The 71,646-nt window shown below is 47.0% G+C and overlaps 3 protein-coding genes and 1 long non-coding RNA gene across 6 annotated transcripts; 2 read left to right on the top strand and 2 right to left on the bottom strand.

The window, feature by feature from the left end:
• Window positions 1-52,849: 52,849 nt before the first annotated feature.
• On the bottom strand, window positions 52,850-55,031 carry LOC123071538 (uncharacterized). Of its 2 annotated transcripts, none has more exons than XR_006434384.1 (3): window positions 54,707-55,014; window positions 54,464-54,633; window positions 52,850-54,351 (listed from the first exon to the last, which is right to left on the bottom strand). It is a non-coding gene; the product is annotated as an uncharacterized lncRNA (long non-coding RNA). The 2 variants fall into 2 exon arrangements; XR_006434385.1 differs by having other exon boundaries at window positions 52,855-54,351; window positions 54,470-54,633; window positions 54,707-55,031.
• Window positions 55,032-55,834: 803 nt separating this feature from the next.
• On the top strand, window positions 55,835-57,923 carry LOC123071535 (sm-like protein LSM3B). Its single transcript, XM_044495117.1, has 3 exons — window positions 55,835-56,125; window positions 57,077-57,172; window positions 57,607-57,923. The coding sequence occupies exons 1-3, from the start codon at window positions 56,006-56,008 to the stop codon at window positions 57,685-57,687; spliced, it is 297 nt and encodes a 98-aa protein (XP_044351052.1). The 5' UTR covers window positions 55,835-56,005; the 3' UTR covers window positions 57,688-57,923.
• A 228-nt stretch (window positions 57,924-58,151) lies between these two features.
• Window positions 58,152-59,074, top strand: LOC123071537 (protein BOLA2). Its single transcript, XM_044495118.1, has 3 exons — window positions 58,152-58,418; window positions 58,525-58,547; window positions 58,657-59,074. Exons 1-3 carry the CDS (start codon window positions 58,356-58,358, stop codon window positions 58,862-58,864), a joined length of 294 nt encoding a protein of 97 aa, XP_044351053.1. The 5' UTR covers window positions 58,152-58,355; the 3' UTR covers window positions 58,865-59,074.
• Window positions 59,075-59,767: 693 nt separating this feature from the next.
• LOC123071534 (uncharacterized) lies at window positions 59,768-62,358 on the bottom strand. Of its 2 annotated transcripts, XM_044495116.1 has the most exons (3): window positions 61,106-62,358; window positions 59,927-60,044; window positions 59,768-59,826 (listed from the first exon to the last, which is right to left on the bottom strand). In XM_044495116.1, the coding sequence occupies exon 1, from the start codon at window positions 62,263-62,265 to the stop codon at window positions 61,252-61,254; it is 1,014 nt and encodes a 337-aa protein (XP_044351051.1). In that variant the 5' UTR covers window positions 62,266-62,358; the 3' UTR covers window positions 59,768-59,826; window positions 59,927-60,044; window positions 61,106-61,251. The 2 variants fall into 2 exon arrangements, with proteins under 2 accessions (XP_044351051.1, XP_044351050.1); XM_044495115.1 differs by lacking the exon at window positions 59,768-59,826 and having other exon boundaries at window positions 59,828-60,044.
• Window positions 62,359-71,646: the final 9,288 nt, after the last annotated feature.

Raw genomic sequence — 71,646 nt, 5'->3', positions numbered from 1 at the left:
GTCAATCTTTGTTGGAAATGGAGCAAGGACGCCTTTTTGGGATGCGCCATGGGTGAATGACCGCAAGCCTAGGGACATTGCACCACTAATTTATGAGGCGTCCACGAGGAAAAATTGGAAGGTGCGCGAAGCTCTCAGCAACGATGCGTGGGTCTCGAGAATACGCATCCCAGATTCTTTTTCGCTGAATCACTTACGTCAGTTTGTCACCCTCTGGACAACGCTTCGTGGCTTCCATCTCGAGGAGGATGCCGAAGATGATATTGTATGGAAGCACACCGCTAGCGGGCAATACACGGCCGAGTCAGCATACAAAGCGCAATTCCTTGGCACAATCAAATCCCCTATGGAGCACACTGTGTGGAGGGCTTGGGCTCCCCCCAAAGTCAAGTTCTTCGCTTGGCTGGCTATTCAAAACAGAATTTGGACGGCAGACAGATTGGAGAAGCGCGGATGGCCAAACTGTGGCCTTTGTACACTTTGCAAGCAAAACCAAGAGTCTGTTGACCACCTTTTCTACAAATGCCGCTTCTCTATCCGCCTATGGGGATTAGTCAAGGACTGGCTGCAACTGGTGAGCATTGATACTTCCTCATGGCACCTCTCAGGCAACATCGAAGAGTGGTGGGTGGGCCTCTCCGACACATCTATCCCCAACAGGAAGGCGATGGCCTCGCTCACCATGCTAGTCGCCTGGAGCATTTGGAACGAGAGGAATGCGCGAGTGTTCCGTCAGAAGAGTGCTCCGCCGACGGTTCTACTCGCCAACATTAAGAAGGAGGCCACGCTTTGGGTAGCAGCGGGTGCAAGCAAGTTGGGATACTTGATGGCGCGAGAGTAGTTGGTCACCTTTATTTCGGGTGTTGCGGCGCTGTCACTGTTGTAACACGAATATAAACTCTATTCCACTTATTTAATGAATGAGGCAAATCTTTTGCCTCTCTTCAAAAAAAAAAACCGTCGCTCACACTAACCAAGTGCGGTCTTGGGTCAATCGATTGCCCCGTACCCTACCATTATCCTATCCCAGCAGGAGTACCATGACACTCAATGCTGCTTTGACCGAAGCAGTACTACCAGTCGTGGAATGCAGAATGAACGGTGGATGGCAGATTCTGATTTGTAATTATTCCGAAACCATGCCTATGCGATTCTGCCCGTAATTATTCCCAAACTACGTCTCGCTGATTCTATCTGTAATCATTTCGAAACTATGCCTACCAGATTCTTGCTTTCTAGGTTCACACTTCTATAATAAATAAATAAATAAAGGGAAGCTCGGAGGCACGCGTGGAACTCAAAAGTTGATTTATTTTTTCTTAAACACAATACCGACGCAAACGCTCATATACACGCGCATGCACCTATAAATGCACACGCACATCCTGCCTTATGAGCACCTCCGAAAAACTGATTCACAAAGCACGGGGAGTGCGAGCGTTTCACCAACCAACCAAGATTGCATTGTACACACACGCCTCATTAGCCAAGAATCGCATCAGGCTCTCATCAGCTGACCCTGCCGTCCGGATCACATGCGCTCACGTTCCGTTCTCCGACCGGCGAGGTCATCACCGGTTAAAATGCCTGGCGTGCAGAGGCGAAGCACGGACAAAGCTCTGCAAAAGCGTAAAAGAGGCCGCTTCAATCAAACAGGGTAGGAAAAAAAGGCTTTCAAAAGAAGAAGTGATCAGTAAATAAACAGAAAAGAAGAGAAAAACTTTTGGCTTTCCAGCCAGTGACAGAACGAGTGGGAGAGACGCACTGTAACAAATATTCTGAACCTCGTAACGGCGACAGACAGGAAGCAGGTGCCTAGCCGCCTGACGGAGCATCGCCTGGGAGCTAGCTAGGCTAGCTAGCTACTAGGGTGGTCGCGCGGCCCGGTCGGTGCGGCCAGGCGTTCCCGTGCCGTCAGTTAATCCGGCGGGAGCACGGGCCTCCGTCGCCGTCGCCGTCGAGGTCACCGTCACGGCCAGCGGGAAGGTTCCGGCGACGTCACCGCGGGCCACGCCGACCGGCCAGCCCGGCCATGTTTGTCCCTACGCGCGCGCGGGCGGGATTCGTTCGTGTTATTTCAAATTGTTCCCCAAATCCGTTCATTCCGTTTGGTAGCCAAGCCGCATGTACGATCACTGATTAGTACACTGCACTTCAGGTCATTAGGAAGTACCAACCGCATTTATCCATCAGCAGCCAACCCCCAATCACCTTTCCTTAATTAATCTCACATTCTCGCTCGTGGTTTTTCTCATTATTAGCGGCTGCACCACCAGTACTTTATCAGGCTCGGCCGCTGCAACGGAGCACGGGCAGGCTATAATGGAAGCTATCCATCATATATATCTGGTGATGAGTTCCTGTCAGTGACCCGAAATGATTACACAAACAAGGCCAGATCACGGCTGAGTACTTGAGTTCCTCCTGATATAAACTCGTACTACGTGTCCGCGTTTTGATATGACTCGTGGGAGATAATGGCGTGGGGCGTGGCCTAGGCTCTGCTCGCGCAGCAGCTAGCATTTGGCGGCAAACGGATTAAGCACCAGCAAGGACACACGTGATATCATCGTTACTTGTTAGCGTTATCGTCCCCAACCACTACACCATCTAAAACATTTTCTCTGCCGTCTGCCTACGTACTCCGGGACTAGCTAGATAGCTAATATTTTTCTCAAGTCCAGCTAGCTATAGCTAATATAAACCCGGCCCAGGTCGTCCTTGCGCACGAATCATGCGTGATCTAACCGCTGGCGCAGGCGATGAAACCATGGCGCTACCACTCCCGCATAATAGTCCACGCCCTCGACCGTCATCAGCTAGAGATCGAGGAGAAAATGTCAATAACCACTGGATGTCTTACTTTAATCGTCACGCTCTCTAGCTAAACGGCCGCTTGTTTTTGAACGGGCATGTAGTTTGCTCGATCTCGACCGTCTCCGCCGTGATAATCAACTTTACCTCGTCGCGTCAAATCTGGCCGTTCGTCAGTCAGAGCGAAAGAAAGACGCGTTGGTCTCGTCCTGCCTGCTTCCCTCTGCTAGCCGTTTCTTTGCGCCACTCCTCTGCCTTTGCAGCGATACGTTCGTCTGTTCGTGTCGAGACGCGACGGGCAGATTTGACGCAACCGGCGCTACTGGCCACCGTCTTTCCGCCCCGTTCAACGGCGACATCGAGTGCTAACCAAAGCGTCGGCATGCATCAGTGCATCACGAAGGCGAGAGGGCTGAGAAAAAGCTAGACACTTTCGGGTGAGAAGATGAGAGGAACGAGTCGTTTGGAGGAAACGCAGGGAAACTGATGGAGCAGATTGTCAACGGGCAGAGGCAAATTACATCATATATCTGTATGTATCTGTCGCTTGTCGACGAGGTGCTGCGGCCAACTGCTCCGGCTGGCTGAGGACATCTGTGCCTGCCGCCCAGCGATCGTTTGCTTATAAAAAGGCCGTGTGGATGTGATCGCGGTGGACGGATCGTCAGGATGGCATTGGCTATCCGAGACGTTACATGCGCGCATAAAACAATTCCGGTGGACAGCGGCAGTTCGATTTTCATTTCACTTTTGAAGGGTCCGGAAGCAAGGTGCTACGGGACACGAGGGAAGCGACACGCAGAGGGAGACAAAGAGGGTGGCAAAATGGAGCAAAGATCGGTCTGACAGGTTGTTTTCTTCCGTGGGAAATATAAAAGATGGACACCTCAAGAACAGATCGATTATCATATTTATTAGCAATTTGAATGGCCGATGGTGAAGAGAAGGACGTGTGTAATCGGTGATATGGTTTTCTTTGTTTCGTTGTTGGAGCGGGTGGTGATATGAACTTGAAAAGACTTTAAACAAATATGTATTCTTGGTGCAAGACGTATTTGATCGTCATTTTTCACCAAATTGCCCAAGTCAAAGTGTACATGATATGTCATGATCATGATCTTATAGAAAAATTAAATAAATCATAAGCCTTATATGATGGGATATATTTTGCGCCAAACTGTCCAAGGAAGAAAATATAAAATTCACATGCAATGCATTGCACTTCAAAATTGCTTGATGGCATTAGCTCACCGCTAAGTGTGCATGTGGCCCGGACAAGGCGATTACGGATGACACTAATTTTATTTCAGCTAAAACAATTTGAAATTATTTATATTAATAAAATAAATATATGTAAAATTAGAAGAAAAAGAACATGACCACAAAGAGAACAAAATAGCCAAGAAGCCTTCACCGGAATTTGTGATCCTGGCATGGGCTAGCCTAAAGCAATAGTCGACAACCGCGGAGGAGAGTAGAAAAGTTGGGCTCGGTCGGGAAGAACTCTCCTGTCTTGCTCGCCTCCTTCCCCCACCCTGTTGAGAGGCGTGTGTGTCACTCGGGCTCGCTCCACTCTCGTCCTTGATGGTGTTGCCAGCCGATATATGAGTGTGAGTCCCCCTGATGATAGTTGGTCTATGGTATGGGTTGCCTTAGAGGCAACTGGAGAGATGACGGTCTGGAGCGCGTCGTCAAAACACCTGTGTCGCATTCGATGGCTTTTGCTAGTTTGATAAGCTCCCATGCCACCCTGATCTAGAGGTGGCTCTTCTGATCAGTCTAGACTCTTCATGCCATCGGGGTGGTGGAGAAGAAGAGGGAAGAAGAGAGAGCTGGAGTTCATAGATGGTTTGAAGCTCGTCATTGTAAGTGCATCTAGTGCCCCTTAGTGATTTTGGTGTATTGAAGACTTATAGGTTAAGAGACTGATACGTTTGTGAGTGTACACAGGTCTATAAGTCTATGAGGAGTTTGATATTTACAGAGAAAGTCGACCCCTAAAAATGAAGTTCTTCAACTGAAGACTTTGGATTTCTGAAGACTTTGAAAGTGAAGAAATTGGTGTGACCTTGAAGACTTGGTAATCATTCGAGGAACATGAAGCGTGAAGACTTCTGTTTTTACTATTTCATTTTCTCTTTCTTGAGTCATAGGAAACACCGTACTGTTAAAGGGGGTCGATGAAATACTAAGGAAAAATTTCCATGTGATGCTCAACTCAAAATCCTACACCTACCAATCCTTTCGAGTGAAGCCATTGGAAATCTCGCACAGTTCAGTCATATTCTTCAGTGACAGAGATGAAGTTCTTCTGGTCTCTGGGGAATTTGTTCTGACTGAAGAGTTAGGAATTCGCCAGTGCGGATTGCCTACAAAGTGAGGAGCATGATAGCCCTGAGGAATTCGAACCCCAATATTCTGACCGTTGCTGTGCTACGCGCCAGCTGTCCCAAAATATCTACCCACCTAACGGTCATATCAGACAAGGGCATTTATGTCTTATCATGTCGGGCTGCTCCCTAGGCTATAAATAGCCGCCCCCTACAACCACTAGTTGGTTGGCTGCTCCGAGAGAAACTGACACTTGTGATTTGAGAGCAACCCATCCTCTGAGGACTTTGAGCGAAAATCATCAAGTGAGGAAATCCCAAACCCAAACCTACAAAACCCCAAGTGATTGAGCATCATTGAAGAGATTGATCCTGCGTGGATCCGACGCTTGTTTCCTTTGAAGACTATGCTTCTTCCAGACGGTTAGGCATCAAGATCTAGAGCATCCAAGAGGAATTGTGGATCGCCGAGTGACCGAGTTTGTGAAGGTTCGGAAGTCACCTAAAGACTTACCACGAGTGATTGGGCGAGGTCTGTGTGACCTTAGCTCAAGGAGAATACGGTGAGGACTGTGTGTCCGGACTGGGTGTCCTCGAGTTTAAATACTCAGCCGCTCCAACCAGATGTACAACTGAGACAACAGTTGGAACTGGTCTACCAAATCATTGTCTTCACCGAGCTAATTGGTTCTATCTCCTCAACTCTTTCATTTCCTCATGTATGTTGTTGTGTGTTTGTTCATATCTGTTTGAAGACTTTGACTGAAGACTTTATCAATTTCCTTAGTTCTATTTCTTCAGTCTGATCGTCTTCTTCCTTGTGTTATCTTGTGTTTACGCTTTCTGTACTCTGTGCTTGTCTTCATTTCATCATGATGACTATGCCTGTGTTCTGCTATGTTCCTTTCTGAGTACTTATTCCGCTGCAAGTAGTTCTTCATTTAGGAATTTCCTCACCAGCAAATTCCTCAGTGAAGAATTCATAAAAATCGCCTATTCACCCCCCCTCTAGTCGTTATAATGCACTTTCAATTGATATCAGAGCAAGGTACTCCCTTGTTCTGTGTGATTTTGGTTTAACCACCTGGAGTTCTAGTTATGTCGACCGCAGGTATGATCAAGGTCTCCGCTGGGTGTCCTACCTTCGATGGCACGGACTACCCCTACTGGAAGAATACGATGCGAATGCATCTTGAGGCAATTGACAATGATCTCTGGTATGTTGTGGAAAATGGTGTTCCCTCAGTCACACCTTCCCTGAATGCTGCTGATGTGAAGAGATTCAAGCAACTCAATTCTCAAGCGAAGAATATCATATGTGGCCATCTGAGTAAAGGGCAGTATGGTAGAGTGAGTGCTTTGGAAACTGCTAAGCTTATCTGGGATAGGCTCTCCAAAGTAAACGAAGGAGTCTCAACTCAACGTGATTCTCGTGTTGACGTTCTTCGCAATCTCTTCAACCGCTTCAAAAGACTCGACAATGAAAATGTTCAGCAAACCTTCGATCGCCTCACTGATATCTCAAATGAGCTTCAGGCGCTTGGCGCAACTGATATCACCGACCATGAGGTGGTGAAGAAATTGCTGAGATCGCTCGATTCTTCATTTGACACTCTGGCACTGATGATCCAAGAGCGTGATGATTACAAGTCACTTGATCCCGCTGATATCCTCGAGAGGCTAAATACTCATGGTTCCAGCTCGCTGAGAAGAGAGATCTATATGGTTCGAGCTATGGCAAACCACGTGCTCTGAAGGCCAAGGCAGTCTCTGAGTCTGAGGAAGAAGACTCTACCAGCAGCCTTGGTGATCCTGAAGAACTGAGCCAGGAACTAGCACTGCTTGTGAAGAAATTTCAGAAGTTCTCAAGACGTGGTCGCTTTGGAAAATCCTCAAGGAGCAACGATTCCTCATCTAGTGACTACAAAAAAAGGTTGTGCCACAAATGCAAGAAACCCGGTCACTACATTCAAGATTGTCCTCAGTGGGACAAGGAACTAAAGAAGAAGAAATACAAGGATTACAGTTCTGATGATGCCAAGAAAAATAAGAAATCTTCAAAGTCTTCATCATCAAAATCCTCAAAGTCTTCATCTCACAAGAAGAGCAGCTCCAAGAAGGCTCGGGCATTCATTGGCAAGGAAATGGATTCTGAGGCTGAATCTGAGGATCATGAGGAAGAAGAGGCATCCGAAGAGTCTGAGTCAGGCGTGGCAAGTCTAGCTCTTGCTACCGCATTTGTCAGCAAGTCTATCTTCAACTCTGAAGAAAATGGCAACACCAACAACGCTGATGAAGGCAATGATGACTACGCTCCCACCTATTGCTTCATGGCAAAGGGTGCAAGGGTAACTAAATACCCCTCCTCTGAATCAAGTGAGAATGAATCTGATGAAAATCTTAAACCCAGCTACTCTAAACTTGCTAAGATTGCTGTGAAACAACAAAAGTCTATTGAAAAGCTTCAAAACATGCTAGACAAAAGTGATGATATGTTGGGTGATGAAATGGACCGCACTAAAGACTTAACTGAAAATCTTCAGAGACTTCAGTCTATGTTTGACAACCTTCAAAGTCATCATAACACTCTCTTATCTGATCACGAGAAGCTTTCTTATGAATTTCTTCAAAGAAAGCAAGATCTTGAGAAGCTAAGAGTGAGTTATGAAGATCTTCAGAAGGATCACGATTCATTACTTGGTCAACAAATCAGCGCTACTCAGGTAGAATTTGTTCCTCCATGTCTGAAGTGCATAGAACGTGAATCTGCTAATTCTTCACCTGAATGTTCAAATGCTTCAAATGTTACAAATTCTTCACCTGTCTCTGCTATCACTAATTCCTCATCTGAGGACATCGCTAGTACTATAATGATGCAGGGCTGAAGGAATTGTACACAACAGGCATGTACAAAAGCCTCAAAGGGCATCAGATTCTTTGTGATGTGCTCAAAAAGCAGATCCCAAACAGAAACCCTAGGAAAGAGGGTATTGCCTTTGAGAGGAAACTCAATGCTGATGGAACATATTGGAAGCCTGAGCAGTACCCCAAAACCTCATGGGTTGCTGCAAAGGGACCTCTAGTTGATCCATCCAATCTATCTGGCTTTACATGTGAATCTCCTTATTCTTCTGATGAGTCATTTGACTCCAACTATAAACTATTCAAAAATCAGAATGGTGAAGTGTTTGCTAGATGTGTTGGCACTAACTGCAGGAACGGTTCTCCTATGAAGAAAATCTGGGTTCCCAAAAGTTATCTTGAAAGTCTTCAGGTGAATGTCCTCATGACACCACCTGTGAAGAATAGGAACCCCAGATCAAATTCTTCATATGGATCAAATTCCTCAAAAGGATCAAAGTCCTCATATGATCATCATCGAGCTAACCCTTCTGTTTCGCAGGGTAGAGCTAAGGGCTATGAATATGAGCATTATTCTTCAAATTATTATGTTCATAAGTCCTCGAAGAATTTCTTTGCTTACTCATATGCTTACCCTAACCCCTCTTATGTGAAACAAAGTGGACTGGCTTCTATGCCACCTTTCTCATATGGTGCTCACAGAGTGATGAACTCTTTGCCACCCCTTCAGATGTGGGTGGTGAAGAAAAAGAACTAATCTCTTATGCAGGGTCAGGTCTCCAGTCGTGCTCAAAACGACTGAAGAATTTGTTGGAGACCTGAGTATGCCTGAAAGGACACAGGCTAATCATGAAGAAATGATTTTTCATTTCTCACGTCCTCATAGTGATTTGTATGTGCTATTGCTTGATGAAATTGAACTGATGATATTGATGTCATATTCTTTCACTGATGAAGTATATGAGTTCGTAAGTTGCACTAATTCATCTGCAGGATGATCAGCCCAAAGCAAACGAGTGGGTCCTCAATAGTGGATGTACAAATCACATGACGGGTGACAAGAATCTATTGATGGATGCTCCTTTATCACCGTCACATCTGAAGCATATCGTCTTCGCTGACAAAGGCAAAAGTCAGGTATTGTTGGAGATATGCCCTAGAGGCAATCATGTATGATGATATTTCCTATGTGTTTATGAATAAAGATAGTCCTTGGACATTGTCGATGATGTGTATCAGCAAGTACGTGACTTGTTTGTGGGACTATGCATTGTATGATGACTGTCCTAAAAGGTCCCTAGTCGAAAGCGCTGTGTGGACGCGCAGCCGATTAGACTAGCATATGACACGGTCGATGGCTTGGTCTCACTAGCCATGGAGCATTGGATGCTAACCGGATAATATGGACTTGGAAAGGTCTAGTCGGATTCGACATAGTCGGATCCGAGTCGAGATAAGGTCCGAGTTGGATAGACCCAACTATGAGACGCAACGATATGTCATCTGTGACTCTCTAGTACAACATACGTTCTATGTCCTAAGACCTGAGCTGGCGCATGTACTCGGGATGGTGACAGACTTGCTTTGGGCCGACCAAACGCTACTCCGTGACTGGTTAGTTACAAAGGTAGGTTTTGGGTATGTCCAGTCCCATGCTGCGAGACATGGTCGAGCAAGATGGGATTTGCCCCTCCGATCAGGAGAGATATACTCTGGGCCCCTCGTGTGATCCGACCAGGATAAGCATGGCCATGCGACAAGGATTATGAGATAATCCGGGTAGTGGTCGGGATCACTGGAACGAGAAAGAGGTCGGGCTAGCACAAGGATGACAGTCTCGCCTTGAGCCCGACAACATATTGTTGGAAATATGCCCTAGAGGCAATTTTAAATTGGTTATTATTATTATATTTCCTTGTTCATGATAATCATTTATTATCCATGCTATAATTGTATTGATAGGAAACTCAGATACATGTGTGGGTACATAGACAACACCATGTCCCTACTAAGCCTCTAGTTGACTAGCTCGTTGATCAACAGATGGTTACGGTTTCCTGACCATGGACATTGGATGTCATTGATAACGGGATCACATCATTAGGAGAATGATGTGATGGACAAGACCCAATCCTAAGCCTAGCACAAAGATTGTAGTTCGTATGCTAAAGCTTTTCTAATGTCAAGTATCATTTCCTTAGACCATGAGATTGTGCAACTCCCGGATACCGTAGGAATGCTTTGGGTGTACCAAACGTCAGATGTAACTGGGTGGCTATAAAGGTGCACTACAGGTATCTCCGAAAGTGTCTGTTGGGTTGGCACGAATCGAGACTGAGATTTGTCACTCCGTGTAAATGGAGAGGTATCTCTGGGCCCACTCGGTAGGACATCATCATAATGTGCACAATGTGACCAAGGGGTTGATCATGGGATGATGTGTTACAGAACGAGTAAAGAGACTTGCCGGTAACGAGATTGAACAAGGTATCGGTATACCCACGATTGAATCTCGGGCAAGTACAATACCGTTAGACAAAGGGAAATGTATACGGGATCGATTGAGTCCTTGACATCGTGGTTCATCCGATGAGATCATTGAGGGAGTCCCGGACTAGGGGGTGTCCGGATAGCCGAACTAGCATCATCGGCCGGACTCCAAGACTATGAAGATACAAGATTGAAGACTTCGTCCCGTGTCCGTATGGGACTTTCCTTGGCGTGGAAGGCAAGCTTGGCGATACGGATATGTAGATCTCCTACCTTTGTAACCGACTCTGTGTAACCCTAGCCCTCTCCGGTGTCTATATAAACCGAATGGCTTTAGTGTGTAGGACGAACAACAATCATACCATAGGCTAGCTTCTAGGGTTTAGCCTCCTTGATCTCGTGGTAGATCTACTCTTGTAACCCACATCATCAATATTAATCAAGCAGGACGTAGGGTTTTACCTCCATCAAGAGGGCCCGAACCTGGGTAAAAACATCATGTCCCTCGTCTCCTGTTACCATCCGCCTAGACACACAGTTCGGGACCCCCTACCCGAGATCCGCCGGTTTTGACACCGGCATTGGTGCTTTCATTGAGAGTTCCTCTGTGTCGTCACCGATAGGCTCGATGGCTTCTTCGATCATCAACGACGATGCAGTCCAGGGCGAGACCTTCCTCCCCGGATAGATCTTCGTATTCGGCGGCTTCGCACTGCGGGCCAATTCGCTTGGCCAGCTGGAGCAGATCGAAGGCTACGCCCCTGGCCGTCAGGTCAGATTTGGAAGTTTGGACTTCACGGCTGACATCCGCGGGGACTTGATCTTTGACGGATTCGAGCCGCAGCCGAGCGTGCCCCACTGTCACGTCGGGCATGATTTAGCTCTGCCGCCGGACAGTACCCTGGAGGCCGCACTCGAAACCACTCCGATCTTCAATTCGGAGCCAGCTCCGCAGATTGAGGATGGATGCCTAGACACCACCTTAGGGGCTGCAACCTCTACAGCGATACAGCCGAACATTGACTTCGTCCCTCATAAAGCTCGTGACTCCAAGGTGCTGGACTCCTCGCCGGACTCTGAACCTCCCGCGCCCGCCCCGATCGAATCCGACTGGGCGCCGATCATGGAGTTCACCGCAGCGGACATCTCTCAACACTCACCTTTCGGCGACATCTTGAGTTCGCTAAAATACCTCTCGTTATCAGGAGAGACCTGGCCAGATTGTGGTCAGGACGGCTGGGATGCGGACGACGAAGAAATTCAAAGCCCACCCACCACCCACTTGGTAGCCGCTGTCGACGATTTAACTGACAGGCTAGACTACGACTTCGAGGACATCGACGGTATGGACGACGATGCCGGGGACAACCAAGAACCAGCGCCTAACGGGCGCAGGAAAGCCACCCCATCCCACAACGTATGCATGGTGGACACACCAAAAGGAAGCGACAATGAGGAAAAACGGGACGTGGCGAAGGACAACTCCCCCAACAGACAAACAAAGCGGCGATGCAAGCGCCGCCCGAAGACCGGCATCGACAAAAACGGTACTCATATGGACCCGGCTCTAGAGCAGGGCGAAGCAGTGGACGACGCACACGTCAACAAGCAGCCAGCCGGACATAAACTGGACAAGCAACCCATCCCCGGCGAAGATGATCTCACATCACCAAAGCATAGGAATCTCCATAACAGGCTCGTCGCCACTGCAAGAAGTTTGAAGAAGCAAAAGCGGAAGCTCAAAACAGCGGAGGACGCACTCAGAATGAGATGGAGCAAAGTACTCAACACCGCAGATAAATATGGCACTAGTCACCAGACAAAGAGCTACCCGAAGCGCAAGTTGTTGCCCAAATTTGACGAGGAGGCCTTAGAGCCCCCGCAGTCAAAAAAGAAAGAAGCCGCCTGGCCGGATAGACGACCAGATGACAGGCCAAGAGCAACAAGGGGCGCCGCACTCAAGCCGGCACACGATCAGCATAAAGATCCTCGGAAAAAGGATAACCCGGCCAGGTCTATTTATGGGCCAAAAAAGAAGACCCCAGGAAGTAACACAACCAGCCGAGCATTTGAAGACAACGGCACACCCAAATACAGGGGCGCCGCACACCCACTATGTTTTACCGATGAGATACTGGATCATGGATTTCTAGCGGGATTCAAACCCGTAAACATAGAGGCATACGACGGAACAACAGACCCCGGAGTCTGGATTGAGGATTATATCCTACACATACATATGGCAAGAGGAGACGATCTCCATGCCATAAAATACCTACCCCGTAAGCTCAAAGGGCCGGCTCGACATTGGCTTAAAAGCCTCCCAGAAAATATGATTGGAAGTTGGGAAGAGCTTGAGGATGCGTTTCGAGCAAATTTTCAGGGGACTTATGTCCGGCCTCCGAATGCAGACGATTTAAGTCACATAACTCAACAGCCCGAAGAATTAGCATGCAAATTCTGGAACAGGTTCCTCACTAAAAAGAACCAAATAGTCGACTGTCCGGACGTTGAAGCCTTAGCAGCCTTTAAACACAACGTCCGAGACGAATGGCTCGCCAGACACCTCGGCCAGGAAAAACCAAGAACAATGGCCGCACTAACAAGCCTCATGACACGCTTTTGCGCAGGGGAAGACAGCTGGCTGGCTAGATGCAGCACCAGCGACCCGAGTACATCCGAAATCAGGGATGGAAATGGGAAATCACGATGCAGAAAAGATCAGCGCCGGAATAAGGAAAATGGCCCAAATAGTACGGCGGTCAATGCCGGATTCAAAAGCTCTCGGCCGAACAACAAAACACTGCCCCTCAAGGACAACAGTGATGAGCTATCCAACCTAAACAAGATTCTGGATAGACTGTGCCAAATACATGGTACCTCCGGGAAGCCTGCAAACCATACCCACAGAGGTTGTTGGGTCTTCAAGCAGTCCGGCCGACTTAACGCCGAACACAAGGGGCTCGACACACCAAGTGAAAGTGACGAAACCCAAAAGCAGCGCTCCGGAAACCAAAAGACTTTCCCACTAGAAGTCAAAATAGTGAACTCACTTCACATGATAACACGCAGCGCAGCACTTGCTATACCAGGACACCGTCCGCAGACTGGGGATAGAACCCACCAAAATTCGCTATAGCAGCACTTCCTTCAAAGGAGTGACGCCAGGCCTTTTAAGCCAATTTTACAGGCTCTGTACCACTAGAGGTCGTGTTCGGTTCATCCGACAACCTCTGTCGCGAAAAGCTCACTCTCCATCGCCCCATTTAACAGTCGCCCTTAAGCGCTACTGGGGCGCGAAGCTTTCGCCTGCTTTAATGCAATACAACATTACGCGTCTCTTACGCTTAGAAATGCCCGGTCCACGTGGCATAATCTCACAACTCTGAGTGTCCCTCGACCACTGAGAATGTGCGACTGCTTCGACAACCACACATTAATCAGACCTTGCAGGTCAAAGTCCCTGAAAAAACAGGTCATTTAGACCTCGGACATGGTTAGACAAGTCCGGCGTAAGCTAACAAGGGGCTTCCCAGCCGCATACCCCTATTTTAGGGGGCCGCGCACATAAATGATGAAAGCCAATAAAGCTCAACTTTCTTCATCTTCCAAATTATACTTTATTTTAATACAATTTTTGCATGATATTTCTTAGAAACTAAGTCCTTCTCTTTTACAGATGAAGCACGTGCTACACCCGTCCAGGATACAGCACAATGGAGACACAAGCGCAGACGTGCAGTAGGGACCCGTTGCAAGGATTCTTTTCAGATTAAGACCCTGCGTAAACCTTTCTTACTGTCTCTTGTTGATACACATCCCCCGGTTTCCTACCAGAGCCGAGGAGGAGGCTGGCGTTTTGGCATCGGCCGCGTCAGAAGTTCCCGCCTGTACCTGGACACTAGGGGCTTAGGGCTTTATTCTGCCCGATATCATAAAGACCGAACACCTCAGGGAGTGTTCGGCGTCTCGAGTTAGGCCTTATATGCATAAGCTCCGAATCATGTCTTTGGTCAAATGTTGGGTTTGCCCGGCTCCTGTGTTTTGCTGCCTTACGTTCCATATCATCGGCTAACGCGGCACCAGGAGAACTACTGCGATTGTGCCCCAGTTCGGCCAGGAGAGCACCTCAGTAGAGAAAGCCGAAAACTGACTGTCATGATATAGCGAGAGACTGGTCAACCACTCGATCGACCATTGGAATGTTTAGAATTCCTCCGCTTTGACGAAGGACCGCTTCCCGATCAGGCACATACGCGCCCCAAGTTCGGAGAAGCGCGGTGCCATCAGGGGCTATATAGTAGCCCCACATTCGAGCTCCTATGGCTAGGTGAAAGTGATAAAGCATTATAGTCCGGTTGCCTAGTTTGCTATGCTATCACCTCCTTAAAAGGACCAAGACGTTGGATTAAGTGTGAAAAAGCGTTTTTCTTTTTGCAAACACCCCCGCACCATGTGCGTGGGGGCTGAAGCCAAAGACTGCCATCTTTTAGATTATACATACATATACGGCCGCACAGGAGATAGTTCAATACTTGAACACACAAGTATAAAAAGTCATTGCATTATAAACATGATCTTAGAAATCATACATGTCATTCAAACATAACATCTTTCGAGCACTGCGACTCTATTATACGAGCGCCCTGCAGGACTTCCTCAAAGTAATGCTCGGTGGGGAATCGGCTTTTGTCCGAACCCCGGGATGCAACAGCGGTGGCATCCATCTCCGCCCAGTATGTTTTACCACGGGCGAGAGCCATCCGCGCACCTTCTATGCATGCCGACCGCTTCATCGCCTTAATATGCGGCACTGCCCCAAGGAATTGCTGCAACAAGCCAAAATAACTCTTCGGCTTGGGCCTTTTCGGCCACAGATGAGTTACCACATCCGTCATGGCCAGTCCGGACAATCTATTCAGCTCAGCCCACTCAACCAGCCGATCACTCAATGGAAGTGGACGCTCCGGACTATGGAATTGAGACCAGAAAAGCTCTTCCATTTCATGATCCTCCTGGCTTCGAAAGTGCACGACTGCGTCAGCCGCACTCGCCGCCAAGTCCAGATAAGGATCCTCCGCACCGTACAATCGGCCCAGCTGAGCATACTTCGGATCCGTGAACTTCCTACGCAGCATAAAGGGCTTTCCAGCCACAATGTCTCCGACCTGACGCAGTTCCTCCTTCATAGCCCGCATCGCACTACGGGCATCCTTGGCTTCGGCATCGGCCTTCTTCAGGTCCTCTTGCTCCGCTCGGCGTTCTCCTTCAAGAACCTCCAGGCGGTCGGTAGCAACTTTTAATTTCATGGCCATTCCGGCCATCTCCTCCCTGCTTCGGCAGTGAGCAGCCTTCTCGGCTTCTAGCTCTTCCGCTGCCTTCAAGGCAGCCGCCTCGCTTTTTCTGGCTTGCTCCTTGGCCCGAGCAAGTTCTGCTCGAAGGTCTTCCACAGCAGCAGCACCATCTGCATCAAGCATACAACTTGTAAGGAATGGGCATCAGCTCCCTTACTAAGCGACCGCGGCGCAATCACATACCTTGTGACTCATCAAGTCGTTTATTGACCAGCGAGATGTCCGCATCTACAGCGTCGAGTTGCTTCTTCAGCTCGGCGAATCCATCCGTCCGGCTGGCCACCGAACGTTCCGCCACCTGCATAGGAAAGGCGACAGTTAATAACTGAGATTATGATCCTAGGCACGCTGCCGTTTTCGACAGCATACCAAGTCTCAGGGGCTACTATACAGGGCGCACTTCATGTGCAAAACTGTCAACAGGTATGTCATTTTTTGCGTACCTCAAATCCCGTAGTAAACTTCCGGCGGCCTCATACAACCCGCTTTCGGTGGACGAGATCCTCTCAATCACATTACCCATTAATGTGCGGTGATCTTCTGAGATGGACGCCCTCTTAAGCAAATCCTGCAGCTCCACCGGCCGTACTCCAATGGGTGCCGAACTCTCCGGCCCCGCCGGACTCGGGGAGACCCTCCGCGACGACACCTCAGGGTCGTCCGCCCCGTGCGATGGGGCGGCAGATGGAGGCGTTTCGCTCTCCATCATCTCCGGACAAAGGTCTCCCGAAGATGAGCTGTGCTGAGATGGGCTGAGATCCGAACTGCAAGGTAAAAACTTCGGTTACCTTTAGACATTAAGCAGGGGTGTCTAATAATTATAAAATCCCCCTTTTTACTTACGGCTCGCTAGAGGGCTGATTCCTCCGAGGAGACAGTACGGCCGGGGCGCTTTCTGGCGCAGGACCTTCTGGTACAGATTTCTTTCCCCGCTTTGAGGCCTTGGCCTCCGGGTCTTCGGGAGCGTTCCGCTTCTCCCCCTGGAAGGAGGGACTCTCGATTCCTCCCTTACTAAATGCCTCCTTAGCAGAGGTGACAGTTTCCCCGTGCCCCCCTTCGCCCTCATTTGAAGGTGCAACCTCCAACATTTTGATTAACACGGGATCCTGCGTGGTCTCAGGGAGGGGGGCCGGACACCGTATCAGTTTTGCTTGCGCTATCCACTCCTATCCAGGGATAGCTGGTTAAAAGGTAAGCTCACGATAAATAAATGGATGGTGTGTCCGGACACAGGGCTACTTACTTGAGTATCCGGGCGATTGCAGCTTAGGCCAGCGTCCTCGGTCAATTCCGGATGCGTCTCTTGCAATCCAAAGAACAGTTTATACATCTCCATGGGAGTCAAACCCATGAAGTGTTGAAGAGCTCGTGGCCCCTCCGGATTAAATTCCCACAGGTGGAGGGGGCGACGTTTGCAGGGCAGTAGGCGCCGGATCAACATGACCTGCACCACTGCGACCAGATTGATCTCCCTTTCTTGGAGGACTAGAATCCGGTCCTGCAACAGGGGGATGTCTTTGGGCGGCCCCCAGTCACGCCCCTTGTTGACCCATGACGTCAGCTGCTATGGAGGGCCCGAGCGAAAGACGGGCGGCGGCTTCTGCCTGCTGCCCCGGGGAGCGGTGATATAAAACCACTCCTGTTGCCACAAGCCGAGCTCCTCTTGGAAAGAGCCCTTGGGCCATGGAGCTTCGGCCCTCTTGCTTATAACTGCCCCGCCGCACTCTGCCTGACGCCCCTCAATCATCTTCGGCTCCACGTTGAAGGTTTTGAGCCATAAGCCGAAGTGAGGGTAGTGCGGAGGAAGGCTTCAAAAACGACAATGAATGATGAGATATGGAGGATGGACTCCGGAGCCAGGTCATGGAATTCCAGCCCATAGTAAAACATGAGCCCTCTCATGAAGGGATCCGTCGGGAAGCCTAAACCCCGACGGAAGTGAGACATGAACACGACGATCTCGCCAGGCTCGGGAGTTGGAATAACTTGCCCTCGGGCAGGCAGCCTATGCGAAATCTCGTAGGTTAAATACCTGGCATCTCTCAGCTTTAGCACATCCTCCTCCGTGACGGAGGAGGGCATCCACCGGCCTCATAGATCAGGACCGGACATTGTCGAGGATCGAAGGTACCTGAATTCGGAGCCCTGGGTGTTGGAACTCAGGGAGAACGGCGGATTTGATAGAGGATTGAATAAAAAGAACGGGCCTTGGTCTCATTATAAAGAGGAAGAATACCAAGAGCCGTCCCCGTGACCGTTTGGAACCCGCCTTCGATGGAGGGGGCGTGGCAACATGCGCGATTGGGTTACCCACGTCCGTATTGATGGGAATCTCGGAATAAGGGGAACATGATCTCTGCTTCGACAGGACGTGCCAAGGAAACCGCTTCGCTAAACGCGCTGAAGTGGTACAATAAAAACATTTCAAATAAAGGCTTGGTTGTGGTGTGATGTCATGCCACGGAATACGTCAGCAGATTGGACTTGTGTGAATATTATTCTCTCTACGGTGGTATGTGGAAATTATTTTGCAGAGCCAGACACTATCCTGGTGTTCACAATCTTCTATAAAATATTCGGAGGAGGAACCCGCCTTGCAATGCCGAAGACAATATGCGCGCCGGACTCGTCGTCATTGAAGCCTGGTTCAGGGGCTACTGAGGGAGTCCCGGACTAGGGGGTGTCTGGATAGCCGAACTATCATCATCGGCCGGACTCCAAGACTATGAAGATACAAGATTGAAGACTTCGTCCCGTGTCCGGATGGGACTTTCCTTGGCGTGGAAGGCAAGCTTGGCGATATGGATATGTAGATCTCCTACCTTTGTAACCGACTCTGTGTAACCCTAGCTCTCTGCGGTGTCTATATAAACCGGATGGCTTTAGTCCGTAGGACGAACAACAATCATACCATAGGCTAGCTTCTAGGGTTTAGCCTCCTTGATCTCGTGGTAGATCTACTCTTGTAACCCACATCATCAATATTAATCAAGCAGGACGTAGGGCTTTACCTCCATCAACAGGGCCCGAACCTGGGTAAAAACATTGTGTCCCTCATCTCCTGTTACCATCCGCCTAGACGCACAGTTCGGGACCCCCTACCCGAGATCCGCCGGTTTTGACACCGACAATCATCGTGGAACATGTGGGAGCCAACATGGATATCCAGATCCCGTTGTTGGTTATTGACCGGAGAACGTCTCGGTCATGTCTACGTGGTTCCCGAACCCGTAGGGTCTACACACTTAAGGTTCGATGACGCCAGGGTTATAAAGGAAGTTTGTATGTGGTTACCGAATGTTGTTCGGAGTCCCGGATGAGATCCCGGACGTCGCGAGGAGTTCCAGAATGGTCCGTAGGTAAAGATTTATATATGAGAAGTCCTGTTTTGGTCACCGGAAAAGTTTTGGGTTTTATCGGTAACGTACCGGGACCACCGGGAGGGTCCCAGGGGTCCACCAAGTGGGGCCACCGGCCCCGGAGGGCTGCATGGGCCAAGTGTGGGAGGGGACCAGCCCCAGGTGGGCTGGTGCGCCCCCCACAAGGGCCCAAGGCGCCTAGGGTTTGGGGAGGGGGCGCCCCACCTTGCTTGGGGGGCAAGTTTCCCCCTCTCCACCCCTTGGCCGCCCCCTAGATGGGATCTAGGGCTGGCCGCCGCCCCCTAGGGGTGGAAACCTAGGTGGGGGCGCAGCCCCCTCTCCCCCTATATATAGTGGAGGCATAGGAGCAGCCCAAGACATGAGTTTCTTCTCCTATTGGCGCAGCCCTACCTCTCTTTCTCCTCATATCTCGCGGTGCTTGGCGAAGCCCTGCTGGACTACCACGCTCCTCCATCACCACCACGCCGTTGTGCTGCTGCTGGATGGAGTCTTCCTCAACCTCTCCCTCTCACCTTGCTGGATCAAGGCATGGGAGACGTCACCGGGCTGTACGTGTGTTGAACGCGGAGGTGCCGTCCGTTTGGCACTAGGATCTCCGGTGATTTGGATCATGACGAGTATGACTCCTTCAACCCCGTTCTCTTAAACGCTTCCGCTTAGCGATCTACAAGGGTATGTAGATGCACTCGCCTTCCCCTTGTTGCTGGTTTCTCCATAGATAGATCTTGGTGACACGTAGGAAAATTTTGAATTTCTGCTACGTTCCCCAACAGTGGCATCATGAGCTAGGTCTATTTCGTAGATTCTTTGCACGAGTAGAACACAAAGTAGTTGTGGGCGTTGATTTTGTTCAATATGCTTACCGTTACTAGTCCAATCTTGTTTCGACGGTATTGTGGGATGAAGCGGCCCGGACCGACCTTACACGTACTCTTACGTGAGACAGGTTCCACCGACTGACATGCACTTGGTGCATAAGGTGGCTAGCGGGTGCCAGTCTCTCCCACTTTAGTCGGAACGGATTCGATGAAAAGGGTCCTTATGAAGGGTAAATAGCAATTGGCATATCACGTTGTGGTTTTGTGTAGGTAAGAAACGTTCTTGCTAGAAACCCATAGCAGCCACGTAAAACATGCAAACAACAATTAGAGGACGTCTAACTTGTTTTTGCAGGGTATGCTATGTGATGTGATATGGCCAAGAAGAATGTGATGAATGATATGTGATGTATGAGATTGATCATGTTCTTGTACTAGGAATCACGACTTTCATGTCGATGAGTATGACAACCGGCAGGAGCCATAGGAGTTGTCTTTATTTATTGTATGACCTGCATGTCATTGAACAACGCCATGTAATTACTTTACTTTATCGCTAACCGGTAGCCATAGTAGTAGAAGTAATAAGTTGGCGAGACAACTTCATGGAGACACGATGATGGAGATCATGATGATGGAGATCATGGTGTCATGCCGGTGACGATGATGATCATGGAGCCCCGAAGATGGAGATCAAAAGGAGCAAAATGATATTGGCCATATCATGTCACTATTTTGATTGCATGTGATGTTTATCATGTTTCTACATCTTATTTGCTTAGAACGACGGTAGTAAATAAGATGATCCCTCATTAAAATTTCAAGAAAGTGTTCCCCCTAACTGTGCACCGTTGCGAAAGTTCGTCGTTTCGAAGCACCACGTGATGATCGGGTGTGATAAATTCTTACGTTCACATACAACGGGTGTAAGCCAGATTTACACACGCGAAACACTTAGGTTAACTTGACGAGCCTAGCATGTACAGACATGGCCTCGGAACACAAGAGACCGAAAGGTCGAGCATGAGTCGTATAGAAGATACGATCAACATGAAGATGTTCACCGATGATGACTAGTCCGTCTCACGTGATGACCGGACACGGCCTAGTTAACTCGAATCATGTAATCACTTAGATGACTAGAGGGATGTCTATCTGAGTGGGAGTTCATAAGATGAACTTAATTATCCTGAACATAGTCAAAAGACCCTTTGCAAATTATGTCGTAAACTCGCACTTTAGTTCCACTGTTTAGATATGTTCCTAGAGAAAATATAGTTGAAAGTTGACAGTAGCGATTATGCGGACAGTAGAAAGCTTATGTCCTTAATGCACCGCTCAGTGTGCTGAACCCCAAACGTCGTTTGTGGATGTTGCGAACATCAGACATACACGTTTTTAACTACGTGATAGTTCAGTTAAACGGTTTAGAGTTGAGGCACCAAAGATGTTTTCGAAACGTCACGGAACATATGAGATGTTTTCGAGGGCTGAAATTGGGATTTCAGGCTCGTGCCCACGTCAAGAGGTATAAGACCTCCGACAATTTTCTTAGCCTGCAAACTAAGGGAGAAAATCTCAAATCATTGAGCTTGTGCTCAGGTTGTCTGAGTGCAACAATCGCTTGAATCGAGTGGGAGTTGATCTTCTAGATGAGATAGTGATGTTTCTCCAAAGTCATTGCCACCAAGCTGCTTGAGCTTCGTGATGAACTATAACATATCAAGGATAGATATGATGATCCTTGAGGTATTCACGATGTTTGACACCACGAAAGTAGAAATCAAGAAGGAGCATCAGTTGTTGATGGTTGGTGAAACCACTAGTTTTAAGAAGGGCAAGGGCAAAAAGGGATACTTCATGAAACGGTAATTCAGCTGCTGCTCCAGTGAAGAAACCCAAGGTTGAACCCAAACCCGAGACTAAGTGCTTCTGTGATAAGGGGAATAGTCACTAGATCGGAATTACCCTAGATACTTGGTAGATGAGAAGGCTGGCAAGGTTGATAGAAGTATATTGGATATACATTATGTTAATGTGTACTTTACTAGTACTCCTAGTAGCACCAGGGTATTAAGATATCGGTTCGGTTGCTAAGTGTTAGTAACTCGAAATAAAAGGCTATGGAATAAACGGAGACTAGCTAAAGGTGAGCTGACGATATGTGTTGGAAGTGTTTCCAAGTTTGATGTGATCAAACATCGCACGCTCCCTCTACCATCAAGATTAGTATTAAACCTGAATAATTGTCATTTGGTGTTTGCGTTGAGCATAGACATGATTGGATTATGTCTATCGCAATATGGTTATTCATTTAAGGAGAATAATGGTTACTCTATTTATTTGAATAATACCTTCAATGGTCTTGCACCTAAAGGAATGGTTTATTGAATATCGATCATAGTGATACACATTTTCATGCCAAAAGATATAAGATAGTAATGATAGTACCACTTACTTGTGGCACTGCCATGTAAGTCATATTGGTATAAAACGCATGAAGAAGCTCCATGTTGATGGATCTTTGGACTCACTCGTTTTTGAAAAGTTTGAGACATGCGAACCACGTCTATTGGTGTATACGCATGAAGAAACTCCATGTAGATGGACCGTTTGGACTCACTTGTTTTGGAATCACTTGAGACATGCAAATCATGCCACATGGGCAAGATGACTGAAAGCCTCGTTTTCAGTAAAATGGAACAAGAAAGCAACTTGTAGGAAGTAACACATTTTGATGTGTGCAGTCCAATGAGTGCTAATGCATGCAGTGGATATCGTTATGTTCTTACTTCACGGATGATTTGAGTAGATACTGAGTATATTTACTTGATGAAACACAAGTCTGAATTATTCAATGGTTCAAGAAATTTCAGAGTGAAGTTGAAGATCATCGTGACAAGAGGATAAAATGTCTATGATATGATCATAGAGATGAGTATCTGAGTTACGAGCTTTGGCACGCAATTAAGACATTGTGGAAATTGTTTCACAATTAATACCACCTGGAACACCATAGTGTGATGGTGTGTCCGAACATCATAGTTGCACCCTATTGGATATGGTGCGTACCATGATGTCTCTTATCAAATTACCACTATCGTTCATGGGTTAGGCATTAGAGACAACCGCATTCACTTTAAAATAGGGCACCACGTAATTCCGTTGAGACGACACCGTTTGAACTATGGTTTGGAGAAACCTAAGTTGTTGTTTCTTAAAAGTTTGGGGCTGCGACGCTTATGTGAAAAAGTTTCAGGTTGATAAGCTCGAACCCAAAGCGGATAAAATGCATCTTCATAGGACACCCAAAACAGTTGGGTATACCTCCTAATTCAGATCCGAAAGCAATAGGGATTGTTTCTTGAACCGGGTCCTTTCTCGAGGAAAAGTTTGTCTCGAAAAGTTGAGTGGGAGGATGGTGGAGACTTGATATGGTTATTGAACCATCACTACAACTAGTGTGTAGCAGGGCACAGGAAGTTGTTCCTGTGGCACCTACACCAATTGAAGTAGAAGCTTATGATAGTGATCATGAAACTTCGGATCAAGTCACTACCGTACCTCGTAGGGTGACAAGGACGCGTACTGCTTCAGAGTGGTACAGTAATCCTGTCTTGAAGGTCATGTTGCCAGACAACAATGAACCTACGAGCTATGGAGAAGCGATGGTGGGCCCAAATTCCGACAAATGGTTAGAAGCCATGAAATCCGAGATAGGATCCATGTATCAGAACAAAGCATGGACTTTGGTGGACTTGCGCAATGATCGGCAAGCCATTGAGATAAATGGATCTTTAAGAAGAAGACGGACGTGGATGGTAATGTCACCATCTATGAAGCTCGACTTGTGGCGAAGAGTTTTTCACAAGTTCAAGGAGTTGACTACGATGAGATTTTCTCATCCGTAGCGATGCTTAAAGTTCGTCGGAATCATGTTAGCGTTAGCTGCATTTATGAAATCTGGCAAATGGATGTCAAAACGAGTTTCCTTACCAGTTTTCGTAAGGAAAGGTTGTATGTGATACAATCAGAAAGGTTTTGTCGATCCTAAGGATGCTAAAAGGTATGCTAGCTCCAGCGATCCTTCCATGGATTGGAGTAAGCATCTCGGAGTTGGAATATGCACTTTGATAAGATGATCAAAGATTTTGGTTTATACAAAGTTTATGAGAAACTTGTATTTCCAAAGAAGTGAGTGGGAGCACTATAGAATTTCTGATGAGTATATGTTGTTGACATATTGACGATCAGAAATGATGTAGAATTTTTGGAAAGCATATAGGGTTATTTGAAAAGTGTTTTTCAATAGAAAACCTGGATTAAGCTACTTGAACATTGAGCATCAAGATCTATGAGGATAGATCAAAAACCGCTTAATGGTACTTTCAAATGAGCATATACCTTGACATGATCTTGAAGGTGTTCAAGATGGATCAGTCAAAGAAGGAGTTCTTGCCTGAGATGTAAGGTATGAAGTTAAGAGTTAAAGCTCGACCACAGCAGAAAAGAGAGAAAGGAAAAAGGTCGTCCCCTATGCTTCAGACGTAGGCTCTATAGTATGCTATGTTGTGTACCGCACCAGAAGTGTGCCTTGCCATGAGTCAGTCAAGGGGTACAAGAATGATCCAGGAACGGATCATTGGACAGCGGTCAAAATTATCCTTAGAGGAATAAGGAAATGTTTCTTGATTATGGAGGTGATAAAGAGTTTGGCGTAAAGGGTTACGTCGATGCAAGCTTTAACACCTATCCGAGTGACTCTGAGTAGCAAACCGGATACGTATAGTGGAGCAACCATTTGGAATAGCTCCAAGTGGAGCATGGAAGCAACATTTAGAATATGACATAGAGATTTGCGAAGTACATACGGATCTGAATGTTGCAGACCTGTTAACTAAAACCTCTCTCACAAGCAAAACATGATCAAACCCCAGAACTCATTGAGTCTTAATCACATGGTGATGTGAACTAGTTTAGTGACACTAGTAAACTCTTTGGATGTTGGTCACATGGCGATGTGACCTATCAGTGTTAATCACATAGCGATGTGAACTAGATTATTGACTCTAGTGCAAGTGGGAGACTGTTGGAGATATGCCCTAGAGGCAATGATAAATTGGTTATTATTATTATATTTCCTTGTTCATGATAATCGTTTATTATCCATGCTATAATTGTATTGATAGGAAACTCAGATACATGTGTGGGTACATAGACAACACCATGTCCCTAGTAAGCCTCTAGTTGACTAGCTCGTTGATCAATAGATGGTTACGGTTTCCTGACCATGGACATTGGATGTCGTTGATAACGGGATCACATCATTAGGAGAATGATGTGATGGACAAGACCCAATCCTAAGCCTAGCACAAAGATCGTAGTTCGTATGCTAAAGCTTTTCTAATGTCAAGTATCATTTCCTTAGACCATGAGATTGTGCAACTCCCGGATACCGTAGGAATGCTTTGGGTGTACCAAACGTCACAACGTAACTGGGTGGCTATAAAGGTGCACTACAGGTATCTCCGAAAGTGTCTGTTGGGTTGGCACGAATCGAGACTGGGATTTTTCACTCCGTGTAAACGGAGAGGTACCTCTGGGCCCACTCGGTAGGACATCATCATAATGTGCACAATGTGACCAAGGGGTTGATCACGGGATGATGTGTTACGGAACGAGTAAAGAGACTTGCCGGTAACGAGATTGAACAAGGTATCGGTATACCGACGATCGAATCTCGGTCAAGTACAATACCGTTAGACAAAGGGAATTGTATACGGGATCGATTGAGTCCTTGACATCGTGGTTCACCCGATGAGATCATCATGGAACATGTGGGAGCCAACATGGGTATCCAGATCCCGCTGTTGGTTATTGACCGGAGAACGTCTCGGTCATGTCTACGTGGTTCCCGAACCCGTAGGGTCTACACACTTAAGGTTCGATGACGCCAGGGTTATAAAGGAAGTTTGTATGTGGTTACCGAATGTTGTTCGGAGTCCGGATAAGATCCCGGACGTCATGAGGAGTTCCGGAATGGTCCGGAGGTAAAGATTTATATACGGGAAGTCCTGTTTTGGTCACCGGAAAAGTTTCGGGTTTTATCGGTAACGTACCGGGACCACCGGGAGGGTCCCGGGGGTCCACCAAGTGGGGCCACCGGCCCCGGAGGGCTGCATGGGACAAGTGTGGGAGGGGACCAGCCCCAGGTGGGCTGGTGCGCCCCCGCACAAGGGCCCAAGGCGCCTAGGGTTTGGGGAGGGGGCGCTCCACCTGGCTTGGGGGGCAAGTTTCCCCCTCTCCACCCCTTGGCCGCCCCCCTAGATGGGATCTAGGGCTGGCCGCCGCCCCCTATGGGTGGAAACCTAGGTGGGGGCGAAGCCCCCTCTCCCCCTATATATAGTGGAGGCATAGGAGCAGCCCAAGACATGAGTTTCTTCTCCTGTTGGCGCAGCCCTACCTCTCTTTCTCCTCATATCTCGCGGTGCTTGGCGAAGCCCTGCTAGACTACCACGCTCCTCCATCACCACCACGCCGTTGTGCTGCTGCTGGATGGAGTCTTCCTGTCACACCCTAGCTAGTTCATGCATTAGAGTGTTGCCTCATGTCTATCATTTCATCAGAAACTTGAAATGGGGATGCCAGAACCCCCAGCCCCCTCTGAAAACAACTAGGGTTTACTAAAAATAATTTCAATGAACCTGAAATGCCCTTCTAAAATGTCCATCATTTTTGTCCTGGTTCAGAACCTCTGCCAAAAGTGTTGCACAATTTTCTAGGACATCTTAGGGTCTTTGGATTAAATGATAAGTATTTGAAATTAGGCATTTAAAATTATATAAAATATTTCAAATGCTCAAATATTCCTAAACTGAAATGTTTCATGTTGGAAATATTCCAACTTTGAACCAGGAGCAGTTTGGTGAATTTTGGAACTTTCTAGGTTTTTTTAAAAATTCAATAAAGTTGCAGAAAAATAGAAAAAGGAAAATAACAGAAAGACTTACCTGGCGCCCGCTAACCGGCCCACCTGCCGGCCCAGCCCAGCGCCGCGCCAGCGAGCTGCTTGGCCGGCCAGGCAGGCAGGCAGGTGCTCGACGGCGAGCACTGCATGGGTGCCACGCACCTGCTCGCCGCCTCGCCGCTCCACTCGCCCGGCTAACGCCGTGGATCGACCCCTCTCTCTCCCCCGAACCCCCCAGACGTCCCCTCTCCTCTGCAGCTCCTCCCCCTTGCGCTCCCCATCCATGGCCGACGCCACCGCCGCTGCTCCATCGCCGTAGCCGCGCTCCCCGCCGCCCGTGCGTCGTCTCGTCGTGTCCAGGAGCTCCGCCGCCGTCCACTTCGTCGAGCTGACCGAGCCCCGCGTGCTCGTGAGGCCCAAGTCCACCGCACCGACCTTGCCCGAGTTCGCCGTCGCCGGAGATCCCTTTCAACGCCGTCGCCGCATCAGCTCATCCCCGACCTCGCCGGTGACCTCTACGGGTGCTCTGTGAGCCTAGCTACCTCTCCTACTCTTCCTCTCTTGCCCCCGAGCCGTGTAGCCACCGCACGAAGATCACCCACACGCACCGCCGTGGATCTCGTCGCCGACGTGCTCCCGGCCATCCTCCGGCCACCTCTCGGTGTCCATCGCACTCACCATGCTGCGTTGAGTCCAACCGTGCACTCCCCGCACCTCACCGCACACCCTAGCCTCGAGTTCGTCCCCAACCGAACTCCGGTGGCTGCCTAGGTCGTCGCCGGCGCCAACTCCGACCACCCCAACCCCAACTGACTCCACCAAGAGCCACGGCTCGTCCTCAGCTCCACCCCGATGCCCTTCGCGACCCATTTGGTGGCCGGAACGGCAAAAACCACTTCCGCCGCCGCGTCGGGCTCGCTGGCGGCTAAACGCCGGTGCAGCCGTGTTGACTTTGACCATGGGTGGGCCCTGGTTGACTCTGTTGAGTCAATGACAGGTGGGGCCCCCTTCTGCTAATTATCCAGATTAGTTTAAACTAAATTAAATTAGTTAATTAGCCACTGACACCCTGGACCCACGCGTCAGGTTTGACCTGGACCGGGTCTGTTGACTTGCTGAGGTCAGCATGACCTCATGCTGACGCAGTAATCCTTTTCTGGAATTAAATAAATCTAAAATGATTTATAAATTCCAGAAAATAACCCACACTTCAAAAATTCATATAAATTCAACGTAGCTCCAAATCAAACAAATTATATATGAAAAATGATCAGAAAAATCCAATCTATCCATCTGTACTAGTTTCATGCATGTTTAAACAAGCTAACTTGAGGTTTAGTGCAAAACATGATAAAGCACTATTTAAGATCACAAATGTGTTTGGAATTTGAATCTTTGGTTCAAATTGGCTCAAACCCATCTGGTCTTAGTTGCATTAGCCCAACACACTCATACTGCCATGTCTCATGCATGCATCATATTGTTGCATATTGTTTGGTGACGTTGTGTATCGGTGTTCTTTGCGGCAGGTTCTGCCCCCGAGGAGTACCGTGATTACCCTAACGAAGAGCAATATCAGTGCACCGACCCATCAAGCAAGCAACCAACCTGTTGATCATATTGATACAATCCCATGTTCTCGCTTCTGCTCTCTTTTACTACATTAAGACAACGCGTTTCAAACTGTTGTGTGCTACGGTAGTTGAACCCATTTCCTCTGCATGACCTGTCATTGCCATAGTAACTAGATGAAACCCACTAGCATGTGTAGGAGTTGATTGAGCCATATGTATGTGTTGTTCCTACCTTGCTATGCCTGCTATGCTTAGAGTCGTGTCAGGTCTGGTTCATCTGGGTGATGGGCTAGAGTGAAATGATCATGCCGGTATTGAGAGTGATGTGGTGAACACGATTTGGTAAAGGTATCGATGAGAGGCCATGTAGGAGTACATGGTGGGTTGTTTCATTGAAGCCGACCTTAAGCACTGAGATCTGTATGTGTGATTTAAGAATCAGCTACTACCATGCATTGGGCCCGAAACCAATGGACCCTCTCGGCTTCTTATTCACCCTAGTTCTCTGTCCAGGAGTTGCAAGTAGTTTCTGGTGTTTGTAGCCTACTGGAGGCCGTGGACAGCGCTGACCGTAGGGGTGGGCTGTGATGCGGTAGGTACGTGGCACGGTGTACCGGATACCCGTTAGGTATCTCGGGAACCCTGTACACATCGTTCGGGGCCGTATGGGAAACCTCGGCCGGACTCCCTGCGGATGGAACCTGGATAGGCGATAAACCTGGATTGGAGACTTAGGTGATTAGGTAGGTCGTGGCCGACACCCACGTTGGGCTTCCGCTTGAAGGTTGCCGAGTACATGTCGTGTAAACGGCGGTAAGTGGTGAGAGCGTGTATGAAGAAGTACACCCCTGCAGGGTTAACCTAATCTATTCGAATAGCCGCGTCCGCGGTGAAGGACTACTTGGTTGCCTATACAGTTCATAGACAAGTAAACTGGAAACTACTAAAAGCTTCAAGATAAGCGTGAGTGCCGAGGATGGCCCCTCCGTAGGAAGACGGAGGTGGATTCTCGGTAGTGTATTGAAGTGGTGAGTAGTGGACTCGTGTGCGCAAAACCATTTCAAGTTGGAGTCTCGTAGGATAGTTTAGCCAAGAGTCAAAGCTGGCTTGCTGCAATAACTCCACCAACCCTTCTTGATAATGTGCATGTATGTAGGATCTGACGTAAGTCTTGCTGGGTACCTTTGTACTCATGTTGCTATAATTTACATTTTACAGAAGACGCTGCAACCCCTTCTGATGGGTTCTTCGTAGACGTTGACATCGACGGGTAGACTAAGGCCCAGGTGGTAATCCTGAGCTTGTGAAGGTCCACGTAGTATAGCTAGGCTTTCCAAGCCTCTTTTATTTTACTAGTTGTCTGTACTCAGACAAGTTACTTCCGCTGCTGGTTTGTATGACTGTATGACTTGAATGTGGGTCGTGTGACCCGTACTTGTATGTATGTTATGTATGGCTCTCTGAGCCTTTAAATAAAGTACTTGTGTCGTAGAGTCATGTTGTGATGCCTTGTTGTATTTGCACATATCGAGCATATTGTGTGTATGATTGAAATGCTTGGTATGTGTGGGATCTGACTATCTAGTTGTTTATCTTTAGTAGCCTCTCTTACCGGGAAATGTCTCCTAGTGTTTCCATTGAGCCATGGTAGCTTGCTACTGCTCCGGAACACTTAGGCTGGCCGGCATGTGTCCTTCTTCGTTCCTGTGTCTGTCCCTTCGGGGAAATGTCACGCATTGAGTACCGGAGCCCTGTTAGCCCGCTACAGCCCGGTTTACCGGAGTCCTGCTAGCCCAGTGCTACAGCCCGGACCCACTTGCTGATGACCGACACGTTCGATGCTGGGTCATGGATGCCTGTCCCTGTAAGTCTGTGCCACTTTGGGTTTACGACTAGTCATGTCAGCCCGGGCTCCTTATCATATGGATGCTAGCGACATCATCATATACGTGAGCCAAAAGGCGCAAACGGTCCCGGGCAAAGGTAAGGCGACACCCGTGGGAATACCGTGCGTGAGGCCGCAAAGTGATATGAGGTGTTACAGGCTAGATCGATGTGACATTGAGTCGGGGTCCTGACAGCGTTGGTATCAGAGCCGGACTGCCTGTAGGTTCTCCAAGCCAAACTGGTCGATGTTGAGTCTAGAAATGCTTTAGTTATATGTAGGGGAATTGATTGTGGGATGGTACGTAAGGCTCTTTTTACTTCTTTACCTCATGGCATTCTGATCTGAGTCAGTCCATTCTTCTACCGGGGATTAAGGATTAGGATCTTCTCTCTCTATCAGGTTCACGTGTTACGAATCAGTAGTACCTTATAGGTTTGATGACTACAAGCCTAGTTCAGTTCTACTACCTTGTTATGCTGATAAGTTGAACTCAGAACCTTGATATGATATTGTTGAGTGTCTATGCAATTTTTTGATAAATGTCTCAAACCTTTCTTGAGCATTTACAGCCGTTATGCTGTCGAAATTTTGCTAGAAATTCTAATGCCTTTGCATTATGATTGTGCTTTCAGATGGCCACTCGCGACCAAAATCAAGTGGTTCGCCTGACCCGATGCATTGGTGTGACCGGTCATACGGCTATGTTAGTCCGAGTGATGATTGAGACGGGTTACCGTTGGTATCCCGAATACACGGTCGAAGAGCAGTTTCGAGATTTTAACCAAAGCCAGTATCTTTGCACCGTCCGGATATTTCCCTCTTATCCTGGTTCTACCGAGGCTCTTCACTGTTCCTATGGGCTCGGTGTTACTATTGAGATGGCTGTGCAAGATGCGGCTTATTCTATGATGACCATCATGCGAGTCAGGACTGGCCTGCTTCGCAACACCGACTTTCGGTATATGCCAGCTTCACTTCCTGGAGCGCACGGATATCTCCGGGCTATCTATGCTGACCCCAGTCAGGAGGACTCACTAACTCGCACCACTGCTGAGTTGCTCGAGGATAAGGACCGAGAGAATCGGGCCTTGAGAATGGAGCTTTTCAACACCCGCGCCGATCATTGGGCCACCTTGACTCGGTTTGCACCGGCTGTGCAAGCTGGATGCATGGATATGAGAGATCTGTATCCTGTTAGGTCTGCTCTGCCGGACATGATGGATTGGCGTGATGTGGGAGGCATCACCCCACCTCGTGGTCCTCGCAGGCCACCGTTTGTTGGTCCAAGACCTCACCCTAGCCCTTTTGGTCCACAGGCTCCTCAGGACCGTTTGTTTCCGGATGCTCACGTTGAACTTCCAGGCTATGGAGGAGACTTCTATGAGAACTACTACGGAGATGACTGAGATAGTAGTAGTTCCACTAGGTATTGTAATAGTTGTATTCCCACCGTCCTGCGTGACTTGTGGAATATGACTTAGCATGTAGTAATCCGGGGGTGTAAAAAATAATGTATAGGAGCTTGGGATGCCTCCGATGATATGTAATCCTCCTCTCACCGTAGTAGTACTTGTTGGTCTTGTACTAAACCTCGTATGGTGTGTATGACGATGGAATAAAAGAAGTAGTTTCTGTATCTACCATGTCATACGGATGATCATCTTGCATTCTGAGTTGTCCATTACATTCTACATTCTATGTCGGAATCTTGTCATGTTGGACTAAACCATTGTCTTGTTTTTCCTAGGATGGTCAACACCCGCAACAACCCTGCTCCCCCAGAGCAGGCCGAAGGCAGCAGAGTTGGGGATACAAATCTGCCTCACCCTCCCTCTCTGGCAGAAGTTATGCTAGAGGCTGAGAGAAACAAGCGGGAGACCAACCGTTTGTTGGAGCGTATTGAACAGAACACAGCACACCATCAGAGGACTAACTTGGTGTCACTCAGTGATTTCATCAAGTTACATCCACCCATGTTCCACCACTCCGTCGAGCCTCTCGACGCTGATGACTGGCTTCGCAGTATTTCTCACAAACTGCGTTCTGCGCTAGTAGCTGAGGCTGACAAGGTCACCTTTGCTGCATATCATCTTGAAGGCCCCGCCAGTCTATGGTGGGAGAATTATGGAGCTATGCGCCCAGCGGACCATGTCACTACTTGGGCTGAATTCAGCGAGGCTTTCCGTGAACATCACATTCCGGAGGGTCTCATGGACCGTAAACGTGAGGAGTTTTGTAGTTTCACTCAAGGTCGACTCTCTGTTAACGCTTACAGCAGGGAGTTTGGTAACCTTGCCCGTTATGCAACGGAGGAAGTTTCTACTGATGCCAAGAAGCAGGCAAGGTTCCGTAAGGGGCTTAGTCCTGAGCTTCGCCGCGACCTCCGTCTGCATGAGTGCACATCTTTTCAGAAGCTTGTTAACAAAGCCATCAGTGCTGAGACTGGTCAGACTGATTATGAAGCAACACGCAAGCATGGCCGTGACTTGGGTTCCTCATCCGGTGCTGGTCCTCAGAAGCGCCGCGTGTGGGTGCCTAACACTGCCCTGCCACCCAGGTTCACACCGAGGCCATCCTTCCAGGCGCCTCGCCCAGCTCAGCCATATGCACCAGCCAAGCCCTATGGTGGTCCAACCAACAATGCCCCTCCACGTACCAGTTCCGTGACTTGTTTCAAGTGTGGGGAATCAGGCCACTATATGCGCGAGTGTCCCCAAACCAACCCCAACCAGACAGCAAAAACTGTTGGCCGCGGCAAGCCGACAGGGAAAGTGTTCCACGCCAAGCCGGCCACCGCTACACGTGGCCATGTCAACTGTATCTCTGCTGAGGAAGCTCAAGAGGATCCCAACGTCGTTCTCGGTACGCTCCTTGTTAATTGCCACCCGGCATCTGTTCTTTTCGATACAGGAGCATCTCATTCATTTATATCCGAGAGTTATGCTCGTCTGCATAACACCACATTCTGTGAGATGCCCACCTCTATGGTAATTCAAACTCCGGGATCCAAATGGCAAACTTCTAGAGTAAGCCATGGAAATGAAATTCAAGTCGACAAACTTGTTTTTCTCGCATCTTTGATAGCCCTCAAATCTTCGGATATTAATATCATCTTGGGTATGGACTGGATGTCAGCCCATCATGCCAAAATTGATTGCTTTTCTAGGACTGTTCAACTCACCCATCCTTCGGGGAAGATAGTCAATATCTTGACCCGAATAACCAAGCGACAGTTATATTCTCTTAACGCCAGCCCTTTGCCAGACCTTGAGGACGTTCCGGTAGTCCGTGACTTTCCGGATGTCTTCCCAGAGGAATTGCCAGGTGTTCCACCTGACAGAGATGTCAAATTCGTGATAGATCTCATTCCAGGAACTGTCCCGATTTCCAGAAGACCCTACAAGATGGCACCTTTTGAACTAGCCGAGCTTAAGAAACAACTTGATGAGTCCTTGAAAAAGGGTTTCATCCGACCTAGTTCATCTCCTTGGGCTTGCCCCGTCCTCTTCGTCAAGAAGAAGGATGGTACGGACCGGATGGTTGTAGATTATCGACCTGTCAACTTGGTCACAATTAAGAACAAGTATCCGCTTCCCAGGATCAACGACCTGTATGATCAGCTCGCTGGATCCTCGGTCTTCTCTAAAATGAATTTGAGGTTGGGCTACCATCAAATCAAAATCAGGAACGGGGACATTCCGAAAACGGCCTTTGTAACTCGTTATGGCCAATACGAGTACACCGTCATGTCCTTCGGTTTAACCAACGCCCCAGCCACCTTCTCTCGGTTGATGAACTCTATCTTCATGGAGTATTTGGATAAATTCGTCGTGGTTTACCTCGATGATATACTCATCTACTCCAAGAACGAGGAAGAACATGCCGAACACCTAAGGCTAGTGTTGAAGAAACTTCGAGAGCATCGCCTTTATGCCAAATTTTCTAAATGTGAATTCTGGTTGTCAGAAGTGACCTATCTTGGACATGTAATTTCTGGTAAAGGCATTGCTGTTAACCCTGAGCGAGTTCAAGCCGTCCTTAATTGGACTCCACCTGAATCGGTCAAGCAAGTTCGGAGTTTCCTTGGCCTAGAGAGCTATTGTCGTCGCTTTGTCGAGAACTTCTCCAAAGTTGCCAAACCTCTAACTGAACTCCTCAAGAAAGATAAAAAGTTCGAGTGGACTCCACAATGTGAGCACAGTTTTCAGGAACTGAAAAGACGCCTGACATCTGCTCCCGTATTGGTACCGCCAGATTTCTCTAAGGACTTTGTTATCTACTGCGACGCCTCGCGACAAGGACTAGGTTGTATTCTCGTGCAAGATCGACATGTAATTGCTTATGCTTCACGGCAACTACACCCACATGAGGAAAACTACCCCACTCATGATCTAGAGCTTGCAGCCGTAGTCCATGCACTCAAAACATGGTGACATTACCTTCTCGGCAATCGTTGCGAAATCTACACTGATCACCAAAGTTTGAAGTATATATTCACCCAACCGGATTTAAATCTCAGGGAAAGACGTTGGGTCGAGTTGATCACAGATTTCGACTTGGGAATAACTTACACCCCAGGGAAAGCCAACGTCATGGCTGATGCGCTAAGTCGTAAATCTTATTGTAACAACCTGATGTTACAACAAAGTCAACCGCTTCTCCATGAGGAATTTCAGAAGCTTAACCTTCACATTGTTCCTCACGGATTTCTTTCCACCTTGGTGGCGAAACCTACCCTTACGGATCAGATCATCAAAGCACAGAAAGTAGATCCGGGAATTTCCCGCATCAAGAGAAACATCAAGAAAGGAGTTGCGAATTGTTTCTCCATCGATGATCAAGGAGTCGTATACTTCGGGAATCAGCTAGTGGTCCCCAAGGTGCGAAACCTGAGGCGATTGATCCTTAAGGAAGCTCATGAATCTCCTCTCACTATTCATCCCGGTAGCACTAAGATGTATCAGGACCTACGCCAGAGGTTCTGGTGGACTAGGATGAAGAGAGAAATTGCTCAGTATATTGCTAATTGCGATGTCTGCCGTCGTGTAAAAGCAGAACATCAACGGCCTGCTGGCAGCCTTCAACCCCTAGCTATTCCTGAATGGAAATGGGATAAAATTGGTATGGACTTCATTACCGGTTTTCCCAGGACCAAGAGAGGGAATAATGCTATCTTCGTCGTTGTCGATCGTCTTTCCAAAGTGGCCCATTTCTTACCTGTTTGTGAGAGTATAACTGCTAGTCAGTTAGCAGACTTGTACATCTCCCGAATAGTGTCTCTCCATGGTGTTCCTTTGGAAATTAACTCGGATCGAGGAAGTCTTTTCACCTCTCGATTTTGGGAAACTTTCCAAAATGCCATGGGAACCCGCCTTTCTTTTAGTACCGCTTTCCACCCTCAATCAAGTGGTCAAGTGGAACGCATCAACCAGATTCTAGAAGACATGCTTCGAGCTTCTGTTATCTCATTCGGAATGGAGTGGGAAAAATGCCTTCCATTTGCCGAATTTGCTTATAACAACAGCTATCAATCCAGCTTGGGCAAAGCCCCTTTTGAAGTTCTCTATGGACGAAGGTGTCGAACGCCTCTTAACTGATCAGAAACCGGGGAAAGACAATTCTTTGGCCCGGATATGATTCAGGAAGCAGAAGAGCAAGTTTGCATCGTTCGTGAAAAGTTGAAAACAACCCAATCTCGTCAAAAGAGTCATTATGACCGAAAACATAAGGCTATGACTTTTGAGGTTGACGAGAAGGCTTACCTTCGGGTTACTCCTCTGAAGGGAACCCATCGCTTCGGTATCAAGGGCAAATTGGCTCCTCGTTACATTGGACCCTTTCGCATTCTCGCAAAACAAGGAGAAGTTGCCTACCAATTGGAACTACCTCCGCATCTCTCCAGAGTCCACGACGTCTTCCACGTTTCTCAACTCAGGCGTTGCTTCTCGGATCCTATCCGTGGAGTGGACCACGAAATGCTTGACCTCCAATATAATCTCACGTATCGAGAGTACCCCGTTCGTATCCTCGATCAAGCTGAGCGTACCACTCGTCGTCATAATATCAAGTTTCTCAAGGTTCAATGGTCGCACCATTCTGAGAATGAAGCAACTTGGGAAAGGGAGGATCGTCTTCGACTCGAGTATCCCGCCTTCTTCCCGGAGGAACCCAAATCTCGGGACGAGATTCTTTTGAGTGGGGGTGAGTTGTCACACCCTAGCTAGTTCATGCATTAGAGTGTTGCTCATGTCTATCATTTCATCAGAAACTTGAAATGGGGATGCCAGAACCCCCAGCCCCCTCTGAAACAACTAGGGTTTACTAAAATAATTTCAATGAACCTAAAATGCCCTTCTAAAATGTCCATCATTTTTGTCCTAGTTCAGAACCTCTGCCAAAAGTGTTGCACAATTTCTAGGTCATCTTAGGGTCTTTGGATTAAATGATAAGTATTTGAAATTGGGCATTTAAAATTATATAAAATATTTCAAATGCTCAAATATTCCTAAACTGAAATGTTTCATGTTGGAAATATTCCAACTTTGAACCAGGAGCAGTTTGGTGAATTTTGGAACTTTCTAGGTATTTTTAAAAATTCAACAAAGTTGCAGAAAAATAGAAAAAGGAAAATAACAGAAAGACTTACCTGGCGCCCGCTAACCGGCCCACCTGCCGGCCCAGCCCAGCGCCGCGCCAGCGAGCTGCTTGGCCGGCCAGGCAGGCAGGCAGGTGCTCGACGGCGAGCACCGCATGGGTGCCACGCACCTGCTCGCCGCCTCGCCGCTCCACTCGCCCGGCTAACGCCGTGGATCAACCCCTCTCTCTCCCCCGAACCCCCCAGACGTCTCCTCTCCTCTCCAGCTCCTCCCCCTTGTGCTCCCCAGCCATGGCCGACGCCACCGCCGCCGCTCCATCGCCGTAGCCGCGCTCCCCGCCGCCCGTGCGTCGTCTCGTCGTGTCCAGGAGCTCCGCCGCCGTCCACTTCGTCGAGCTGACCGAGCCCCGCGTGCTCGTGAGGCCCAAGTCCACCGCACCGACCTCGCCCGAGTTCGCCGTCACCGGAGATCCCTTTCAACACCGTCGCCGCATCAGCTCGTCCGCGACCTCGCCGGTGGCCTCTACGGGTGCTCTGTGAGCCTAGCTACCTCTCCTACTCTTCCTCTCTCGCCCCCGAGCCGTGTAGCCACCGCACGAAGATCACCCGCACGCACCGCCTTGGATCTCGTCGCCGACGTGCTCCCGGCCATCCTCCGGCCACCTCTCGGTGTCCATCGCACTCACCATGCTGCGTTGAGTCCAACCGTGCACTCCCCGCACCTCACCGCACACCCTAGCCTCGAGTTCGTCCCCAACCGAACTCCGGTGGCCACCTAGGTCGTCGCCGGCGCCAACTCCGGCCACCCCGACCCCAACTGACTCCACCAAGAGCCGCGGCTCGTCCTCAGCTCCACCCGATGCCTCCGCGACCATTTGGTGGCCGGAACGGCAAAAACCACTTCCGCCGCCGTGTCGGGCTCGCCGGCGGCTAAACGCCGGTGCAGCCGTGTTGACTTTGACCACGGGTGGGCCCTGGTTGACTCTGTTGAGTCAATGACAGGTGGGGCCCCCTTCTGCTAATTATCCAGATTAGTTTAAACTAAATTAAATTAGTTAATTAGCCACTGACACCCTGGACCCACGCGTCAGGTTTGACCTGGACCGGGTCTGTTGACTTGCTGAGGTCAGCATGACCTCATGCTGACGCAGTAATCCTTTTTCTGGAATTAAAATAAATCTAAAATGATTTATAAATTCCAGAAAATAACCCACACTTCAAAATTCATATAAATTCAACGTAGCTCCAAATCAAACAAATTATATATGAAAAATGATCAGAAAAATCCAATCTATCCATCTGTACTAGTTTCATGCATGTTTAAACAAGCTAACTTGAGGTTTAGTGCAAAACATGATAAAGCACTATTTAAGATCACAAATGTGTTTGGAATTTGAATCTTTGGTTCAAATTGGCTCAAACCCATCTGGTCTTAGTTGCATTAGCCCAACACACTCATACTGCCATGTCTCATGCATGCATCATATTGTTGCATATTGTTTGGTGACGTTGTGTATCGGTGTTCTTTGCGGCAGGTTCTGCCCCGAGGAGTACCGTGATTACCCTAACGAAGAGCAATATCAGTGCACCGACCCATCAGGCAAGCAACCAACCAGTTGATCATATCGATACAATCCCATGTTCTCGCTTCTGCTCTCTTTTACTGCATTAAGACAACGCGTTTCAAACTGCTGTGTGCTACGGTAGTTGAACCCATTTCCTCTGCATGACCTGTCATTGCCACAGTAACTAGATGAAACCCACTAGCATGTGTAGGAGTTGATTGAGCCATATGTATGTGTTTGTTCCTACCTTGCTATGCCTGCTATGCTTAGAGTTGTGTCAGGTCTGGTTCATCTGGGTGATGGGCTAGAGTGAAATGATCATGCCAGTATTGAGAGTGATGTGGTGAACACGATTTGGTAAAGGTATCGATGAGAGGCCATGTAGGAGTACATGGTGGGTTGTTTCATTGAAGCCGACCTTAAGCACTGAGATCTGTATGTGTGATTTAAGAATCAGCTACTACCATGCATTGGGCCCGAAACCAATGGACCCTCTCGGCTTCTTATTCACCCTAGTTCTCTGTCCAGGAGTTGCAAGTAGTTTCTGGTGTTTGTAGCCTACTGGAGGCCGTGGACAGCACTGACCGTAGGGGTGGGCTGTGATGCGGTAGGTACATGGCACGGTGTACCGGATACCCGTTAGGTATCTCGGGAACCCTGTACACATCGTTCGGGGCCGTATGGGAAACCTCGGCCGGACTCCCTGCGGATGGAACCTGGATAGGCGATAAACCTGGATTGGAGACTTAGGTGATTAGGTAGGTCGTTGCCGACACCCACGTTGGGCTTCCGCTTGAAGGTTGCCGAGTACATGTCGTGTAAACGGCGGTAAGTGGTGAGAGCGTGTATGAAGAAGTACACCCCTGCAGGGTTAACCTAATCTATTCGAATAGCCGCGTCCACGGTGAAGGACTACTTGGTTGCCTATACAGTTCATAGACAAGTAAACTGGAAACTACTAAAAGCTTCAAGATAAGCGTGAGTGCCGAGGATGGCCCCTCCGTAGGAAGACAGAGGTGGATTCTCGGTAGTGTATTGAAGTGGTGAGTAGTGGACTCGTGTGCGCAAAACCATTTCAAGTTGGAGTCTCGTAGGATAGTTTAGCCAAGAGTCAAAGCTGGCTTGCTGCAATAACTCCACCAACCCTTCTTGATAATGTGCATGTATGTAGGATCTGACGTAAGTCTTGCTGGGTACCTTTGTACTCATGTTGCTATAATTTACATTTTACAGAAGACGCTGCAACCCCTTCTGATGGGTTCTTCGTAGACGTTGACATCGACGGGTAGACTAAGGCCCAGGTGGTAATCCTGAGCTTGTGAAGGTCCATGTAGTATAGCTAGGCTTTCCAAGCCTCTTTTATTTTAATAGTTGTCTGTACTCAGACAAGTTACTTTCGCTGCTGGCTTGTATGACTGTATGACTTGAATGTGGGTCGTGTGACCCGTACTTGTATGTATGTTATGTATGGCTCTCTGAGCCTTTAAATAAAGTACTTGTGTCGTAGAGTCATGTTGTGATGCCTTGTTGTATTTGCACATATCGAGCATATTGTGTGTATGATTGAAATGCTTGGTATGTGTGGGATCTGACTATCTAGTTGTTTATCTTTAGTAGCCTCTCTTACCGGGAAATGTCTCCTAGTGTTTCCATTGAGCCATGGTAGCTTGCTACTGCTCCGGAACACTTAGGCTGGCCGGCATGTGTCCTTCTTCATTCCTGTGTCTGTCCCTTCGGGGAAATGTCACGCATTGAGTACCGGAGCCCTGTTAGCCCGCTACAGCCCGGTTTACCGGAGTCCTGCTAGCCCAGTGCTACAGCCCGGACTCACTTGCTGATGACCGACACGTTCGATGCTGGGTCATGGATGCCTGTCCCTGTAAGTCTGTGCCACTTTGGGTTTACGACTAGTCATGTCAGCCCGGGCTCCTTATCATATGGATGCTAGCGACATCATCATATACGTGAGCCGAAAGGCGCAAACGGTCCCGGGCAAAGGTAAGGCGACACCCGTGGGAGTACCGTGCGTGAGGCCGCAAAGTGATATGGGGTGTTACAGGCTAGATCGATGTGACATTGAGTCGGGGTCCTGACACTTCCTCAACCTCTCCCTCTCACCTTGCTGGATCAAGGCATGGGAGACGTCACCGGGCTATAAGTGTGTTGAACGCGGAGGTGTCGTCCGTTCGGCACTAGGATCTCCGGTGATTTGGATCACGACGAGTACGACTCCTTCAACCCCGTTCTCCTGAACGCTTCCGCTTAGCGATCTACAAGGGTATGTAGATGCACTCTCCTTCCCCTCGTTGCTGGTTTCTCCATAGATGGATCTTGGTGACACATAGGAAAATTTTGAATTTGTGCTACGTTCCCCAACACATATATCGTGAGGCAAAGGGAACAGAAGTGTGACACATTGTACAGGTTCGCCTAACCAGCTTCATAGTCTGCTTAGTGGTCGGTATGCCTTGCTAGAGGCCGCTACCAACCGTGCAGGTCGGAGGTGATCCGAACTGCGACCAAGCTGACTTGAACCTAAGGGGTCGCGCACTTAAGGGAAGAAACCTACGAGGTCGGACTCGAAGACACTGGTCGGATGTGATCCGAGCTGTATTCGGATTGTGGCCGCATAGACTTGTGGGCTTTAGGGTCCGTGCGAGGCCCAAGTGTTGAGCCCATGACGGAAGCCTATATAAGGTGGAGGTGCGGCACACTTATGTGGTTGATCGCTTCGGCGCTGCGACTAGGGTTTGCATGTGTTGCGAATAGCCACCTCCACTCGCCACCGACTGTGTGATCGGACCTAGTAGTCCGCCACATGGTGTTCCTCCTGCATGCGCGGATACCGTTGGAGGCGGTGCACTTGCGCCGCTCCGGCGAACTTGTACCTAGGATCGGAAGACCGACTGTTTGAGGGAGATCGGACGAGGAGGAGACGATCCACGCTGATGCGCTGCCCTAACTCTTCTTCCGCTGCACGGCACTGCGCGTCTAGTGGTAACGAACTGTGATCCATCTCCCGTAGCATGTTCTTGGATGTTCTGCGCGTAGGAATTTAAATTTGCAGTCGACGCACCCTACCATAGATCCCAACAGGTATTGGGTCTAGGTAAGGTTGCGATCTCAAAGGATCGACACATGGACAAAGTCATGCTTGTCTAGTCCTTAGGATACAACCTCATGTCTGTCTCAATGCTTTGTGATCTTGATATGGTTGTTGTCTTTGGAAGATATCATTGTATTGTGATCATGGAAGCTGACCATTCCAAAGTCTTCGAAGGCTTTAGGAGAGGAGATCTGTATATTGTTGATTTCTCTACAGGACCACAACCAGCCGTGTGCTTACTTGCAAAAGCTTCAAAAGGCTGGCTATGGCATCGATGACTTGGTCATGCTGGCATGAGGAATCTGCACACGCTTGCGAAGAAGAAGCATGTCATTGGCATTGAGAATGTCAAATTCCTCAAGGATCACTTATGCGGAGCTTGTGAAGCTGGAAAGATGACAAAGGCCAAGCATCCAGCGAAGACTGTCATGACTACCACTCGTCCATTTGAATTGCTTCACATGGATCTCTTTGGTCCTAACCACTATTCTGCAATTCTTAATGATGCATCTCAATATGGATTTGTTATTGTTGATGATTATTCTCGTTACACATGGGTGCACATTGTCACTTACAAACATGAAGTGTAGGAAGTCTTCAAACGATTTTCCTCGAGGGCTTCAACCAACTTTGGTGTGAAGATCAAGCACATCAGAACTGACAATGGGACCGAGTTCAAGAATTCCGGTCTGGATGGCTATCTTGATGAACTTGGTATTACTCATGAGTTATCTGCTCCTTATACTCCTCAGCAGAATGGCGTCATGGAGCGCAAGAACAGAACCCTCGCTGAAATGGCTCGCACCATGCTTGATGAATACAAGACGCCTCGTCTCTTCTCGACTGAGGCAATTGATACTGCGTGCCATGTTATCAACAGGGTATATCTTCACAAATTCTTCAAGAAAACTGCTTATGAACTCCTCACTGACAAAAAGCCAAATGTGAGTTATTTCGAAGTCTTTGGTGCAAAATGTTGGATTAGAGATCCTCATCACACTTCTAAATTCTCACCGAAAGCACATGAAGGTTTTATGCTTGGTTATGGAAAGGACTCGCACACCTCCAGAGTCTTCAACAGCGTGCTTCACAAAGTTGTTGAAACTGTAGATGTGCGGTTCGATGAAACTAATGGCTCGCAAAGAGAGCACCTACCTTCTATGATAGATGAACCAGCACCTGAAGATTCTATCAAGTTCAAGGCTACTGAGGATGTCATTCCTACCGAAGAATCTACTGAAGAATTCATTCCTGATCATGATGATCACCGAGCTGGCACACCTGAAGAAAATGGTGCTGAAGAAAATGCTCCTGAAGGAAATACTGATTAAATTCCTCGAAGACAACCCACTCATCCTAGCATTGCTAATGAAGTGCAAATTGAGAAGATCATTGATGACATTGAAGCACCAGGTCCTCTCACTCGCTTAAAATCTTCACATTTATCTAACTTTGTGGGCATTTTGCTTTTGTCTCTATCTCAGAGCCACTAAGGTAGATGAAGCATTTCTGGAGCCTAAGTGGATTCAGGCTATGCAATAAGAATTACATCAGTTCGAGCTCAACAACGTCTGGGAACTGGTCAAACGTCCAGATCCTCACAAGCGTAACATCATTGGCACAAAGTGGATCTACCGCAACAAGCAAGATGAAAATGGCCTTATGGTGAGGAATAAGGCACGGCTTGTAGCTCAAGGCTACACACAGGTTGAAGGAATTGATTTCGATGAAACTTTTGCACCTGTTGCTAGACTTGAGGCTATTCGCATATTACTTGCTTACGCTAATCATCATGATATTATCTTACAACAAATGGATGTGAAAAGTGCATTCCTCAATGGTAAGATTGAGGAAGAAGTGTATGTTGCTCAACCCCCAGGTTTTGAAGATCCAAAAAATCCCGACAAAGTCTTCAGACTCAACAAGGCCCTGTATGGCCTCAAGCAAGCCCCTCGGGCGTGGTATGACACTTTGAAGGAATTCTTCATGAAGAAAGGCTTCAAGCCCGGTTCACTCGACCCAACTCTTTTCACTAAATCTTATGATGGTGAATTATTTGTGTGCCAAATATATGTTGATGATATTATCTTTGGCTGTACTGACCAACGCTATAGTGATGAATTTGCCCATATGATGAGTGAGTAATATCAAATGTCTATGATGGGAGAGTTGAAATTCTTTTTAGGTCTTCAAATTCGTCAACAGCGCAATGGTATATTCATATCGCAGGAGAAATACCTCAAAGATGTATTGAGGAAATTCGGCATGCAAGATTGCAAAGGGGTCAAAATTCCAATGCCCACAAATGGCCATCTATGCACTGATGAAAATGGTCAAGACTTCGATCAAAAGGTATACCGCTCCATGATTGGCTCTTTATTGTACCTATGTGCATCTAGGCCAGATATTATGCTTAGTGTTTGCATGTGTGCCCGATTTCAAGCTACACCGAAGGAATCAGACCATAAGGCTGTGAAGCATATTCTTCGATATCTAGCTCACACACCAACACTTGGATTATGGTATCCCAAGGGCTCTTCATTTGATCTCGTTGGATATTTAGACTCTGACTATGCTAGTGATCGTGTGGACCGCAAGTCAACATCAGGCACATGTCATTTCCTCGGTCGATCTTTGGTCTGTTGGTCCTCGAAGAAACAGAATTGCGTATCTCTCTCCACTGTAGAAGCTGAGTACATTGCTGCTGGATCATGCTGTGCTCAACTACTATGGATGAAGCAAACTCTCAAGGACTATGGCATCATCATGAAGAATGTGCCTCTCTACTGCAACAATGAGAGCGCTATCAAGATTTCTCGCAATCCAGTTCAGCACTCGAAGACAAAGCACATCCAGATTCGTCATCATTTTTTTCATGATCATGTGTTGAAGGGTGATATCTCCATCTGCCATGCAAGAACTGAAGATCAGTTGGCCGATATTTTCACTAAGCCCTTGGGTGAGAAGAGATTTAGCAAGTTGCGGTGTGAGCTAAATATCCTAGAATCTTCAAATGTTCTCTAAAATGGACACTCATCCTAACACTTATGCTGACATGATGACTTAGATGCGCAACACACGAAGTAATGTTTTTCTTCAATCAACGAATACTAACCCTCTAAGTGTGAAGAAATTAATGAAGATATTGACTCTCAGAGCCCTACGACAATTGTACGTGGTGTTTGAAGCCAACTTTCTTATACGATGGGTTACGCCACCACAAAAGTTGAAAATCTTCAATTTGAGTTTTTCCTCAGTTTTGAAATTCCTCAGTTTTTCAAATTCATCAACTTGCAATGTCTTCATTATTTCTGTCATTTGTCTTCAGTTGAATATGTACATATGAGTTTATGTCCTCTACAACATTCACTTATTGCTAATTCTTCAAGTTGACTTTTTCAGCTAAGTGAATGTGATCGGACCCTTCCCCGCTATGCTAAACTCAATCTAATCTTTTCACAAATTCTTGATATGCGTTTGGATTTGAAACTCGTTCAAAATCTTCACTGTGTCCTTGACAGCTGAAGAAATTGCGAACGGTAACTTAAAACTTATCTTATCTAAATTTTTGGCTTTGCCGCTCAAACCGTTCCGCTTCTCACGACAAATACTTATCTATTCAACCACGATCCTACACGATCGCCACCTCCCAATATGTGGGTGACACATTTCATGTGAATGGGAAAAGCCAGGGGCACGTTCGTCCGAAATCCTCGGGCGTACAGTTTTTCACTACCACTATAAATACCTCTGCCTTCTCCTCACTTCACTTTTACTCCGCTTGACCTCTCTCTCCCGCTCGAGCTTCCCAAACCCTAGCACCGCCGCTACTTCATCATCGCCGGTGAGGAAGAGCTTCACTGCCTCGACCTCATCGCCGTTGTACTCGCGCCGGTTGCGGATTTCTTCACTCCGCCGCCGCCGTAGCCGTCTTCCTCTGCCGAGTTAGGGCGTGGAAGATCTGAACGGATGGACTTCATCTCAACACTTCCCAGTTCATCGTGTTCTTCACTTCGGGTAATTAAAAGTTACTTTTATTGCTCGCTTTGATTCATGTGTTTTCCTAAAAAATCTTCAAAGGTGTTTATTCTTCAAATCTTCACACACTTAAACACCTCACATGTTATCTGTTCTTGATTCGTTTCTCTAAGCAATGTTTTTCTTCAAGATTCCTAAATTGTGTGGATTTTCAAATCTGTACAACTCTGGAACCTAAGATAAAGAACGCTTAGCGAAATTCTTCGAGACTCATCGGTCAAATTCCTCAAACCTATTCTTTTTTGAAAATCTTCTGAGAACGCATATGACCTCTCCAAATTCCTCGCAACTATACTCAGGTACAAATGTCCGCTGCTGAATCACTAGGTTCTCATCAACTTAACTCATTTGCAGCGTTCCTTGAAGAAAAGTTGCATACCTCTTCAGAAACTTCAGTTGTTCATATTCCTTAGCTGAAGAAAATGGTTGACAAGAAGCCACAAAAGGGAGGAAAAAGGCCTGAGGTCAACACAACGTTTGAAATCCCTAAAGATATTTATGCTAGATACTGCACTCCTGATGAGGCCAAGTTTGGCAAGGAGGACAAGAATCAGCGCAAGGTGCGCATCCAACGAATTGAGAGGAGATGGGCACGAGAATGGAGGGAGTACAGGTATGTTACTCCCAAGTACATGAAGAAATCCACGCTCAATCCTCCATGCTCAAGACCTCCATTGAGACCTGGCCAACCGGCGGATCCCACCAGCCTCAAGCGCGGTGAGGACTATGCTACTGAATGGGCTAGGCGCCAGGCCAAACTAGCCAAGCAAGCAAAAGAAGCAGTGAGGAAATTCAATGAAGATTCTGCTGCTGCTGCTAACGTTGTGGAGGCATCTGGTAGTAAGCCCAAGAAGGCTATGCCAAAGAAGCCTGCCCACAAGTCCAGTGCTTCTCCTTCAATGCCCTCACGGCCAAATTCCTCAGCAATGCCCTCACGGCCAGCATCTTCAAAGCCCTCACGGCCAATTCCTCAGTCTGCTCCTCCTCCTCCGACAAAGTCTTCGGCTGCTCCGACAAAATCTTTGGCACCTATGCATCTTGCCACGTGCCAAAGGACTCAAGGCTTCTCTATTGCCTCAAGAGCATCTGCAAGCTCCTCAGCTGCTTGACCTTCCTCAGCTGGTCCCTCACTGCTGAAGAAAAAGGCCACTGCTGGACGAGGTATTCACCAAGTCCTCACAAGAAGCAAGTCACTTTACAAGTGCCCTCTGATGATGATGAGGCGGATGATGATGAATTTGCTGAAATCATCAGAGACAGGCAAGCCAGGGCCGCTAGAGCCAAAGGCAGCAATGTGCCACTACTTCTGGATCCCAAGCTGATCCTCGATTTCATTGACTTATGGCACAAGGACCCAGCTACAACTTTGCCGGAGATGAACCTCACTCCCGGTCAAAGTCATGTTCTCAGTCACTTCATTGAGGAAGAGAAATGGAAATATGAAGAAGGACGAAGGCTGAAGAAAGCACAATACAAGAAATAGCGCTACCTCAAGGACAATGTCCTCACTCTTACCCCCGAACAACTCGTTGCTGTACAAGCTGAAATCAAGCAACTGAGTGATGATTTCAATCGGTACCATGCTGATTGGAAGGGAGCAAAGGTTTGATTCGTCAATTTGACGAAGACTTTCTCTTCAACTGCCACCGCGCCGCTGCATGTTGAAATTCCTCAGGCTAAAGAATCTGCTCAGCCCACTGAAGAACATGCCAGCACCGCTGATGTCAGTATGGCTGATGAAGAAAATGAGAGTACCAGGGCTGATGACTCCATTCCAGTTGCTGATGATATTGCTAGGGCATCCACTAGTGATGCGCCTGAAGAAAGTGAACAAGTCAGCGCAACGACAACTGTTACGCCTGAAGAAAATTCACCTCCTGCGCCTACACCAACTCCTATCCTTCCATCTGCTCTTGATGTGAAGAAGACCAAGGCTGCAAAACGTGCAGCGATGAAGAAAAGGAAGGCATCAACTTCATCAAATTCTTCAGCTCCGAAGAAGATGAAGACTCTGATCAGTTCCATTGATAATCCAATTGATGTCATTCCCGTATCATCAATGCCATCAAAGGACCTTGTTCCTTTTGGTGAAGAATATGAGATTCCCGAGGAATCTGATGAAGAAACTACATCTGCTGCTTCGACAGAGCAGTTGGATGAAGAAATTGAAGTGGATGAGATCCCTTCAACCCCTGTCATTTCCTCACCTATGCCTCAGTTTACTGCTGAAGAGGCAGGTGTTGAAGAAATTAAAGATGAGGATGTGGACATTGGATGTACCACTCCTGTGCTCAATGATGAATTTTGGGACAGTCAACATCCAAACTCACCAATGTTCACTCCTCTCCAAGTTGTTCCTCAGTCCCCAACCACTACTGAAGTACAAGTGGGATCTAATGAACCACGTGCAACCCCGTCTGTTCATGAAGACATTCCATCCACTAGTGTTGAAGAAACTGTGAATGAAGAAGTGATGACTCAGGCTGCAGATGCAGATGAAACTGAAATTCCTCAGCATGAGGAACCTGAGATTGTGATTCCTGAGGTGATATTGCAAATCACAGACACTCCTCAGCCCAAGCCAAAGAATCCCTTCTCCAAGAAGCCAAAATTCAAGGCTGATGATTTCTTCGGCGAGCACGTATTCTTCACTGAATTCAACCCGTATGACAATGCTCGTCTTGGAAGGAAGCGTTTCTGGACTGCTAGCCAGGCAAACTTCTATTCCTCAGTCCTCTTTGACAAGGACAAAGTCTTCGATCATGAGCACATTCCTCACGTGGACATGGAATCTATGCCTTGCTTCACGCCGGTTCTCAGTATGCTTCACGATGCAGGCTTGCTGAATTTCTGCACTGACATCGTTGATTGGAATGAAGAACTTATTCTTCAGTTCTATGCAACTTTGCATATCACAGGCAATGCTGCCGACGTCAACTCATGGGTGTTGGACTGGATGACTGAAAACACTCACTACAAGGCACCAGTCTCTGAATTGCTTCATGCCTTGCCAATCAGTCCTCCACCAGAAGGCGCTCGCTGTCTGTATGATGAACCTGAACTTACTGATCACTATATGCAAGTGCTCATGAAGCTGCTGAAGCCTGGACAAGCCCAAAGGACCAAATTCCTCGTGAAGGATTTGTTGTATGTGCTAAGGACTATATATCGCATTCTGACGAAGACTATCAGTCCAATCAAAGGTCATGATTCATCTGATGAAGAAATTGTGGGGATGATGAAGAATATGCTCTTCAACATCATGCATAGTATTCCTATCAATTACCATGATTTCTTCATGAGGACTCTCGCGAATGTTGCACTTTCTCCATTTGAGCTGAAGCCTTACGCGCCGTGGATCATGAGATTCCTCAGAACAAGGTCTTCACTCAACCACAAGGCTAATTTTCAGAATCACCTCAGCTACTTGCCCCCAATTGAAGTCCTCAAGCAGACAATTTCCTCATCTAATGAGAAGGGCAAGTCACTAGCTGTGATCGATGAAGGCATTCGTCCATTGGATGGTCAGTTCCGCAAAGCTGCATCCTACTCCACCAATGATGACTCTGCCACACATGATTTTGCTGCCAATGCTCCAAAGTCAAGTCCTCAAGCTACTGCTCCTCGTGTGCTAACTGACCGTGAACTTCTTATAAGTCTTCACCAGAAGGTCGATCGGAACCACAAGTGGGTTAAGCGTCAGTTTGGCTCTATTCTTCACAACATGACTTCTACACATAATGCAGTGAAGAAAAACCACTACTACCTCCATGAAGTGTTTGATCGCACCTGGGCTATTCTGTCACATCTATATGGTGAAGAAGATCTGAAGCAAATGGGCTTCAAGGAAGACTTTGACTGGTCTGCACCTCCACCGAAGAAATTCAAGAAGGTCAAGGTTCCTTCCTTGGTGGCAAGCTCATATTCTTCATCACGCGCCACGGACGAGAATGAAGACTTGGATGACACTGCAGCGGGCCCTACAATGACTCAAGACCCTGACAACGCTGGCGCTCCTCCATCATCATGATATTCTTCAAGGGCGTTAGTCCTTAGTTTCAACCCTTTTGGTCATTCGATGACAAAGGGGGAGAAATTTGAGTTAGTCTTCAAGCGGGTCTATATATGGGCGTTTTTTTTGCTAAGTTACAACTCTCGTTCTTCTGATGACTTTGCTGGATCGAGTTGTAATCTTAAACTCTATGGTGGCTTGATACTTTTGCTGTGTTCTTCTGCATGCTTATTCCTCATTAATGTTAATGCACGCATGCTGAATTACATCAGTCACCATATTTCATCATGCATTTCAAATTCCTCATATTATATGTCAAATGCATGTATGAATTACAAGATATAGGGGGAGATCTCCATGATTATACTCTTCAAGTGTGCATTGCTTCAAAAGCAAATTCCTCACTATGCACATCTTCAGGGGGAGTTCTTCTATATCTTGCAATTAAATTCCTCAATATTAGTATTTACACTTCACATGTTTATCCCCATTGAAAACTTAACATATATTGTCATCAATCACCAAAAAGGGGGAGATTGTAAGTGCATCTAGTGCCCCTTAGTGATTTTGGTGTATTGAAGACTTATAGGTTAAGAGACTGATACGTTTGTGAGTGTACACATGTCTATAAGTCTATGAGGAGTTTGATATTTACAGAGAAAGTCGACCCCTAAAAATAAAGTTCTTCAAATGAAGACTTTGGATTTCTGAAGACTTTGAAAGTGAAGAAATTGGTGTGACCTTGAAGACTTGGTAATCATTCGAGGAACATGAAGCGTTAAGACTTCTGTTTTTACTGTTTCATTTTCTCTTTCTTGAGTCATAGGAAACACCGTACTGTTAAAGGGGGTCGAGGAAATACTAAGGAAAAATTTCCATGTGATGCTCAACTCAAAATCCTACACCTACCAATCCTTTCGAGTGAAGCCATTGGAAATCTCGCACAGTTCAGTCATATTCTTCAGTGACATAGACGAAGTTCTTCTGGTCTCTGAGGAATTTGTTCTGACTGAACAGTTAGGAATTCGCCAGTGCGGATTGCCTAGAAAGTGAGGAGCATGATAACCCGGAGGAATTCGAACCCCAATATTCCGACCATTGCTGTACTACGCGCCAGCTGTCCCAAAATATCTACCCACCTAACGGTCATATTAGACAAGGGCATTTATGTCTTATCATGTCGGGTTGCTCCCTAGGCTATAAATAGCCGCCCCCTACAACTAATAGTTGGTTGGCTGCTCCGAGAGAAACTGACACTTGTGATTTGAGAGCAACCCATCCTCTGAGGACTTTGAGCAAAAATCATCAAGTGAGGAAATCCCAAATCCAAACCTACAAAACCCCAAGTGATTGAGCATCACTGAAGAGATTGATCCTGCGTGGATCCGACGCTTGTTTCATTTGAAGACTGTGCTTCTTCCAGACGGTTGGGCGTCAATGTTTAGAGCATCCAAGAGGAATTGTGAATCGCCGAGTGACCGAGTTTGTGAAGGTTCGGAAGTCACCTGAAGACTTACCATGAGTGATTGGGCGAGGTCTGTGTGACCTTAGCTCAAGGAGAATACGGTGAGGACTGTGTGTCCGAGACTGGGTGCCTTCGAGTTTAAATACTCAGCCGCTCCAACCAGATGTACAACTGAGACAGCAGTTGGAACTGGTCTACCAAATCATTGTCTTCACCGAGCTAACTGGTTCTATCTCCTTAACTCTTTCATTTCCTCATTTATGTTGTTGTGTGTTTGTTCATATCTGTTTGAAGACTTTGACTGAAGACTTTCTCAATTTCCTCAGTTCTATTTCTTCAGTCTGATCGTCTTCTTCCTTGTGTTATCCTGTGTTTACGCTTTCTGTACTCTGTGCTTGTCTTCATTTCATCATGATGACTATGTTTGTGTTCTGCTATGTTCCTTTCTGAGTACTTATTTCGCTGCAAGTAGTTCTTCATTTAGGAATTTCCTCACCAGCAAATTTCTCAGTGAAGAATTCATAAAAATCGCCTATTCACCCCCCTCTAGTCGATATAACGCACTTTTAGTCATCAAGTGTACTTGCGGTGGAGCTACAACGTGTGTGGCAATGGTTGATTGCGGGCCTCAACTACTCGGCCTTTGATTCTTCTGGCCATCCTCCATCCGCTTGGATGCCATAGGAGATGCAGTGCACCTTTTGTTCGATGTTGATGAATTCTTCTTGCTCTATGCTTGTTTTGTCAGGGGTTGAGCTCTGGTGGTGCTTGTAAGGGAGCTGATTTGTACGTGTTTTCATTTCTCTGTTTGAGGTCTTCCTTGTAAAGTTAGGATATTTTTTTTTTGTTTTTTGGGTCTTACTAGTCAGATGCCCGTGCTACGCTACGGGATCCCACAAGATTAGATGGATTTAATCATAGTCAGGAACCCATATGTTGCTATAGACAATAATTTTTTTTACCGAGACGTCGATTGAAGCGATGTTATATTGCTACGGATAACATATCAAGTATGATCAAACATATGGTTTCCAGTCAATAAACTCTGTCACCGAAGCCAAACATTTTGTACTCCATCTCCGCCTTGAAACTCCCTACTCACATTTCTCTTTCTTCACTATATATTGTGACGGATAACATATCAAGCATGATCCAACATATGGTTTCCAGTCAAAAAAACCTGTCATCGAAGCCAAACATTTTCTACTCCATCTTCGCCTTGCGACTCCCTACTCACATTTCTCTTTGTTCACTCTATCCTGTATCGAGGGGACAGAGCATGCAGCAAACTAAAAATCCATCCGTACACATGTGGCAACTTGGACTTCATCATTCAGCCCTAGTCCGATGGGTTCAACCTATCTTATCCATCAGATGGTCACCCACCTATGTCACACATATCATCTCTCCATGTGTGTGAGCATTATACAATGCAACATGCCGTCCATGGCCAAAGGATAATTATTACATCCAAAATAATTTGATGTTGTAACATTTGAAACTACATCGGAAGGTTTGACGAAAAAAGATTCATATCACATAATAGTATCTCGAAGATAGCAATCTACAATACTTTAAACCTGATCAACCAAGACAAAATATTGCTAAAATAATTTGCTAAGTATATTAGTCTCAAAACATCTCACAATCAGGAACTGATCAAGAGAACTCACATGAAAAAGGAAAACACAAAATAAAAACGCTTAATACAGAACTTGCATGCATAAGAGAGTTTATATAAAAAGTACAAACAAAATGATCAGGGTTCACTAAGCTAGACTACTATGCTAAATGACGTGCCATGCGTCATCGTCCTTCCAACATCGGCCTTGTGAAGTTGCATGGCCTGCCACTGTCACAGCTGATAACTCCAAATTGTGAAAGATGCGACGACTGGGCTCATACCAAATCTCCCAAACCACCAGACAGTACACCCTTATTTTAGTTGTTTGCTCAAAACATATGTAACAACAATATTAATTATGGGGTTTTCATTTCATCCATCTGCTCACCTAAGAGAACATCAGACAATCACTATTTTATACATAACTGTCTGTGATATATTCATACAAAGGGGAAAAAGTTGAGCCTTTAGAGAGTTTGTAGTATATTTAGACAAAATGAAAAAACAATGAACAATACTTGCAATTTGAACTCAGCAAAGAAACAAAATGTACAGTAAAAGATACTTTGAAATCATGTGTATGTAGAACGGGTGAATGCACATGTACGCACACACACACAAAATTAGTACTGGACCTCTTGTAACTCAAGGTCGTACAACCCTAGATAACATACAACTATGCATTTGTGGCGTTGTTCAACAGGTCAACTTGTCTTCTATTGGCAGTTTGGCACCACCGTAACAAACAAGAATTGTGTGCAAAAAGCTAAGTAATGGCACGGTGCGATGATGTTTGGCTAAATTACAGAGGCTGTCCGTACAGTCAGAGCAACAGAAAATTGCTCATGGACATACAACCAGTTCTAGATCGATAGTCTTCCCTGAAGCCTGCTCCATGACTAATTTCTATATTGAGAGAAATTAGCGTGATTTCTTTGAAACAAACTAACACAATAATAGACTCGATGGCCTCACCTTCATCGTCAGTGACATCTCTGCATGGCTGCCCCTTTTTTTAGATCTAGAGTAGGAAACTACTCTACATGAGATACAAATTCAGACATCATCAGTGGACGGAGTTTATCCGGGACGTTTACGATGATCTCCTGGTCGCTCACATTTCTGGTTGCCGCTGCAAGCTCAGGAGCATGAGCATTGCAAGTTCTTACCACATGGCTGACACTGTAAGCTGAAAAACTGAGAGTGCTTGTTTAATATCCTTGATCAGGCATAGCACTGTGATCTGGATTGGTCTCCCGCAGCTAGCTCTTTTATGATTGCATGGCAATCCATCTCCAGGATCAAAGGCCCGATGTAGTATTTTGCAAGAGCCTGCAGTCCGGCGAGGGCAGATTTTGCCTCGGCCTCCTCAACACTTCGACTGGGGGTCAGCATTCTGCATACAGAGACGAAAACGTGGCCCTTGCTGTCCCTGGCAACAGCGCCAACCTGTGAGGCTGCCCTCTATCCTGAAATATGCAGGGAAAAACAAAATTAAAATCAGAGACATGTTAGAACGAGATTATCTTGCGAAATATGCACCTAATCTAACAAGAAGCAAACTTAGAAGATCCATCTCACACATACTACTCGTCTTCATGTTCAATTGTTCAGTTTGGCACTGGGCGCCGCAGGGAACGAGTAGCTCACCACCGTCAGAAATCCTCCGCGCCCGCAACACCTAGGCCTACTCATGCCAGTCCTGCCGCTGGTAGCCTCTAATCCTCCATGGGCAGCACAGAAAAAAGGGCCTGCAGTTGGAGGTTGAGAACCAGACCAGCACAAAAGGGAATCAACACAAACAGAGAAAACAAAGTAACTTACTATATCGAACAGACTCGGATATGGCAACAACCGTCACTATCATCTCTGTCTCCGGCGGCCTGCACGGCTAGATCTGAAGGAAATACACCGACGAAATCTTGAAGCCAAATCCAATTGATTCAGACCCTAATTACAAGCACAACTATACAAGGGTAGGGATCCTTGCCCAACTCAAATCCCGCGTTCACCGGGGAAGAGAGGGGAGAGGTCGGCCGCGAGAATTTGGGAGGGTACTCGAAGCTCCTGTTTCTTTCGGGAGAGAAGCAGAAACAAGAACACATTGTGCGGGGTGGTGTGTTCTGGATATGTCTGGAATTCCATACTACACGCGGGATGCTTTTGCAAAATGTACAAGTGGGACGCTCGGGGATAACTCGTGTCAGTTCCAGCCTTACGTTTGGCATCGGACGGTGCAGATGGCGTGAAGGCAGACACATCATCACCACCAACTCGCATTTTTATAGAAGTAAAGAAAAGATAAAGATTGTAAACTCTATGCCTTTATAACCACTCCATGTTAAATTCAGTCTTTGGGTCCTTCAGAACCCTTTTCTTGTTTACAAAAAAAGTGGGGAGCATTTTTCTTAGAGCAAAAAATATGGAGCTCCTATTATGTGCCTTATGCGACTGTTTCCCTATAACACCCACATGGCTACAACACGGCGGGCCCGATGAGCTTGGTAAAGTTTTTTATTAAATGGATTCTAAAAAGGAAAAAAATATATTAAAACCAATTAAAAATAAAAGATGGAGAAGGTGTCTTGTGTCTCAATAAAATGTTCATATAGACCATCTCATGCTTAAAAAATGTTCAGTAATAAACAAATGTTCACATGTTTTAAAATAAATTATTTATTTAAAAAAATCTAATTGGGGGGAAAGTTCAGGTTTACAAAAATCATATCTTAGGAAAATATTAGTTAAAAAAATTACATACAGAAAAACAGGGGAAAAGACAGGAAACTGTCAGAAATAAAGAAACGGAAAATGAAAAATGGAAACAAAAAATAATGAAAGGCAAAACGACCAAGACCCAGAATGGGCCGGTTCATGCCGGAACTGGGATATCCAATATGGGCTTTGAATAATAATCCCACCGTGGCCCGCTTTTTTGTAGCCCTGAAGAAGGCCCGGCAAACCAGAGATCCAGCAGGCCAGCACGGCATCCACCACCCGACCCAAAACCGCGAGCACCCATCTCTCCGGTGCCGACGCTTACCGCGGCTTGGCAAGTTCGATTGGGTAGGCGGAAGCTAGGGTTTAGTTCTTGGTTTCCGCGGAGCGACAGGGGCGGAGGCGATGGCGTCGGCCGACGAGGAGATCGCGGTGAAGGAGCCGCTGGATCTGATTAGGCTCAGCCTCGACGAGCGCATCTACGTCAAGCTCCGGTCCGACCGCGAGCTCCGCGGCAAGCTCCATGTAAGCGCCCGGGATCCCCTTTCGAATTTTTTGCTGTAGTCTGTGCCCTGTCCGTGGTTGGATGGATGTGGGACAAATTCTTGGTTAATATTGGCCTGCGACGATTTGGTATGCCCGGTGAGATGAGAGGAGCTTTTGGGCCCCCAATTTCGTCGATTATTTTGGTTGGTTAGGTCGTATCCCACCTTTTTCCACTTAAATGTGTTCCCTGTGCTTCGTATCGAAGCGAACGGGACTATATGTGTTCATGCTCAATGCGGTCTAGGAGGTTAATGTGTTCATGTGCAATAATAGAAAAATGCCTTGCTTGCGATTCGACAAATACAAGGAAGCATCTCAATAACATTAAAATCCGATGCTATTTAACAGGTTCATTGACGGTATGGGATGAACTTCTGGTGTATGTGCTAAAGTTAGTATAAAGTTGGGTCATCTATTTTGGAACGGAGGGAGTAGTTTACATGGAGAAAATTACCGATAAATCTCAATGTTATGATGCGCTTTTTCAATTGCGTGCCATGCTGTAATGATTTGTTTTCAGTCCGCACTACAGTTATTATAACGATTGCATCCACATTCTAATCATGTGAATTGTGGAGGTCCATATCATTGATAAACCACAATGGCATGATGTGCTTTTTTATCAATTGTATGCTGCGCTGCAATGGCTTGTTTTCAGTCCGCACTACAATTATTATAACGTTTGTATCCACATTCTAATCATATGAAATGTGGAGATCCATATCATTGATAAACCACAATGGTATGATGTGTTTTTTTATCAATTGTATGCTGCACTGCAATGGCTTGTTTTTAGTCTGCACTGCAATTAACGCCACTCTTTTATCCACTCTCTAATGATGTGGATTGCGGAGGTCCATATATATCATAACGTGCTAATCATGCTGGGATGATAGTTGCTGAGGCCTGAGATGTTTCCCTTGTACACAGGCATATGATCAGCACTTGAACATGATCCTGGGAGATGTTGAGGAGATTGTAACAACTGTTGAGATCGACGATGAAACATATGAGGAAATTGTGCGAGTAAGTTCTTTGACTTTGCTCTTATTAATGTCGATGTATACTTTGTCAACCAACAATTTTGGAGGTGATGCTGTGAGTGTTTCCAACACAGTTGCCCATTGATGAATCATGGTAATTGTCGCATGCTAATGGATTTTTTCTATTACCTTGTTCAATGTGCGTGCGTGGGCAGTGAGGGGTTGGGTGCCCAACGCACGCTAAAACATCGTTTCACACATTTTTCTCATGGATTGCCAGTATGTCATGGATGTCTGGCATTCTTATGCATTGATAATCATAAGAGGACAGACCTATTTGAATCATTTATAGTTGTGGGAGCTTTATGATTCGGATCTAGTGTGATGTTATTTTCAACATTTGGTTCTGCAACATAATGAATTGTTCCTGGAGGAATCTAATTCTATGAGACAATTGTAATACTGAACCTTTTGCAGACAACCAGGCGTGCCATCCCCTTCCTTTTTGTCCGAGGCGATGGTGTCATATTGGTCTCCCCGCCTCTGCGAACGGCGTGAGCCATGAAGTTTGACGGGGGATCCTGCTGATGGTCGACTATGAGTAGTGTGCGTTTGGTTAGCAGATGACATGGGTTGTCTGTCATCTGCTGCAGTATCACTGTTGGACTGTAGGGTTTTTAGCCTGTGATGATACAATTGTGTAACAACTCCCTGTGTTTGGAACTCGTCTGACTGAGGTGCCCGTTTCTTCTATGCAATGTCAAACTAATATATTGGTGTGTTTTTTCCGGAAACTAGCAATATTGTTTTGGATTAATATGTGGTGTCGAACAATTACAAGTGCTCTTTATCCTCCTATTCCCCAACAATTTGGAGTGTATGTATGTAAACTATATACACCCGGTTCAGATTTTTTTTCACTAGAACATCTTATAATTCGAAAAGCAGGGAGTATGTTGTTCCCTGAAATCCCCCAGCCATATAGGAAAGAAAAAACACCAAATATTCGATTCCTAGACCACTACGACTTCAGGAAGAACATTGGTGACGGGCAAATTCGTGACTCCGCCGAGACCACAGCATCCGAAATATTCTCCGGGGCAAGTGGGATAAATTGATAGGAGGAAGGCACAGGCAAGTTGAAAGTCGCCTTCTTGTTTGCCTTGCCTTGGCTCCGCCGGAACAGACAGAGACCGAGAGGAGGCGAAATCGCGAACAGACCAGCCATGGGCGTGACCAAGGAGGACGTGGAGGCCGCCGTCGCCGCCGCGCTCAGCCCCACCCACCTCGTAAGCCTCCCTCCCATCTCTCTCCAAACCCCTTCCGCCAGTCCGCCCATGGTCCGTCTCCGCCTTAAACCCTAACCTAACCCGTGTGTTGTTCCTGCGATTTCAGGTGGTCACCGATACATCCGGCGGGTAAGCAGCCCACACGATCTCCCGCAACTTCTACTCCTTTTCTCCCCTGTAAGCTTGTTCGTTCGATTGGTGGTCTTGGTTGATTGATGGGATTGTGATTGGTGCGAAGGTGCGGCGCGAGCTACGAGATCGAGGTGGTCTCGGACAAGTTCGAGGGGAAGCGGCTGCTGGAGCGCCACCGGATGGTCAACACCGCGCTGGCGCCGCTCATGGCCGAGATCCACGCCGTCTCCATCAAGGCGCTCACCCCGGCGCAGGCCCAGCCCAAGCCCCAGCCGGAGCCGGCCGCCGCCGCCGCCGACAAGCCGCAGGCCTGACTCGCTCCGAAGGAAGCACTGGTACCGAAACCACACCATGTCCGCCGTTGGATGTTGGGAATTCGCATCATACAGTACTCTCTGCTTGAATGAATAATGTAGCAAGATGCGTCTGCGGAATCGAGACTTTGCAGTGGTGCTATGCCTGGGTGATAAGATTTTGCTGCGTTTTGTCCATGTGATTGTGATGATTCAGCGCTTCTGCTCTAACTGTGTTGGCCTGAGATTGTGTGGCGACATGTTCCTGAGTTTCTGTCATAGACTAAGCTGTTTGCAGTTTAGTTTCTTCTTTGGTCGATTGCTTCTGTTGAATGTGATGGCTCTCATTGCTGCAAATTGGTTTGTTTCTCTTTGCTGTCTGGCACACTGGCTGTTATTTAGGGGTTCAGATGACAGTTGATCCACATTGTATCCTCAGCCTACAAATGTCCCTGGTTCGTGCTGTCGGTTAGATTGGCGTAATTCCAAGGCATCTGAAATCAAGTTCGTCTGTTTCAGCCATTGAATTGGGAGAACATTCCTTCTCTAGAATTTCAATACAGGGATTGTTATCCAAAAACATATGAATTGCCCTCTAAAATCCCTACTTATACGAAGGAATTGTCTATAAAAAACAAGCCCTTACAGGGCTTTTGATAGGTTTTTGCAAAACAAAGCTAATGACACAATTTAACTGGTACACAAAACACCGGCAAGTCCCTTTGCAGAACTCACATTCATGGTGGTAGAAGCTGAGGATCTCAGCTGATTGCTGCCATGGCTCACCACCACGCTACACAGAGCCCATATGCCCAGACCAAACCAGCCGTCTGGGGTTCAGCAAAGGGCATATCGTCAGCCATGGCCATGGCCAGCCAGATGCAACAATACAAAAATTTCTTGCTCTATGACACCGCGAGAGGATATTTCAACATGAATATGGCTCAAACCGAAATTTGGCATCAAACTGGAAGGGGTTCCAACTGATCGAAGAAAGAAAAATCATTACTCAATACTGCCGAATGGATCCAGGCATTTCAGAGTTCAGTTGACGATTACATATAGGATTGCTGAAAATAGTACCAGAGCATTAGATAGTTTCTACACGTCGAGCAAGTTGACAACTATGATCGATGGTCATAGTCACTCCTGCAAGAGTCAGCATTCCATGTAAGCTACTTCTGCTTCAAACTGCTGATACCTGTGAACAAAGGACAAAGCAGCTCGCTCGTTAAATCAACAGTATTAACTTAAGATTTATGAAACTTGTAAAATTTTAAATCAGATCATTTCAGCATCGGTAGGTAAACTATTATTAGAAAATGTGAAATGAGCACGAAAGAGCAAGGTAAATATTAAGACATTTTTTTATCCAACATCCCCACTAAAGGGGCAACAGTCTGCAGGTAAATATTAACACATGATCTACCTGAAATACAAAACAATAATTTAAGCTTTAATGTACTAGTCAAGTTATAAATTGGCCAATCATGCTTCAGCCTAAGTTTTCAGTGTATCTGCTGTAAATTTCAACCTGGCCCATGTTATAAGATCAGTGATGTGCCAATATACACAATGACACTACCAATCTAGAATCTATCGTCTAATAATTTACGGGGAGGACAAAAGTAAACTTTTCTTGTATTATTGCTGATTGAAACTCCCCAGTACAGGCATCACCATTTTATACTATCTAGTAGGCATTAATTAGTTAACTAAATCTGATGGCAACCACGAAACTGAAGGCCACACAAACAATAACATTGCTAGTGTCAAAGTGTATCGATCTGTCATCTGTCAAACAAGGAATTATACAGTTTAAATGTAAATGCTAGTTTAGCAAGTAAGAAAGGCCTCAAGCCGGTGCAGAAATCAATTGATCTATATTATCTTACTAGTTTCTCCCTTGAAAGTCCGATATGACCGGACAGTAAGTATTGTACACAAGTACAGGGAAAGAAAACCAAAGCATCAAAGAAAATCGAGCATATGAAATTGCAGCGTCCAGCTAACAACAACAAAAAAAAAATACTATTCCATCTCCTATTAGATGCCTTGTTTCCTGACTCTTCACGTGTATAGCAGTATAAAAGAACAATAGTACACTACCATCGTAGCTCCGCAGAGAGCTAATGCTCAAGTCGCTAACATAGAAAATAACATGGCAATAAATTCAGTGGGGAGATTTTTGAACACTTCAGAAGTACAGTAAAGTTATCTCATCAACCATATATAGAAAATAAATTGAATTCCAACAGTTACCTTCATCATAGAAACTTCAAACTTGTGAAAGGATAATAGGTGTACATAGGATCACTTTTAAAAAGCTCCTTGGGCTGCATTGACTCAAGCTGAACAATGAAGAGAGATGAGTGCACCCATAAAAATAATGCATGAACATGCTCAGCCTAACGCACTATATGTGACCAGTTCCTCTCAATCTTAAACCCCAACCCAATTAGCTTCTGCAGTTCAATGGATTTCCTCAACATCCATACGGCAACACCATAGCAATTGTCCTTCCTATCCCACATTCGGAAACAGGGTTGGTGGTAGCAGTAGACATACTGGCAGTGGGCGCACGACAAAGCAGAGAAGCCAACACCGCCATCGTCTGCCTGGATGATCCAAGCACTGTCATCCGCACGAACACCAGGTGTCCTTTTGATCACAGCTAGCGTCTGTCTATCCATATCAAACTCAAGTATGTTGTTACTCATCAGAAGCAACCAGCGAAGGGTGTTACCAACAAGTGTGCTGCGATTACCAACAGCAATGCCCATAGATGCAAGCGTTGTTGAGAGGAGATCACTCCATACGCCAGTCTCTGATGAGTAAACACTCACGAAGACGACGGTTTCATCGCCGTGCTCGCAGATGTCCACCACGACCACTTTAAAAGGGCTCGAGTGGCAGGCACCATGCGCGTGGCCCTGCTCGCCGGCAGCGCAGAGCACCGCTGCAGTGTGCATGTCGTCAAACGCCGGCGGAGGGGACAGGAGGGAGCGGTCGCCAGTCAAGGGGTCCCACACAATGACCTGACGCATCTCGCTGTTGATGAGGAGCACGCGTCCGTGGCGGCAGTCGACCAACCTCCATGGCACGCGGCCGTTGACTTGTAGGGAGAAGTGGTCGGGAGGGATGCGGTAGGGCAGGTCCAGGGTGGATCTGAACGAGAGTCTCCCGTCCTCATACGAGAAGTCCCCGAGGAGGGGAGGCTTCCGGTGGTGGACGCGGAAGCGGCGGAGGAACTTGGGGTCGGTGGCGATCTGTCGCCAGCGCTTGCCGACGAGGGAGGCGCGCAGGAGGTAGGGCGGCTGTGGGGGTAGGCGGAGGATGATCTCGCGCAGTAGGTCGTCGTCTTCCAGCGGATGCTCCGCCGCCGGCGACGGCGAGGAGGGTTGGCGGCGGCGGCGGCCCATGTTCGCCGACGCCGTCTACGGATTGGGTTGGGGTCTCGGAGAGTGGAGACGGGCTGTTGGGGGAGTGTGAAATGTGTTAGTCTTGTGTATAATGTTACATTCTTTAACCCAATGAAAAAGAGATGAACAAAGATTTCGCGATATTCATTGTTTTAACCTTGCTTCGTTGGCTAAGGGCATCTCCAACGGCGACCAACAAATTTCCTCCCACCTCCGTCAGCGGACAGGGGTACCAGTCTGCGGACACGGATGCGTGTTTTGCCGCCATCCAACGCTGCCCACATACATTTCAAATATATTTTTAATAAACCGGACCAAATTTATGCAAACACGGCGGATTTTCATACAAATCAGACGAGATTCATGCAAACACGGCGGATTTTCATTACATTTCAAACATTTAAAAAAACCAAAACCTTGCCCTAAACCTATCCTACGGCGGTGGTCGGCCGTCATCCAACTTCCTTTCTATTCTGTGTCGGCGACCACCTACTCCATCTGCTGTCTCTATGAATGGGCGGCGGTAAGACCCGTGAAGTGAAGGTACGGTCTTCGGCGAGGAAGAGTAGAACACGGGAGACGGACCGACCCACACTGGACACAAGGCCCCGCCGTCTCCCGTGCCCTGCTCATCCTCGAAGGAGTTCGCAACTTGTCTGTCTCCGTATACGTGAGGTCACGATGGAATGGTGGCGTCGGCGCTGTCATCGTCGAACCAACCTGCCCAATAATTCGTCGATGTCGTGTAGGAGGCACAACTGGCGCTGTTCTCGTCCGCGATCGCCTGCAACTGCACATCTGCGGCGGCCGCTTTTTGTCGAGCGGCGGATTGAGTGCGGACGGCCTCATAGATCGCACGCTGCTCCACGATGATGGATTCTATGTCGCGGCCATTGCCGGCGATGGATTCTTGGCGCCGGAACAAGGGTTGTGAAGGTAGGTAGGATTAATTTACCAGTTCCCCTCTTTTATAGGGCAGTCAAAGGTTAGCGATGTTGGAAATAGGCCCTAGAGGCAATAATAAAATGATTATTATTATATTTCCTTATTCATGATAATTGTCTATTATTCATGCTATAATTGTGTTATCCGGAAATCGTAATACATGTGTGAATACATAGACCACAACATGTCCCTAGTGAGCCTCTAGTTGACTAGCTCGTTGATCAACAGATAGTCATGGTTTCCTGACTATGGATATTGGATGTCATTGATAACGGGATCACATCATTAGAAGAATGATGTGATGGACAAGACCCAATCCTAAGCATAGCACAAGATCGTGTAGTTCGTTTGCTAGAGCTTTTCCAATGTCAAGTATCATTTCCTTAGACCATGAGATCGTGTAACTCCCGGATACCGTAGGAGTGCTTTGGGTGTACCAAACGTCACAATGTAACTGGGTGACTATAAAGGTATACTACAGGTATCCCCGAAAGTGTCTGTTGGGTTGACACGGATCGAGACTGGGATTTGTCACTCCGTATGACGGGGAGGTATCTCTGGGCCCACTCGGTAATGCATCATCATAATGAGCTCAATGTGACCAAGTAGTTGGTCACGGGATCATGCATTACGGTACGAGTAAAGTGACTTGCCGGTAACGAGATTGAACAAGGTATTGGGATACCGACGATCGAATCTCAGGCAAGTAACGTATCGATTGACAAAGGGAATTGTATATGGGGTTACTTGAATCCTCGACATCGTGGTTCATTCGATGAGATCATCATGGAACATGTGGGAGCCAACATGGGTATCCAAATCCCGCTGTTGGTTATTGGCCGGAGAGCTGTCTCGGTCATGACTGCGTGATTCCCGACCCCGTAGGGTCTACACACATAAGGTTCGGTGACGCTAGGGTTGTAGAGATATTAGTATGCGGTAACCTGAAAGTTGTTCGGAGTCTCGGATGAGATCCCGGACGTCACGAGGAGTTTTGAAATGGTCCGGAGGTGAAGATTTGTATATAGGAAGTCCAGTTTCGGCCACCGGGGAAGTTTCGGGGGTCACCGGTATTGTACCGGGACCACCGGAAGAGTCCCGGGGGTCCACCGCGTGGGGCCAGAGGGCCCCATGGGCTGAAGTGGGAAGGGAACAAGCCCCTGGTGGGCTGGTGCGCCCCCTCCCTTGGGCCTCCCCCTGGGCCTAGGGTTGGAAACCCTAGGGGTGGGGGGGGGCCCCACCTGACATGGGGGGCAAGTTCCCCCTTTGCCCCCCCCTTGAGATTGGATCTCTAGGGGGGCTGCGCCCCCCCAGGGCCCCTATATAAAGAGGGGGGGAGGGAGGGCTACGCACCCTAGTCCCTGGCGCCTCCCTCTCCCCCCGCAACACCTCTCCCTCTCGCTGAGTTTGGCGAAGCCCTGCCGAGATTCCCCGCTACTTCCACCACCACGCCGTCGTGCTGCTGGATCTTCATCAACCTCTCCTTCCCCTTGCTGGATCAAGAAGGAGGAGACGTATTCCTCAACCGTACGTGTGTTAAACGCGGAGGTGCCGTCCGTTCGGCACTAGGATCTTCGGTGATTTAGATCACGACGAGTACGACTCCATCAACCCCGTTCTCTTGAACGCTTCCGCTCGCGATCTACAAGGGTATGTAGATGCACTCCTCTCTCGTTGCTAGATGACTCCATAGATTGATCTTGGTGAAGCGTAATTTTTTTATTTTCTGCAACGTTCCCCAACAGTGGCATCATGAGCTAGGTCTATGAGTAGTTTCTATGCACGAGTAGAACGCAATTTTGTTGTGGGCGTAGATTTTGTCAATTTACTTGCCACTACTAGTCTTATCTTGTTTCGGCGGCATCGTGGGATGAAGCGGTCCGGACCGACCTTACACGTATGCTTACTTGAGACAGGTTCCACCGACTGACATGCACTAGTTGCATGAGGTGGCTAGCGGGTGTCTGTCTCTCCCATTTTAGTCGGATCGGATTTGATGAAAAGGGTCCTTATGAAGGGTAAATAGAAATTGGCATATCACGTTGTGGTTTTGACGTAGGTATGAGACGTTCTTGCTAGAACCCTATTGCAGCCACGTAAAAACATGCAACAACAATTAGAGGACGTCTAACTTGTTTTTGCAGCATATGCCTTGTGATGTGATATGGCCAAAAGGATGTGATGAATGATATATATGTGATGTATGAGATTTATCATGTTCTTGTAATAGGAATCACGATTTGCATGTCTATGAGTATGACAACCGGTAGGAGCCATAGGAGTTGTCTTAATTATTGTATGACCTGCGTGTCATTAAATAAACGCCATGTAATTACTTTACTTTATTGCTAAACCGTTAGCCATAGTAGTAGAAGTAATAGTTGGCGAACAACTTCATGGAGACACGATGATGGAGATCATGGTGTCATGCCGGTGACGATGATGATCATGGTGCCCCGAAGATGGAGATCAAAAGGAGCAAAATGATATTGGCCATATCATGTCACTATTTGATTACATGTGATGTTTATCATGTTTTTGCATCTTATTTGCTTAGAACGACTGTAGTAAATAAGATGATCCCTCATAATAATTTCAAGAAAGTGTTCCCCCTAACTGTGCGCCGTTGCGAAAGTTCGTTGTTTCGAAGCACCACGTGATGATCAGGTGTGATAGATTCTAACGTCCACATACAACGGGTGTAAGCCAGATTTACACATGCAAGACACTTAGGTTGACTTGACGAGCCTAGCATGTACAGACATGGCCTCGGAACACAAGAGACCGAAAGGTCGAACATGAGTCGTATAGAAGATACGATCAACATGAAGATGTTCACCGATGATGACTAGTCCGTCTCACGTGATGATTGGACAAGGTCTAGTTGACTCGGATCATGGATCACTTAGATGACTAGAGGGATGTCTATCTGAGTGGGAGTTCATTAAATAATTTGATTAGATGAACTTAATTATCATGAATTTAGTCTAAAAACTTTTGCAATATGTCTTGTAGATCAAATGGCCCACGCTAATGTTGCCCTCAACTTCAACGCGTTCCTAGAGAAAACCAAGCTGAAAGACGATGGCAACAACTACACGGATTGGGTCCGGAACTTGAGGATCATCCTCATAGCTGCCAAAAGAGCATATGTCCTAGATGCACCGCTAGGTGAAGCACCCGTTTTCCCCGCAACTCAAGATGTTATGAACGCCTGGCAGTCGCGTGTTGATGACTACTCACTCGTTCAGTGCGGCATGCTTTACAGCTTAGAACCGGGGCTCCAAAAGCGTTTTAAAGCAACACGGAGCATATGAGATGTTCGAAGAGCTGAAAATGGTTTTCCAAGCTCATGCCCGGGTCGAGAGATATGAAGTCTCCGACAAGTTCTATAGTTGTAAGATGGAGGAAAATAGTTCTGTCAGTAAGCACATACTCAAAATGTCTGGGTTGCACAACCGCTTGTCCCAGCTGGACATTAACCTCCCGGACGAGGCGGTCATTGACAGAATCCTTCAGTCGCTCTCACCTAGCTATAAGAGCTTTGTGATGAACTACAATATGCAGGGGATGGTGAAAACTATTCCTGAGGTATTTTCAATGCTGAAATCAGCGGAAGTAGAAATCAAAAAGGAACGTCAAGTGTTGATGGTCAATAAAACCACTAGTTTAAAGAAAGGCAAGGGTAAGAAGAGCTTCAAGAAGGACGGCAAGGGATTTGCCGCGCCCGGTAAGCCAGTTGCCGGGAAGAAGCCAAAGCATGGACCCAAACATGAGACTGAGTGCTTTATTGCAAGGGAAGCGGACACTGGAAGCGGAGCTGCCTCAAGTACTTAGCGGACAAGAAGGCCGACAACACCAAAGGTATATGTGATATACATGTAATTGATGTGTACCTTACCAGTACTCGTAGTAGCTCCTGGGTATTTGATACCTGTGCGGTTGCTCATATTTGTAACTCAAAACAGGAGCTGCGGAATAAGCGGAGACTGGCGAAGGACGAGGTGACGATGCGCGTCGGGAATGGTTCCAAGGTCGATGTGATCGCCGTCGGCACGCTACCTCTACATTTACCTATGGGATTAGTTTTAAACCTCAATAATTGTTATTTAGTGCCAACTTTGAGCATGAACATTGTATCTGGATCTCGTTTAATACGAGATGGCTACTCATTTAAATCTGAGAATAATGATTGTTCTATTTATATGAGAGATATGTTTTATGGTCATGCCCCGCTGGTCAATGGTTTATTCTTAATGAATCTCGAACATGATATTACACACATTCATAGTGTAAATACCAAAAGATGTAAGGTTGATAACGATAGTCCCACATACTTGTGGCACTGCCGCCTTGGTCACATTGGTGTCAAACACATGAAGAAGCTCCATGCTGATGGACTTTTGGAGTCTCTTGATTACGAATCATTTGACACATGAGAACCATGCCTCATGGGAAAAATGACCAAGACTCTGTTCTCCGGAACAATGGAGTGAGCAACCAACTTGTTGGAAATCAATCATACATACTGATGTGTGTGGTCCAATGAGCGTTGAGGCTCGCGGAGACTATCGTTATGTTCTCACTCTCACCGATGACTTAAATAGATATGGGTATGTCTACTTGATGAAACACAAGTCTGAGACCTTTGAAAAGTTCAAGGAATTTTAGAATGAGGTAGAGAATCAACGTGACCGAAAAATAAAGTTCTTACGATCAGATCATGGAGGTGAATATTTAAGTCACGAATTTGGTACGCACTTAAGGAAATGTGGAATCGTTTCACAACTCACGCCGCCTGGAACACCTCAGCGTAACGGTGTGTCCGAACGTCGTAATCGCACTCTATTGGATATAGTGCGATCTATGAAGTCACTCACCGATTTACCGCTATCATTTTGGGGATACGCTCTAGAGACAACTACATTCACTTTAAATAGGGCACCGTCTAAATCCGTTGAGACGACACCGTATGAATTATGGTTTGGGAAGAAACCTAAGTTGTCGTTTCTAAAAGTTTGGGGATGCGATGCTTATGTCAAGAAACTTCAAACTGAAAAGCTCGAACCCAAGTCGGAAAAATGCGTCTTCATAGGATACCCTAAGGAAACCATTGGGTATACCTTCTACCTAAGATCCGAAGGCAAGATTTTTGTTGCCAAGAATGGGTCCTTTCTGGAGAAAGAGTTTTTCTCGAAAGAAATAAGTGGGAGGAAAGTAGAACTCGATGAAGTACTGCCTCTTGAACCAAAAAGTAGCGCAGCTCAGGAAGATGTTCCTGTGGTGCCTGCACCAACTAGAGAGGAAGTTAATGATGATGATCAAGGTACTTCGGATCAAGTTGCTACTGAACTTCGTAGGTCCACAAGGACACGTTCCACACCAGAATGGTATGGCAGCCCTGTCCTGGAAATCATATTGTTAGACAACGGTGAACCTTCGAACTATGAAGAAGCGATGGCAGGCCCAGATTCCAACAAATGGCTTGAAGCCATGCAATCCGAGATAGGATCCATGTATGAAAACAAAGTATGGACTTTGACAGACTTGCCCGATGATCGGCGAGCGATAGAAAACAAATGGATCTTTAAGAAGAAGACGGACGCGGATGGTAATGTTACCATCTATAAAGCTCGACTTGTCGCTAAGGGTTATCGGCAAGTTCAAGGAGTTGACTACGATGAGACTTTCTCTCCCGTAGCGAAGCTGAAGTCCGTCCGAATTGTGTTAGTAATTGCCGCATACTAAGCATACTAAGATATGGCAAATGGACGTCAAAACGGCATTCCTTAACGGCTATCTTAAGGAAGAATTGTATATGATACAGCCGGAAGGTTTTGTCGATCCTAAGAATTCTAACAAGGTATGCAAGCTCCAGCGATCCATTTATGGGCTGGTGCAAGCATCTCGAAGTTGGAACATTTGCTTTGATGAGATGATCAAAGCGTTTGGGTTTATGCAGACTTATGGAGAAGCCTGCGTTTACAAGAAAGTGAGTGGGAGCTCTGTAGCATTTCTCATATTATATGTAGATGACATACTTTTGATGGGAAATGATATAGAACTTTTGGACATCATTAAGGCCTACTTGAATAAGTGTTTTTCAATGAAGGACCTTGGAGAAGCTGCTTACATATTAGGCATCAAGATCTATAGGGGTAGATCGAGACGCATCATAGGTCTTTCACAAAGCACATACCTTGATAAGATATTGAAGAAGTTCAATATGGATCAGTCCAAGAAGGGGTTCTTGCTTGTGTTGCAAGGTGTAAAATTGAGCTTGGCTCAATGCCCGACCATGACAGAAGATAGAGAAAGGATGAGTGTCATCCCCTATGCCTCGCCTATAGGGTCTATTATGTATGCCATGCTGTGTACCAGACCTGATGTAAACCTTGCCGTAAGTTTGGTAGGAAGGTTCCAAAGTAATCCCGACATGGAACACTGGACAGCGGTCAAAAATATCCTGAAGTACCTGAAAAGGACTAAGGATATGTTTCTCGTTTATGGAGGTGACGAAGAGCTCGTCGTAAAGGGTTACATCGACGCTAGCTTCGACACAGATCTGGATGACTCTATGTTACAAACCGGATACGTGTATATTTTGAATGGTGGGGCAGTAAGCTGGTGCAGTTGCAAGCAAAGCGTCGTGACGGGATCTACATGTGAAGCGGAGTACATGGCAGCCTCGGAGGCAGCGCATGAAGAAATATGGATGAAGGAGTTCATCACCGACCTAGGAGTCATACCCAATGCGTCGGGGCCGACTCTCTTATGTGACAACACTGGAGCTATCGCCCTTGCCAAGGAGCCCAGGTTTCACAAGAAGACCAGGCACATCAAGCGTCGCTTCAACTCCGTTCAAGATGGAGACATAGATATTTGCAAAGTGCATACGGATCTGAATGTTGCAGATCTATTGACTAAACCTCTTCCGCGAGCAAAACATGATCAACACCAGAACTCTATGGGTGTTCGATTCATCACAATGTAACTAGATTATTGACTCTAGTGCAAGTGGTAGACTGTTGGAAATATGCCCTAGAGGCAATAATAAAATGATTATTACTATATTTCCTTGTTCATGATAATTGTCTATTATTCATGCTATAATTGTGTTATCTGAAAATCGTAATACATGTGTGAATACATAGACCACAACATGTCCCTAGTGAGCCTCTAGTTGACTAGCTCGTTGATCAACAGATAGTCATGGTTTCCTGACTATGGACATTGGATGTCATTGATAACGGGATCACATCATTAGGAGAATGATGTGATGGACAAGACCCAATCCTAAGCATAGCACAAGATCGTGTAGTTCGTTTGCTAGAGCTTTTCCAATGTCAAGTATCATTTCCTTAGACCATGAGATCGTGTAACTACCGGATACCGTAGGGGTGCTTTGGGTGTACCAAACGTCACAACGTAACTGGGTGACTATAAAGGTATACTACAGGTATCCCCGAAAGTGTCTGTTGGGTTGACACGGATCGAGACTGGGATTTGTCACTCCATATGACGGAGAGGTATCTCTGGGCCCACTCGATAATGCATCATCATAATGAGCTCAATGTGACCAAGTAGTTGGTCACGGGATCATGCATTACGGTACGAGTAAAGTGACTTGCCGGTAACGAGATTGAACGAGGTATTGGGATACCGACGATCGAATCTCGGGCAAGTAACATACCGATTGACAAAGGGAATTGTATACGGGATTACTTGAATCCTGGACATCGTGGTTCAGTCGATGAGATCATCGTGGAACATGTGGGAGCCAACATGGGTATCTAGATCCCACTGTTGGTTATTGGCCGGAGAGCTGTCTCGGTCATGACTGCGTGATTCCTGAACCCGTAGGGTCTACACACTTAAGGTTCGGTGACGCTAGGGTTGTAGAGATATTAGTATGCGGTAACCCTAAAGTTGTTCGGAGTCCCGGATGAGATCCCGGATGTCACGAGGAGTTCTGGAATGGTCCAGTGGTGAAGATTTGTATATAGGAAGTCCAGTTTCGTCCACCGGGAAAGTTCCGGGGTTCACCGGTATTGTACCGGGACCACCAGAAGGGTACCGGGGGTCCACCGGCTGGGGCCACCTATCTCGGAGGGCCCCATGGGATGAAGTGGGAAGGGAACCAGCCCCTGGTGGGCTGGTGCGCCCCCCTTGGGCCTTCCCCTGCGCCTAGGGTTGGAAACCCTAGGGGTGGGGGGCGCCCCACCTGACTTGGGGGGCAAGTTCCCCCTTTGGCCGCCCCCCCTTGAGATTGGATCTCTAGGGGGCCGGCGCCCCCCAGGGCCCCTATATAAAGAGGGGGGAGGGCTGCACACCCTAGTCCCTGGCGCCTCCCTCTCCCCCCCGCAACACCTCTCCCTCTCGCTGAGCTTGGCGAAGCCGTGCCGAGATTCCCCGCTACTTCCACCATCACGCCGT

The sequence above is a fragment of the Triticum aestivum genome, chromosome 3B (assembly GCF_018294505.1).
Source record: "Triticum aestivum cultivar Chinese Spring chromosome 3B, IWGSC CS RefSeq v2.1, whole genome shotgun sequence".
NCBI lineage: Eukaryota > Viridiplantae > Streptophyta > Magnoliopsida > Poales > Poaceae > Triticum > Triticum aestivum.
This window is presented reverse-complemented; position numbering and strand designations above follow the sequence as displayed.

What these genes read in the sequence shown, in the direction of transcription:
- LOC123071537 (XM_044495118.1), top strand. Translation starts at nt 58,356, where the DNA reads ATGGGCGTGACCAAGGAGGACGTGGAGGCCGCCGTCGCCGCCGCGCTC. An exon ending in CGCTCAGCCCCACCCACCTC is followed by an intron (nt 58,419 to 58,524) that starts GTAAGCCTCCCT and finishes CTGCGATTTCAG; the next exon opens with GTGGTCACCGATACATCCGG. An exon ending in GTCACCGATACATCCGGCGG is followed by an intron (nt 58,548 to 58,656) that starts GTAAGCAGCCCA and finishes ATTGGTGCGAAG; the next exon opens with GTGCGGCGCGAGCTACGAGA.
- LOC123071534 (XM_044495116.1), bottom strand. Translation starts at nt 62,265, where the DNA reads ATGGGCCGCCGCCGCCGCCAACCCTCCTCGCCGTCGCCGGCGGCGGAG.
- LOC123071535 (XM_044495117.1), top strand. Translation starts at nt 56,006, where the DNA reads ATGGCGTCGGCCGACGAGGAGATCGCGGTGAAGGAGCCGCTGGATCTG. An exon ending in AGCTCCGCGGCAAGCTCCAT is followed by an intron (nt 56,126 to 57,076) that starts GTAAGCGCCCGG and finishes CCTTGTACACAG; the next exon opens with GCATATGATCAGCACTTGAA. An exon ending in CATATGAGGAAATTGTGCGA is followed by an intron (nt 57,173 to 57,606) that starts GTAAGTTCTTTG and finishes AACCTTTTGCAG; the next exon opens with ACAACCAGGCGTGCCATCCC.